The sequence below is a fragment of the Nothoprocta perdicaria genome, unplaced genomic scaffold (assembly GCF_003342845.1).
Source record: "Nothoprocta perdicaria isolate Ctin4 unplaced genomic scaffold, notPer1 scaffold_121, whole genome shotgun sequence".
Lineage (NCBI taxonomy): Eukaryota > Metazoa > Chordata > Aves > Tinamiformes > Tinamidae > Nothoprocta > Nothoprocta perdicaria.
In genome coordinates, this window is record NW_020454328.1 from 2,114,201 (window position 1) to 2,181,953 (window position 67,753).

The following is a 67,753-nucleotide window of genomic DNA, read 5'->3' on the forward strand; positions in this document are numbered from 1 at the left end:
AGGGAAGCTAGAAGCACTAGGCTCAGTGAGCAGGGGGTCAGGATGCAGGACTGTGCCGTGCAGTGGGAGGCCACCTGCACCCCCAAGAGGTGCAGGACAGCACCCCRGCTCCTACCTTCTGACTGCTCAAAGGTGACAAGGGCTGAGCCCCCCGGCAGCGGGTAGTGGACCCGCGGCGTGAGCGTCAGCATGCCAGTGTCCACTGTGTCTGTCACTTGGCCTCTGAACACCATGGACCTCTCCGGCAGGGCGGGCAGCAGCTAGGGCAGGTGCAGAGGTGACCTGCCCTGCACCTGTCCCCACTGGGCAGGGAGCAAGCGCAGGGCTCAGCAGAGGCAGCTGGGGGACTTTAGCAGAGGCTCTCTGAGGCCTTGGCCATGCCCCAAAGCTGCTGGCACTTTGGTCCCACCAGCTTGTAGAAGCTGGGCTGCTCATTCCTGTACCAGCTGTGGTCACCCACAGCCTAGCTGCCCCCCCAGGAGAGCAGAGATGAGCCAGGTTGTCCCCTCACTCCCAAGTTACCGCTGTCAGATCCTCTGTGGGACCCCTCCGCTGTGCTTCTTGCAGTTGCTTTTTCAACAGCTGCTTCTCCTGCCTCAGCTTGTACCCCTCCTCCTTTGCCAAACGAACGTTTTCCTGGAAGCACAACCAGCGGGCACTGAGGGACCTGTCAGCAGGACTTCGATACGTGCCCCACGCACACACTGTCCCGCTGGAACGGCTGCGAGCCCCTGCTCCTGAGCATTGCACCGGCCCATACCGTGCACGACCCTTGTGCGTTCATCAGGATCTCGGTGAGGGTCATGAGACCTCTGTGCGTCCAGAGCAAAGTCATCTTGGAGCAGAGGTGAGTGCCGGGCCAGGCCATTGCTGCCACGTTCCAAACCCYGGGCAACTCCCCCAACTACTGACCTGGCAGGAGGCAGCGGACATCCTGCTCAGAGTTATTTGTCTCTCGATACGTGCGTGTAGTCGTTCTCCCTCTTTCCACAGTTCCTCCAGCTTCTGCTCTGTGTCTTCCTTGGCTGCTTGTAGCTCCATGCAGTCATGCTCCAGAGCAATGCAAAGCTCCTGAACGGAACCGTCAGACGCGAGCGGCCGCGATCTGGCCCTCCCAYGATGCTCTGGCCACAGAGGACGAGGGGTGCCAGGATGAGGGGGCCATGGGGTTGGAGCGAGGTTGGAGGGGCCAGAGGCAGCGCAGGCTTGGTGAGGTGTAAGGTCTGGCACAGGGCTCATTGCAGGGCTCAGAGTGGGGTTTGTTGCAGGGCTTGGGGTGGGGCTTGGCACGAGGCTCATTGTAGGGCTCAGTGGATTTGGCACAGGTCTCAGTGTGGGGTTTGGCACTGGGCTGGGAGGGGGGTCTGACGCAAGGGCTCATTGCAGGGCTCGGCGTGGGGTTTGTCCCGGAGCACGTTGCAGCCGTGCACACCTTGCAGCGCTGGATCTCAACCTGGGCTCGCTCCAGGRTCAGCTCCACAGGGCCACTCTGCACACCCAGGTGGGTGAAGGGCTCCTGGGGGCCCAGAGGGGTCAGGACCTGAGTGGCATCTCGCACCCCCCTCCCTCCACGGTGCCGCCGCTACCTCCTGTGGCTCCATCTCCACGTCCATCCCCGCGCACCCCGGCCGGGCACCTCGCGCGGGCTCCGCTGCTCGCGGGGGTTGCTCGGCTCTGCCGCTGCCTCCTGCGCTCCCGCGACCACCGCGGAACCCCGACCCGTTTCGCTTTCGCTTCGGCCGCGGCTCCGCCCCGGCCAGGGCCCCGAGCTCCGCCCGGCCCCGCGCAGGGCTGAACAGCGGGCAGTGCCGCCCGCGGCCCCCGTCCCGGGAGCAGGGGCGGGAATTCACCCAGCGGCTGCCATCACCCCGGCCCCCGCCCAAGCCCGGCGAGTCATAAAAAGCAGAAAAAGAMCCCGCCCCGCTTAACCCCACACACATTTCAGCAGTGGGAAGGGCAGAGTAGAGCAGGTCTCTTAACCCCCTGCAAAACTGCAAAAGGCAGAGGACRGTGGCAAATTTCTTACCAGGGAGGGTGACAGAGCACTGGAACAGGCTGCCCAGAGAGGTGGTGGAGTCTCCTCTCTGGAGATCTTTGAAACCTGCTTGGATACAGCCCTGTGCCACCCTGCGTGTGCAGGGGGGTTGGACGAGATGACCTCTAGAGGTCTCTTCCAACCTTAAGCATTCTATGATAGCGAAGCCTTTCACTCCTGTGTCAGGTTCTACACCACTCTGTGACATCCTTTTAAATGTTCCTCTGCTGAAACTAATTTGTGAAGGAAACACAAACCAAAAAAGTCTTCACCAGTAAGAAAAAGGCCTTGTTTTTAAACAAGTAACAAGTGTTTTTTTCCATACACATTTATTGATGCAGCCTAAATACAAGGTTAGAATCGGAGCTTCTGGAAGAACCACTTATTCTTGCCGGTCTTGTATCTGGAAGAGGAACAGGAGCATCAGGAGACTGACTGTGCTCAGCCAAGTGGGAGCAGCACAAAGCCCTGTGGAGCGGTGCRCGTCCTGCCCCAGCCCCGCGCACTCCCGCTACCTAATGGCGACTCACATTGTCTCCTCCTGCCCCTTTGCCTGCCAAGGGCCCAGGACAGCTGCCAGGAGCTTCCAGAGGCACTTGGAGCACCCCTGAACTGCAGGAGTTCCCACCCCAAGGAACAAGCTGCAGTYTTACAGAATGTATGTCATACAGTAGACATACATTAGACATAATGTAGACATACAGTAGACAAGCTGCAGTATACGGGGAGCACCCCGTATAAGCTGCATGGAGGAGCTGCTGCTGGCAGTCCCTGGCTTTGAGCCCCGCGTCTCCCTGCTGCGGCACGACCGCTTCCCGCGCTGCAGGTACAAAGCGCAGGGAAGGGAGGACGTCGCCTCGCCGAGCTTCGGGCAGAGCCCAAGGCCCCAGGAGAGGTGCTTTGTAGCTCCCAAGGCAGCCGAGGCCCCAGAGCAGCCGCACAAGCGCTCGGCCCACAGGGGAGCAGCTCTGCATGCAAAGCAGCACAGGGCTCACAGGACTCRGGCTCCAAACCACTGGTGCTCCCAGGGAAGCAGTGCAGAAGCATCACTTGAGGCACAAGCACTGCCACCACCGTAAAGCCAACCTGAAAACTCACCTTTCCTCAAATTTCACCTTAGCTTCACGCCTCGCTTTACGTTTTAGCGCAGGGTCCCTAAACACGTCCTTGTTGACAACTGTTTTGTCCAGAGGAATGTCAACGGAGTACCTGAGAAAAGAACAGTGTGGTTGGGAACCGGCACAGCTGGGACGCATCAGACCTATGTCCTAGCACAAAGCACAGCACTTCAGATTCCCCGGTCCCGGGGATGCACCAGCCCCGAAGCATCTGGGAGAACCCCATCTGACAAAAAAAGGAAGCATCTGCTTTCTGTAGAGAGCAGACAAGCAGGAGACCCGGAGGAGCTGGAGCTGCAAGGGGAAGAGGTGGCGCAGGGTGAAGAGAGCCCACTTGTCCCTGCATGGGCTGCAGCAGGCTGCGCTCACCGAGTGGGCATGAGGTGGTTGTAGTTGTAGACCTTCACGAAAGACTTGATCTTGGAGCGCTTGGCGATCTTCTTCTTGCCCATGGCGGCCGTCACCTTGCGCGGGTAGCGGTCGATGCCGGCCACGAGCGCGTGGCTGTAGGGTCGGTCGGAGGTGCCATCATCGATGTTCTACAGGAGGCAGCAGTGAGGAGCAGCCCCACGCGCCGCCCCGCGGCTCTGCGGCCACACTCACCTTCACGATCACAGCCTTGCGGCCCGAGTAGCGGCCCGCCAGCACCAGCACCACCTTCCCCGGCTTCATGAACTTGCCCATGTCTGCAGAGACACCGCGGCTGGCTCGGCGTCCTCCCGCGCCGCCCCCGGCCCCGCCGCGCCGATGGCGCCGGACCCGCCCCCCCTCCTCRCGCCGATGGCGCCGGATCCGCCACCGCTCACCGAAACTCCGCCGCCGATGGCGCCCGCACGGGGAAAAGGAGGACGCGCTCGCGCGTCACTTCCGCTTCCGCGGCCGAGCGCGAGGGGCGCATGCGCGGGAACACCCCTTACACACAGAGCGTTGCCTGGCAACGGGCGGGGCAGTCGCCGCTCCGGGCCGCGCCCCCCCCGCCCGGGTCCCGTCACCGCCCCCCGCCCCGCCCCCCGCCCGGCGCTGTCCCCTTCCAGAGCCCGGCCCAGCCCCGCACACAAGGCGGAGGAGGCCGCAGGAACCACCAGAGAGGCACGTCAACTGGAACCCCGAGACCACCATAAACATTACAAAGCACGCGGCCGACATCGACCACACCGAACACACATTAAGACACGTAACCGGAAAAGGATTTGTCCCACATGGATATTTGTGAAGCCGTTAATGCGCCTGCTGCGACTCCCGCGCACCTGGGCAGAGAATGGGGCTCTGGGACCTCACACAGAGCCAGCCGAACCTCAGTCTGGCTGTGGCGACCGGGGACCATCGCATCCCCAASGACCACCGGAGCGGCAGCGCGGGAGGTACAGGGGCACTGCGGTCAGCATAACCTGCCCCCCATTCCATTGCGTTTGCATAGGGAAAAGCCAGGCAAACCCTCGTGCCAAGCAGCCTGGGCGGCCACTGGGTTGTCTCGCTCCTCACATGAAGAGTCACGGCACCATGTGGACCACAGGTTCAAGAAGGCATCACCTAGACACAACACGGGCACTAGTGGGCACCCCCCTCGGACCACCCAACACATTCAGCACTTAGGGACATCTGCTGATCAGTGAAGCAATTTTGCTATTCAGAGTTGCAGAAACAGGACAAGGAGAGATGATGGGCAGTCCCCAACCTCCAGCATTTTTGCATGGGCAGCCTTTTAAAACACAGATTTCCAGTATCACTGTAAGATTATCCCCAAAGCAAATGCAAATTTCAAAGAGCCAAAACTGTTTTTTAAAAACGCCAGACTTCTTGAGCCCAGCAGCTGCGTACTTAAGGAAAGTGGATGATCTTAATAAAAACACATTAAAAAGCATCTTTGATGTTTTTCAGCTGCCGGACAGCCAGATCAACCGGGAGGTTGAACTTCAAGTTGCTCAGGCGACTGAGAATGTTGAGCGCACTCTCAAAGCCCGTGTTTGCCATGTAGCTCCATGGCTGGTAGTGAGATTGCACCAGAGCTCCAGATTTGCAGATCAAGTTTACCCAGGAGACCAAACGCTGCTCGTTTAATGCCATGCACACGAGGGCCTTCAGTTCAGAGTCTGCGCTGCGCTTGAAAGGATCGTGCTCGGTGAGGACYGTGTGAATCGCTGTCAACAGGCTCTGCTTAGGGGTAACAGCAACTCCTCCTGTCACAGGCAACGCAAAGGACTGAGAGAGCTTTCGAGCTGGAGATTCCACGAAGGCCTGTCCGTTCTTAGCGTTGTAGTACTTGACAAAGAGTTCCCAAGGGTGCATGGTCTGCGGTGATGAGGTGAATGCAGGAATTAAGCACGCGATGGGCGCCAGCACCAGGCTCATGCCTTGAGAGGAGGCGTAGAGCCCGTGAGCCATGAGGTCTCGCAGAGCGATGGTCAGCTCCTTCCGCACAGCGAGAGTCAGCTCATCCCTCCCTCCTAAGGGAATGTCCTGCATGCTGGAGTAGCTGATAACGTGATCTTCCTGCTGCTGTTTTGTTGCCAGCTGTCTCACTCGCTCCACGGACACCTCCAGTTTCTTGATCAAGGGGGAATAGTCCTTGTTGGCCTGATCCTTCTGCCAGAGCGTACGAGGAATCTGACCAGCAGCACAACCAAACTGACTCACTGCAAATATCTGCAGCACAGCAAGCATGCGACGCATGAGGTGCAGGCCAGTTTCTCGCATCTTTCTGGCATCTTCTGGATTCACTAATTAGGTTAGAAAGGARAAAAGAAAAACAAACTCTGATTAAGATCTCTGCTTTCATACGCAAAAGGAGTAAAAGTGTCTTCTCCTCCATCAGATTCTGTATCTGCTTAGGAGTTTCTGGCAGTAGAACAGATGCCAGCACTTCCAGTTTCACAGCACTGTGGCAAACCAGAAAACAAAGTACAAAACACAACCCATTCTCAACCACCAAGTCTGTCTCAAATCCTGCATCAGAGAAGAAACCCTACAAAAGCTTTTCCAGTGAGCACATGTACTCAAATCGAGGCCTTTGCACTGGTTACTTCAAAGAATTTTACAATGTAGGGCAAAGGCACATGGAAGACAGAGATGTTCCATATGTCTGCATTTTGTGCTCCTATTCAGAAATTCTTCTACTCCTGAACTCAGCTAAGGACCAATCCCACATCTCTGTGCCACGTATACAGCACATATTTGTGCTAGGGGAGCATGAATGATCCTGTGCAAGCAAGGGAAAGGAACTGGACACAGACCTTCTGCCAGGGGGATCACGAAAGAATAGAAACCAACAGCCAAGAAGACAGCAAATCAGTCTAAAGTGACCAAGCGCCAGTTCATGCAAGCTGAACAGCAAAGGAACAGCAGGGAAACAGTGCTGAGAGCTCAGAGACAAGCAGGGCCCACCTCTATTTCCAGAAGATCGTGAATTTGCTTTGTAGGAGCCACTGCCTGAACAATCGCAGTGTCCATCTTCCGCCTTACTAGGGCTCCCAACTTCATCTAGAACAAGAAACGCATACTATTATTTCACACTGCTGTAAATCTAGGCTGCATATCCTCAATGTTTATGTCAATATTCCCTTAAACTTCTCTACATCTTGTTGGTCAGTCTCAAGTTCTCCTCACCATCATCTTAGAGATCTGAATTTCCCCGTGATTCAGAAAACCCTCCTATGTCTTCTGACATCTGTGGCCTCCCACCTCATAACCTTGCAGGAAATTACAAAATTTGATCTGCTTGCCCAAATACAATTCACACTGACCCTGAATGAAGTTGATGAACATTTCAAGATCCCTTATTTGCGTCTTGAGTTGTTCCACCAGCTGCTCCTTCACTCTGGCCGGATTAACAATTTGTGCTATCGCGGTGTCCACACGYTGCCGCAGCTCCTCTGGAGAGAGCGTTGCAATATCTTCATTCAAGTCCATGTCCAGCTTCTTTATTAACTCATCTATAATCATCTGCAAAACACAGAAGTGAACAGCCYAAACCCATTGTGCAGCCCATAAGCTCCAGAACACATCCCACAGTCTTTAAAAGGCTCCTGAATGCGGAGAAAGGAGCAGGGGACGAGGAGGCCTTACCCGCTGTCTTTCCATGACCACAGACTGTGGCAGAGAATCATAGCTGCCCTCCTGGTAAGCAAAAGTCTCCAAGTCATCCAGCTGTGTCTTGAGCTGCAGGATCAGCTCTCTCTGCTTTTCCTTCTGGACCTCAATTCGTTCCTGCTTCTCTTGCTCGCTCTGAAACAGAGGTTTTGGCAAAGAAGAGCAAACGTTAAGTGCCGTAGCCAAACCTAGAGCACAGGATCACTGCATAGTGRCATTTTGCTCCAGCTCAGGCACTTCAGCAGCATACACTGCTGTGTGCTGTTCCCAGCAGGAGGACTTGCTCATACACAGAGCATGATCACAGAAACGTGACCGTGCCCCGGCGCGAGGTGTAAAGACGGCCCCAGAGGCTGCCACGGGAGGGGCGCACACCCGGCCGGGGCACAGCCGAGCTCGCCGCGGCCCGGGGAGGCACTGGGCCGTGCGGGGCCACTCACCGGCGCGCCGCCCAGGCCGTGCGGCAGCGGCGCCGGACAGCCGCGGAAGGCGAAATCCTCCAGCTCGCGCAGCAGCCGCTGCTGCTCGGCCGGCCCGGCCCGCGCCACCTGCCGCAGCCGGAACTGAACCTGCGCGAAGTGCGAGGCCAGAGCCAGCAGCGCCTCGTGCAGCCGCCGCCGCTCCGCCCGCAGCCGCGGCACCGACCGCGGCGACCCGCCCGCTGCCGCCGCGGCCGTCTCCTCCTCTTCTTCCTCGGCCTCCTCTTCCTCCTCCGCCACAGCGGCCGACACGGCGCCTACCGGCGCCCAGCGCTCCCCAGGGCCCTGCAGGCCGCTCTCCGCCTCCATGGCTGCTACCGGCACCGCATCATGGCCGCCATCTTGCTGACGTGACACGACACGGGGCGAGACGGCGGCGGCACCAGGCGCCCCCATGCGGCGCGGCGGCGCGCAGCAGCCTGGCACAGCAGCACCCCCGCACACACTACCACGGTGCCCCCATGCGGCGCGGCGGCGCGCAGCACCCTGGCACAGCAGCGCCCCCCCACACACTGCCACGGTGCCCCCATGCGGCGCGGCGGCGCGCAGCACCCTGGCACAGCAGCACCCCCCCACACACTGCCACGGTGCCCCCATGCGGCGCGGCGGCGCGCAGCACGGGGGGGGGGTCACTGGGGACACCGGGGGGTAGCCCCCCCACCCCCGCCGCCGCCGCCCCCCGGCCGCTCCTCCCGCGGCCCCGGGATGGGGTGGCCGGTGTCCTGGCTCTGGACGCCGCTCTCGGCGGGAGGGGAGGGGGGTCCCGGGGCGGCGCTGCGGCCGGTCGGTGTCCGGGCCGCGCCCCCGGCCCGAAATAGCGCGGGGCGGGGCGGAGCGGGCGAGCGGCGACATGGCGAGGTGAGTGCGGGCACCCACTGCCCGGAGCGGAGCCCCGGGGAGAGGCCGCGGAGCGCGGGTGTCATCGGCGCCCCGGGAGCTGCGTCCGACAGTGAAGCCGGACTCGGAGCACCCACGGGGTCACACGTTCCCCAAGGCAACCGGCCAAGACGCTGTGGTACGACCGCCCGCGCTACGTGTTCCTCGAGTTCTGCGTGGAGGACAGCCGCGATGTGCAGGTGTCCATTGAGGAGCAGCGGCTCGTGTTCAGGTGGGGCCAGCAGTGCATGGGACGGTGGGACTCGCAGAGTAGGCAGCGGAGGCCCATGGCCTCACCTGCCAGGGCTCCGGTTGTATCTCGGCAGCTGCCGCAACGCGGACGGAGTGCAGTTCTACAACGAGATCGAGCTGTACGCCCGTGTGAACTCCAAGGTGAGCCCCTTCCCTCGCACAGCCGCCTGCAGACCAGGCTGGCCCAGCCTGTGGTGCAGCGCTACATGGCTCGGGTCGCTCTGACACAGCCTGCAGCAGCGATCCACGCACCCCAGTGCCTGTCCCCGAGGCAGTGGGGGGCTGCGGGGAGCACATGGGAGAGCCCTGGCTCTGCATCTGCCACCGCTCCCAACACAGCCTGGGCCAGGAACATCCCCTGCCCACATCCCTCTGCACTGGAACCCTGCGTGCRCCCTGCAGCTGGGTGCCTGCCCTGGGCATGCTGGTGAGAGAGCGGGGCTGAGCGGGCGCTCCGGTGATKCCTCCCACTCTCCCGCAGGACTCGCAGGAGAAGCGCTCTGACCGCTCCATCACGTGCTTCGTTAGGAAATGGAAGGAGAAGGTGGCCTGGCCTCGCATCACCAAGGAGAACATCAAGGTGCGCAGGCCAGCGCCAGGATGCGGGGGGCCCTGTCCCAGGCCAGCTCTGTGCTCAAGCAGYGTCTCTCCTTGGGGAGCCCTTGGCCTGTCTAGAGCTTGGCCTGTCTGCCCCCTGAGGATCCTCTCTGTGCCCGCAGCCAGCCTGGCTCTCAGTGGACTTCGACAACTGGCGGGACTGGGAGGGAGATGAGGAGGTGGAGAGGGCCATGGTGGAGCAGTACGCAGAGGTGAGGAGCTGCAGGGCCGGGTGCTGCGTGGCGGGGGTGTGGGCCAGCGGTGGGTGCCCAGCGACTCCACGGCCCTTGTTCCCTGCTCAGCTTCTGCAGAAGGTCACGGACAAAGGCCCCCCTCCCACCATGGACGACCTTGATGTGAGTAGAGCTGAGGGGTCACGTCCCCCCGCAGCAGCAGCTGCAGCAGCGTCGGCCCCAGCTGCCKCCTCTCTCTTTGCAGGATGACATCTAAGGGCAGCTGCAGGCGGCAGGAGGGACCTCCTGTGCCCAGGAGCSGCGCGCTTCACTTGGGCGGTGATGTGGTCGTGTGGGGATAGTCAATAAACATGAAGCTTCCTCACACCCAGCAGAAGTCAAGGYTGTAGCTGGTACTTTCATGTCTCAGAGCTCTGAGACATTTGTCCCAAAAATGGGACATCCCCCCAAAACTTATTTTCTTCACGCTGCTCCTGTTTAGCATGTCTGGCTGTGCAGTGTAAGGAAGTCTTGCTAAAGGACAAGGCACAGCCTGGTGGCTGCTGGGCTACCCAGGAAGGATGCAGGTTGCTAAAGAAGGACGGAAACAGGAAGGAAAGAAGGAATAGTGCATCTGATAGTAAGAAGAAGAGGCAAACAGGTATGTCTGAGAAAACGGAATTCCTAGCAAAATAGAGAAAATAATAAGGTGGCATAGTGATTAAGAGATTGGAAATAGATGGCAGGAGTTAGATCCCAAAGGTCCATTCAGGCTTCCTCTGCAACTTCTGACAGGTCACTGGTTTTCCTTGCAGTGCTCTTAAGATGCTTAAATCCCTAAAACGAGGCAATGTTTCTTACTTCATGCTATGTTATGGCATTAAACAATTAAGCCTCTATAAGGTTTCTTATAAATAAATGGACTAACTGATCTCACTATAAACATACTARTTCCCGAAGAAACTCAGTGAGTGTCTACTGATGAGTTTGCATGGAAAGTCTCGAGGCTGCTAAGTAAGTTCAGGTTGAAAAGTTTAGTAGGTTTTGTAGCTGCTRTTCACTAAAAGTAAGCTTCTGTTCTCAGAAGTATTAGTTTTTAAGGGATGTGGGCAACCTACATGGAAAACCACAAAATATACCGCAAACTGATAAAAAATATCAGTTTGTACTGTGTTATGGTAAAATGGATGGCCTGATTCTTGTGCTCAAAATCAGCATAAATATTAAGTAGATAGTAAAACTGTCAAGAAATGACTTTTTCATGCAATAGGACTCTTAACAGGACTTGAACTATGAATTCTCTGTGGTGCCAAATAAGAAACTGGAAGACAGACCAAAAAATACTTAAAGATGAGGTGGCAATAAAGTGTTTCGRCATCGGAGCTGGTGCCATAGGGAATTAATACTAAATTTCTAAAGTCCTAGTCCTGTGAGTAATCTCATTTAAACCTTTTAGTAATGATGCTGGCATGTGTACGTGTGCATGCACATGTGAAAAAAGTATGTGATAATTAAATCTGAGCAAAAGCGGGGGCTTTATAATACAAGAGATTGGAATACSTTAAGCACTTGGTGACTTTAAACAGGGAGAAATAGAGATGAGGTGAAACGCAGTAACAGAAACAGCAAGGTGGGTAAGCTTAGGGACAAGAATAAATTTKTGAAAGTTGCTAAGAGCTTATTACGTAAAAGTGACTGAGGAAAAGAAGGTAGGTTTATTGGTTGATAAAGGATAATGAGCTACACTGAGGCTGCAAGAAAAGCACGTAAAAAAGTTGGTTTAAGTGGAATAGTGATACTGTCATACAAGAGAGGTGAATTCAAATAGGACAGGGATAAAAAAGGCTTTTGAGGGGATGCTACAAATATCAGGCTGGTATTATAAAAAGAGATTGGCTTACTTGTCTTTTATAAGGGAAACCTGAAAGGAGGTATGATTATTGTCTTGATATTTTAGCAAGGAAAACAGGGGTTGGAAAGGATTATTTGAATTAAAGGATAATCTTGACATGGAAACAAATGGCTACAAGCTGGACATGACTAATTCTAAATAGGAAGACTAAAATCCTATTCAAGCTTCAGCCAGACCCCCAAATTACGCTCATCTTGTTAGTGTAGTGGCATCACTGTCATTGCTCCTTAATTTTCCGCGTTCATTTAGAGCAATGGATGTTTGGTGCAACAGATTTTGGACTCCCTTCAGGAATGATGTGCGTGTCAGCAGGGATAGCGCTAAGTGCTAGGGTTAGATTAGATGTTGATAGTCTTTGTTGTAAAACCTGTGAAAATCACCTTAAAACCACGGGGCCTCTTTCAGTTATGAGATTTTCATTTTTTTTTCCTTTTCTTGAATAATTTTTGGAGCAGTGAGAAATTATTTGAGCATATCACGAGCAAGAAAATGGAGTGAATTGGGGAGTCCAAGGGAGAGCTGTGCTCCATAGGAGCAGTGGAAGAGAGGAGAGGTGGTGGGGAGAGAGCTGTGGCTTTGCTCTGGTGTCATTCGGTTTCTGTTAATTATGTTAATATTGCCCGGGGGCGGGCCCACCMTGCTGCTACTCGCCATGATTGACAGGGGATATGGGGCGTGGCCTTGCCGTTGCCCCGCCCTCATGCCGCGAGGGGGCGGGGCCAGTCGGCCATGCGCAGCCGAGCGGGGCCCCACCAGTGATTAGCAGCGAGGGGGCGGGCGGAGGGGGCGGGTCCGGCGCGCGGCTGGGGGAGCGCCGATTGGCGGGCGGCGCTGTCGCGTGGGTATCTCGGCAGCGACCATTGGCGGGCGGCGGCCGGTCGACCCCTGTGATTGGCAGGCGGGCGAGCGGCGGGTGCGCGCCAGCGCCCGCCGAGCGGTTTGTTTTTCTCGCGCGGCCGCGGGAGCCCTGAGGCGGCGGCGGGGAGCGACCGGGACCGCCCCTGCCCACCCCTCCTCCCCGCTCGTCTCTCCCTCGCCGCCGCCGCGGAGGCGGCCGCAGCGGCGCCCGCCGGAAGCCCACGGCGGCCGCGGGGCCTGGGAATGTGGCGGCGGCGGCCGTGAGCCCTCCCCTTCGGCCCGGCCGCCATGGAGCCGCGGCGGTGACAGCCCCGCACCTCAGCGGGCCGCGCGCGCGGCCCGGCCCGGCCGCCGCCATGGGTAAGAGCGGGACGCGGAGGGAGTTGGGGAGGGGGAGACAGAGCCGTGTCGCAGTTGCCGTAGCCACCTGGGAACCGCCAAAGTCATCCCGGTGCTGCGGCCTGCGCCGCTGCCGCCGGGGGGACGCGGGACCCGCCGCCTCCTCGGGCTCCGGGCAGGGTCTCCGTGCGCCGCCGGCCGGCTCCTGCCCACAAAGCGGAGCGGCCGCAGGGCCCCGTTGCTTGGAGGGGCTGCGACTTCAGTGGTTCTTTCTTCCGCCCCCTCCTCAGCTTAGTTTCCTGACTCCTCTAGCCTGAGCGCATAACTCTTGTATTTATGTCGTGAATTCGTAAAGTATTGCAAATGTTGCAGAAAGTGCACTGTTTAACTGTATGAAGTGGCCTTATTTCCCTTGTGTCTGCACAGCAGCTATTAAAGCAGCTATGGAGCTTGTTTTGATTCTGGAAATACACCAGATGGGTCTAGATCTAGGAGTGCGCTTCCCTTAGGAAAGGCAGTTTCGTGTTGTCCAGTCCGTTGGCTTCTCCGGGGATCCTGGCGCTCACTGTAGTTGTGAAGGAAGGAGCTGGATCCCTGGTGGCAATAGCACTTCCATTTCCAAAGCTGTGAGCGCCAAAGGAGAAGCTCCCAGGCGTTTCGTAAACCTTTGCACCAACAGGTTGCTCCACACAGGAATGATCTCATCCTAATGCATTATGCCACCGTGATCAAATCTTACACAGAACTGTGAGGAACAGGCTGCATTGTGTTACAATYCCATCTTGTTCCTCATAAATTGATGAGGATAGGGGACCAGAGAGCAGTAAGTTAATGCTGTTGCAACTTGTCCTAAATCCAGCGATGCAGCCGAGCTGCTCCCACAGCAGCTCCCTGCATGTTATCCACAGCAGAGCTTCTCAGCACCCTTAAAATGCCTCTGCTTGTCTCCCTTGCAAAGAAACGAGGAAAGAGGCGTCCAGGCTGAAGGTCTGTGGCAGGCCTAGAACGAAATGCTCCGAGCAGGCCCAGTTGCAGCACAGTCTTTCCCTCAATCTGCTCTTTTTTCCTGCCTGTGTCATTTCCTTCCCTTGGCTCCCACACTTGCCCGTAATGCAGCGAGCGCTGCTGCTCTTACAGCAGGGGGGAGGGTAGGAGCTCTAAATTACTGCTTAGTTTAAACCCTGACCTTTTTTTTTAGTTTTTTGGGGTTTTTTTTTGAGTTTCTGCATGAGAAGAGGTCCCCAGGATATGTGTACTGAGTTCATAGAGAGGCCCTGATTTTTCTTTTTAATCTATTTAAGAAAATAATTTGCAATTCCYGAAAACACAGAGGCATAAAGGCATTTTGTTATCGCTAAGGCTCTGTTAAAAAATACTCTGTGGCTCWTTTGGAGGCACGTGGAGAAGGACAGAAAGTAAAACCTTCAAAACTTCTATTTTCAAAGATTTAGTAAGTACTCAATTTCTTTTCCTAAACAGTGAAATGTACTTATTGGCCCTGGATCTGGTAATTATTTATACAGTCAACTTGCTGTTGTGACCGTAGACAACAAACAAACATTTGTTTTGTTCACCTTTGCTTTTTTGAACAAACATTAATGGCATCGCGTAATCTATTATCATGCTATATGAAATAGCATACTGCTTTATAGGGGTTTACAGACTTCCTGTTTTTACCAATGTGCAGATGCTTTTATTCTGTTTGCTTCAACTTAGTGATTTTTTTTTTTCAAAACTATTTCCATTTCTGCTGTAGAAAATACACTGACTTGCTCAGACCTGGGTAATAAACCATGCATTTGTTGAAATAAGTGCTTTATGGAGAGGAATAGCTTTTGCTGTGAGTAGCAATTCCCCTTTATCGATGTTATAAAAATCCTTGAATGTAGTTTTTAAAACATGAAAAGCATTTCCTGGACAACATCTTTCCCGCACAAAGCAGAACTGTGTTTCCCAGACCTACTGGAGGCCTAGCGAAACAGGGTCTCTCAGTGCGCTCCCCAAATTGCTTGTTTTTCATTTGTAATAACTTTTGCATTGTGTGATTAATGTGATGCTGCTGTGTATGGTGCTGTAAAGTCAATCCATAGAAATCCTGCATTTTTGATGGAAATAAAGATGCATTCATGCTTCCCAAGGTTAAATCCATTACAATGCAAACCTAAATGCAAGCTTTTTTTCTGCACACAAACTCAGATCAATATTTGGCTTTCATTTTACACTGAATAACAGAAATGCTTTTTCACTTCCTGCTTCAGCAGCATAAGGATGAATTATAGAATAGTCTGTTTTAGCAGGCGGGAGCCAATAGCTTAGTGTGAAACTATTAAAAAAATATATATATGTATATTTTCATGAGAGATGGAAGGTCACCTGCAGGATTTCAAAGCCTTTATCAGTACTTGCTGATATCAGTGATGCCAACTGTGGTACAGTGGCTTGCAAGGTATAGACCTTCAAGTGCTCTAGCTAAGGTTTAGATGCTTACCGGATGCTACCCTGGAGAGTTTAATGTCTCAGTGTACTGTRAAGTCACAAGTTGCCTCAGCCCATAATAAATTTGTTGTGTAACTGAGCTACAACATGCACCGTGAGATACATAAGTAGTTAGATGCCCCTTCGCTTTGCCCAGTTACTCATACACATCACATGAGTTTCGAAGTCTCATTTGTATGTGCAACTTAGGCTTTGGGATCAACTGCCCATTGTTTAGGAATATGTAACTTAAGCTTTTTAGTTTTGAATGGCATGTTCTACTCTCTGGATGCAGTTTTTCCCTCATAGACTTATTCTTTGACTCGATTTCTCCTTGTGAGTGCACAGTTATAAACTGTTTTCAAAGCTGTTTTGCTGCTTGCCCAAAGGAACCCTGACTGTCTGCCAAGACAAGCTCCTCTTCATCCTCCTGGTATGTGGCCAAACCCAAAACACACTGTAGTGGAAAACTCGCATCCCGGTTCTTCCCGGCGTGTTTGAGCGGTAGGCGCTCCAGAGTTATGCCAGTCTATAACTTGTAGTATTTGGTCATGTAAAGCTGTGGTCTTAGTTTCCCATGTGACTGAATGATTAGCCTTAATATCAAACAAAATGGAAGAATATGGATGAATTAGACACATTTCCGTAAGGTAAAAGTTGAAGCATTTCATTGTAATGTTGGAAATGACAACAACAAGGAAATAGTGCTGTTAGCTACCTTACAGCTGGAGATTTGACTTCATTCACAACTGGTTTTTTTCATGTTTTCCTCCCACAAGGGGTTACTTAGTGCTGAGATGTATCCTAGCAATTATTTCCTTTGGCTGATGTGGTTYTTGAAAAGCAACCTCTTGCTTTGGTAGTGTTACTTATACCCCGAATCTCTTTTGCATGCAATTGGAATTTCAAGGAATACTCTCCCTTCTCTGCTACAATGTCGTTATTGTCTCCTCTGGCTTTTCTTGGACAGTGGAGGTTTGGTGGGTTTTGTTTTTTTTTTAATGACTGTATTTTCCCTACTCTGCTTTCCTCTTTTAAAGAATTTTACTTTAAATTAACACCTCCTGCAAATGCATAGGGAGAGCACTTTCATGTCTGTAGCACTAGAGCTGTTGTTTCTGGTTTTTTTTATCGTTTTTTGTTTTTAGTAGTGATCATTAGTGCCCGCAAATCATTGGGCAGATTGTGGAATTTATAAAATTTCATCRGATAAGGCCTTAAGGACTAATACTATCCTGATCGTCTTGCTCTCGATGCTGCCACTAAGGTGTGTAGGGAGAAAATGCGGTACGTATCCCACATGCATCACTATGGGGCACTGCAAACCTTTAATTTTATACATTCATTGGTAAATTATAACCCTCATTGTCTTCATAAAGTGWAAATGAACTTTAGTAAGAGATGCCTATGAATGTGAAATAGATAGATGCCTAATGGGAAATTGCAGAAATACATAATATACAGAAATATAGAAATTGCAGAAATACAGTCCGAGTGAGGCCCCTTTACAGAGAAATGCAGGTCCAAGCTGGTCTGTCACTTCATCTACAGAAATTGTTCCCAGGTCGTTGCTCGTAAAGGTAAACTGCCAAGCCGCTAAATCAATGTCCTGAGTCAAGAACAGATATGCAGGTGTAGTAGACTTTTAAAATCAAGTTTTGATTATTTACAGATTATCCTAAAAAAAAAAAAAAAAAAAAAAAAGGCTCATTTATTTCACTTCAAGCGTGCCCAAATGATATGTTTATGGGCTTTCGGGAAGAAGGAGGAATTGGATCTATCAAGCACTGCACACCTAGATAACTCCTTCCAGTGGGATGGGATAATGTTGTCTATGCATTGCTGGTTTTCATCACTTTCAAATGTTTCCATTATCCCCCCMAAAAAGTTTCATCCCAGTCTGCTAGTAAGGGCCAACCAGACCCTTTCAGAAAGGACAGATTCTTTGTTTGGGCTTCTTCAGAGTTGGTCTCAATCTCTGGTTCAAAATTCATGCCCTGATACCAGGAAGAATTTATAACTGAGCACAGTTGCTAAGGAAACAATATTTTATCCCTGAAAAAAAGCAGAGTCTTGATGTGAAATACCGGCTTAGCAATGCAGCAGGCACAAGTATGCCAATAACAGATCCCCTAAGTCGTATTAATCTGATGCTACTTTCTTACATTGATGGCATGATACCTAGGAGCAAAGCAGCTAGCACAGTCCTAACTTGAACCAAACTTCGTGTCAACTTTCCTCTCTTACAATATCAAGTAATTTAGGATATTTTGCTTCCAAAGGTAAGGGATTATTTTCAGTCACTCGTAAGCACCATCTTTCATCATGCTAGCATCCATCACAGACCAGTTACTGTGCATTTCTACTTCCTTTTTTTTTTTAAGGCTGTAGGCTCCCTGTAGAGTCCTGCTAAATGTCACCTCTGTACTCAAAACTAATGAGCAATGGAAGAATGCTTCCAACTAGTCACATCAGGAATCTTAGCCTTCAGAAAGTAATTTTCAGTCAATCTGAGAAAAATACTTCTGTGTGCCTTTTTTTTTTTCTCTCCAGTATTTGTGACAGGCCTGGTATTGAACCTGTTGTATTATGCTCTGCTGGCAGACCTTGTTCTTGCTGCTGTGTGACTTGAATCTGCTCAATAGATCTTTAAGTCTCATAAGGTGTTTTGAGCTTTGTTCCGAGAACTGTTTGGGGGGGGAATAAGGACAAAAGTTGTGGGAATCACTGCTAATGGTTTTGAACTTAAAGATATATTATAGGTTGATTCTTTGTCCAAATTTTCTTTTTTTTTTTTCCCTTCTATTTCTATTGGTGATAGTTCCTTCTACCAGCAAGTAAGACTTTTAAGGTAACAGAATACAAAATTGGAAGGAACAGATGCTTAGTGATTTTTGTTGTTSTTGTTTTTTGTTTTTGGCAGMAGAACATCAACTTGCCCTTCCTAAATGATATAATGATGATCCAATACATCTAAGTCATGCTGTTTGGGAACCTCTTTTAACAGAACCGAGGKTTGGAGACATTTGGTTTGAGCCTTTGCTATGGCCAGATCTTTTCGTAACTTGACAAATGACTTGAACTTTATCCTTTTGTTTACTACTTGGTGGAATTAGGTTGAGTTTGTTGGATGCTTCTTATAACTAAATGAAATTATAGTTTATTTGCAAAGCCCTCTGAAAAGGATTGTGTTTCTATGAGCCAGTGGAAAGCAAGCACAGGAATGTTATACTTGATATTCACACAGGCAACTTACTGCTGAAATTCTCATTGATTGCAGATGAACAAGAGGCCTTGAACTCCATCATGAAGGACCTGGTAGCGCTCCAGATGGGCCGCCGTCACAGACTGACTGGATTCGATACCATGAAGAGTAAAGACACCGCTCACTCCAACAAGCAGGTAACAGGCTTCTTAATGAGAATCTAAATTGTTCCCTGGAGGGAGAAGGGCTGAAATAGGGTGCCAGTGAATATGATGCCTGTGTTCTGCCCCGTGCTTTTGGCAACTGCTACCACAATGGGATTAGCCCCCTGTTCTCTTTGCTTAGGTCATGTTACTAGGTGGGTATTTTKGTCATTTGCTTGTCCTCTGTGACTGAAGATAGAGGTTTTGTAATTTGAACAGCTTAGAATTCTGCCCTCTGCATAAACCTTTGATGGAGTGTGAACTGTGTAGACCAGCTAAGAAGTTTACCAAGTGATTTTCTTGCTTTGCAGTCCATACTGCCTCTTTTTTGAATAATGACTTCTTTTTTGTTGTTGTTGTTTTGTTTTTAAAGAGAAAACACAATGCCAGCAGTCCACCCCTCTTGACCAGCCCTGCAATAACAAACCAATGTGCCTCTGCAGTAGATGAAAAAAAAATTTCGGTAAGAAAACTGGCTTCCAGCGTCTGGGTAGAGGGTAGCGCCCTTAAAGGGAAGGATTGTCCGAATTACCCAGTCATATGAAAGAGAAGTATAAAACTAACCTGTTTTGGGTAAAGGGATTTGAGGTCCCTTTTCCAAATGCAGTACTTTTCCCAAGGTAATAAAGTGACAGGCCCAGAACTTCAATTTTTCCTTACTTTCATTTTATATTCCTGGAGACTTCCTTCATAGAGAAGACAATTGCATTGACTTTCAGGTAGAGAGGAAGAACAGAAAAATATAGCCCTGTAAGTGCTGCATTTAATTTGACCGAAATTTTTCTATGCAAAAGGAGCAATTTCAGTTGAGACATGTGTGTCCATTATTGTCTTGGAAGATTTAAATCAAGTTAATTGCAATTAGACTAGGGTTAAACAGAGAAATTGCCTCCTTCCACTTACCTTCTTATTTCAGTTTTAAGCTTTTTGGAGGCAAGCTTTTAAAGTTCTTGATTGTCTCCTTCTTATGCTTTGTCTGCTCCTAATCTACTTGTTCAGCTGAGATCTGGGATTTCCTTGAGCATGCTGGACAAATCCATCGGTGAACAAAATCCTTTCCAAATCGCTTTGAGGCATAAATTCAGAGATGATTTAAATCAAAGTCTGTAATCAGCCTGTATGATAACCCATTGCAGAAGTGGAACACTAAAGCCCCAAACCTGAATTTGCTTTCTTGCTCATCCCATAGGACAGCTTACGTGCGTTTCTCTATAAGAATGGTTTATAAAAGCAAAGTATTCACTGCATTTTCAGAGGAAATTAAGAGCTAGATATTTAATTCCTCTGGTTGCTCTTTGAAGCATAAACCCCAAGGTTACTTTATTTTGAAGGCTTTCTCTAGTAAATTCTTACTCCCCTCGCATCTGAGAAAAAAGTTTTGGTAAAGTTGTGTAAATGTGTAAATTCCCCACCTGCAGATTATTGTTGCGCTGATTGGAAAGCTCATTTGTCAAGATCAATTATGTGCTGACAGTCGTGCTGCAGGAATACTGTGTACTCACAGTGATTGCATGGGTCCCTTTGAACTGCATTCTTGACCACTAGGCCTGCCAGATATTTCCTCTAGCTAAAGAGCATTTCCTGGCCACGTTTTTTTGAAGTTCCTAGATGTATGATTGCCTATTGTCTAAGGCTTTCACAGATGGCTTAATCTATTCCAATCACATAAATTGTGCCGCAGAAATTATGGCGCCTTATCAGAGCAGATTTTTCCCTTTTATTTTTATATTTGTGACCTAAATTGGGATTTCAACTTTGATCTCCAGAGTTGAAAGTTCATCGTGTTGACTCTTCCGTGATACGTAGCATCTTCTGAGTTTACAGCATGATGTGCAGGTTATATGGTTAGTGCTTTTAACCATCTATCAATATGGCCAATGACCCCTTTGTGCTTTAAAGGATGACGGTTAATTTGTTGGCAATTTCATAGTAAAGGCTGAGTTGTTCCAAATGCAGATACTGTGTCTGTTTCTCTTTTGTGTCAAGAAAAAGTCATGCTTGCACAAAGAAGAGTGGCATTAGATTCTATTTCAGGCTTCTCCTGTACAGTATTAAAGACGGATTAAACTTTTTATATAGTTAAAATATATTTCAATGTCCTCTTATTTCAGTGATAATTAAAAAAAAAAAGTTGTTCCCACCCCTTCCCATGGAGACATTCCATGATGAGCCTTTTTTTAACCTCATACCAAAGAGAACTTATTAATAGCAAGTCAAATGGTTGAGATCGGCTCTGCAATTGCAGAAGACTTAAAATTAAAAGGATGCCTACCAAAAATCACAAATTGCCTTAATTTGTGTTTGAGCCTTTAAAATCATATAGCTCCTTCACATACTTTGTTACATATGTCAAAGACTTTCGCAGTGAAGTAACCTTTTGTTCTCTCTTGGGCAGAATGACGTAAGGATCAAGTTTGAACATAATGGGGAAAGGCGGTAAGTCTGGTTTTGCTACTTTGCCTCAAGCTTTGCATAGTAGAATAACTGGGTAAGGTTAAGTTCTTGTCTGAAGAAAGAAAATAGGATGCTGAAGTGTAAAAATAAATAAATAAATACCCCTCTAAATTCTCTTTAAATTCAGCCTGATAGTCTCTCTATTTTAGATATATTCCCTTTTTGTTTCATTTAACTAAAAAGAAACAAAACTGATCAAACTGACTTCATTCTTTTCTAGTTTCTCATTTCCTGATGATCTATCACTATTACTGTCCTGCTGTGACTGAACACCAGATATGGCACAGGAAGGATTTTTTTTCCATTGGCCTAAAAATTTCCATGTTATTTCCTCTAATACTTGATTTTGAGATGCATCTTTTACAAAACCCAGAACTGTATTAGCATTTCTGTRTTTACAGTGTTTCCAATGAACAAAATTTAGTTGGGCCTTTCAGTTTCCTTGTAGGGACACGAGAATCTTCTTGCTAAAGTAACATACCTTTCACAACAGTAAAATGCAAGCATTTTAAGAATTGCATAATTCCAGACAAAAGATCATGCCTGAAGTTTAGGACCACCTTGCTCTCATTTTCAAGAAACTAATACATCATGGACCTTTTGTTTTTCTTATATAAGTAGTTTAGGTGTGATTAGTAGGTGTGTCTTCRGTCATAAACCTTTAATCTGCCCTTCAGAAAGGTCTTGTGTGAGCTTGTGCATTTGTCATGCATTTATCAGATCATATATATCACCAACAAAAGGAATAGATCTCGTAATATATCAAGGTGAAATTTGTATGCTTGGTTACAGTTTCAGGAAATGAAATAATAAACCAGTAAAGTTGGTTGGTCCTAACTGCTTAAAACTTTGCTCTAAGTTAGTTCAGACCAGTCCTGATGCCCGGGCCTCAGTTTGAGGATATGTTTTAATGCACATTCTCCCTGATGAACTGAAATTTGGAATGTGGTGTCAGTGTTAGTTACAGCTCGCTGTTAATATAGGAGCAACTGTATAATGCAAGTGTTAGATCAGTGGGAATTACTTGAGGATTTAATGGTTGCATAGAAGTTTCAAAATATGTCCCAGAAAGCCCCTTTTTCCCCTTCTAATTGAGAGAAAATGTTTACTTTGTTATAGCTCCTCAGTGGCTCTGAGAACATAAGGGAAGCCTGCAGGCTTTGCAGCTTCTTCAGGGCTCTTCTGGAGCCCTTTTTGGGGGATGGAGAAGAGATCTGGATGTTATACTCCTGTTGCCTTTTTTCTGAAGAAATTAATTGGATTGTAATTGTGATCTTTTATTTTAATTCTTACCTGGTGTAAGAATCCTTCAGTCCTTTGGTTTCTGCCTTCCCAAACAACAGAAGCAACAAGAATTTTTTGTTTCCTGATATCTTGTGAAAAAACGAAAGGGGGGGAGCATTTTTATCTTTGATACAAGACAAGTGGTATGCAGATATCCTAACAGCATGTTGCTGACTGGACTGCTTATGCTCCCTAGCATCCTCCTTTGTCAAATTTAGGGATTTTTGTTACAACAGAAAGCTGTTCTGTTTTGTTTGTTTGTTGCTGGGCAGGCATTGGAGAATTACACATAGATTCTTCCTCAAAAAAATCCAACTGTTTCACTCACCAAAGTCTCGTGCAGTGAATTTGGTCACTAAGGAAAATGGGTCTTGTTGGTGCATGAGGAGAAAAATCAGAAGTAATCATAGCTGTCATATACTGCGTGCTTAGAAAAGTGCGGAAAAAAAGAATGGTCTGCAAATGTCAAAGGCATTTTGRGGACTACAGCAGAGGCACTGTGACCTGTCAAGCTACAGTGCTATGACAGGGTACCTTGGAAGTGAAGTCTTGTCACTRCTCTATTGTCATCTTACTTGTCCTCGCCTCTGCGAGTGCATTCAAGATAGCACAGAGCTCCGGGGAGAAGAAAGGTTTTTCTGAAGTCGCATTAAAGTGAAAAGGGTGATTGTGTGTTAGTCTAATTATACAGTTAATGCTTGCCTGAATTCCCCATTCCCAAAGTGGTATGGAGTTACAGACAGCAAGCTTGCACGGAGAATGTAAGTGTGTGTGTTTGGTTTCAGAGGAGCTGCCAGGCCTAACCACAAATATCTAAGGTGGTCAGGCAGGAATGGGCTCCTTAAATCCTGAAGTCCCTGATTTTGTGTTAGAAAACTGCCCCGAGTTTTTAAACTAATAGAATTTGTGGCACCTGAGAACARCTATGCTTTTGAATGCCTGGAGTATAGAATGGAAGCCTTTATAAGGGACTTCAGTTCAACCAAGAGCCAAATTACATTTGTACAGTGCCAGAGTACTGTAATTTAATGGATAGCTTTTTTAGTAATATGTAGAAAATGTTATTGTGGGCTGCTTTTTTTAACAGGACAATTATTTCTAAATAGCTGAATCTTGTAGGACCGGCAGCAAGATGAACCCTTCCTGGGAAGGGGCTGAGGTGGCCARCTAATTTGAGAGCTGTTTAAAGCAAAAGTAACATATAGTGAAAGGATACTGAGTGCTGACAAAATGTGCTGGATTGATATTTGGAAAAGGGCCTCCTGTCCAAAAGGCAGGTTCAGCAGAAACTCCATGAGCTTCCCCAGAGAGAGTTCTGGATTTTGTTGTAGTGAAACAGAGTCRTCCCTGTGAACGAGATAAGTCTTGAGTTTCTGTGGTCTGTTCATATCTTCCTATTTCAACCTGGTGTCAAAATGGCCAAGTGGTGTTAAATGATTGCAGTTTTTATGGCAATCCTGAAGCCACCAGGAGCTACACTAGTGCAGGTTGTTCCAATTTGCAGCAGTGAGATGCATTTCATTGCTGTCAAGGTAGGGTCTTTCTGAGTACTTGGCAAGTTCATACAGAAAAATATTCCAGCAAAATAAACAGTTGGAGACGCTTTGCTGGAACTTCTTGTTGCCGCTTTGCCTATTGCCATACAATTTTTATTCCTAGACAGGCAAAACAATYGTAAATACCAAAGAGAGAAAACTATACTGTCACTTTCTGAAAAGCGTGCCTATGCCGCAGGATTTTGCTGGGTTCCCCTAGGATGGCTCTACCAGTTGCCMTCTGGATTTCTGGTTTTCTTGCAGCCATGTGCATATGTTAAGTCTCAAACTACCTGTCATTCAACTGGCAAGAAAATAGCTGAATGTYATAACTAGTATGTCAAGAGGTTTGGGCTCAGAGAAAGTAATTGGGATAATTTACATTTGAGCAAGATTTCTCACGCCAGATAGTTGGTGGAGGTGCCCAGAGATACATTACCTGTGAACACCCATGAAAACTACCTGTGCATTTTATTTTAAATGTTTCTTTTCTACTGAGTTAGGGAGGAAGCATGAGGGATTGGGAGAGATAGAGAATATTCTCTATTATGGCAATATATTCAGACAGCTGTGCTCTGATATCACAACTGAAGCAATCTGTAGGTTGTGACCCATTTAGGACTCTGTGGTCTAAAACAACAAAACAAAACTGAAAGGAAAGAGGAAAGAAAGAACAGCAAGTGCCAACAGTTGCATACAATTGATCTGGCTTCAGCTCTTGACAAAAATGTCCAGGCTGCCTTGCATGTGGTTTGAAGGATAGCGGCAAAGACAGTGTTGTGATGCTGTGGTTCAGGTGTTTGAAGCTCTGCTCTGAGCTTGCAGAATGGCTGCTGAGGAGGGAATGTCACAGACAACTCTGGGATGCAGGTTTTCACATTCCTTTGTGTGTTCCTGCTGCTACTGCTTGCAAGGACTAACTTGTGACCAAGTTTGTTGAAAGCTTTTTTTTTTTTTCTTTTAAATGATTCTTCCATCTAATTTGATAATATGGTCAGGTACATCACTTGATTCAATCAATGATTCCTTTTCCTTCCAGAATTATCCCATTTGCCCGGCCTGTGCGCTATGAAGATGTGCAACAGAAAGTGAAAACAGCATTTGGCCAGCCGCTGGACCTCCACTACATGAACAACGAGGTACAGACGGTTGTTATCAATACTCAAAACGCATTGCAATGTGATAACAATGCTCAAAATGCATTATGTCTGTGAATAATAATAATAATCTAATTTTCTTTGATTACTTGCTCTGGACACCCCGGCCCTCATGAAAGGGTAGCAAAACTTCATTTACCAGTAGAAATCTGACAAAAATGAAATTTAAATGGTTCTTGAGTGTTAATAACTTATGTACATTTTRAGTTGTGGGCTATAATATAGAGGGCCTCTGAGCATAATTTCACAGTGCTTTACTATCAGTTTTCAAATTATTTTCCGATTCCCTCTATAAAAGCCTTAATCTTGTTTTCATCTCATATCTGAAACCAGTTTTCACTTGATCATTAGGTCTTGATTCATAAATATTCTGAGACAGTGTTCTCATCAGAGAGACAAAAGCCTGTCTCTGACTTGCTCTTTAGAATCTAAAAAATGAGGTAGTAATTAATCTTCTTGTGGAGGCTGTCAACAGGGATATTTGCATAGGGTCARCCAGTCTCTGGTGGTGTTGAAGGAAAATCACGTTTTAAAAGACAGTATTGTGATGAAAAGTTGTGGGGTAATTAAGCAGTTAGGAACTTTATATTCTTTTTTTTTTTTCCTAATGTTTATTTCAATTCCTATTGTGCAAGTACACTCTTCTTTTTTTTGCCTTGACTTTTTTTTTTTTTTTTCCTGTGTTTTGCAGTTATCTATTCCTTTGAAGAATCAAGATGACCTGGATAAAGCAATAGATCTCTTGGACCGAAGCTCTAATGTGAAAAGCCTCAGAATATTATTACTGTCTCAGGACAGAAACCATGTAGGTAACAACTTCTGTGGCACTGCAGTAGAAGTGAAGGTTTTTTACCTTTAAGCTTTGAAATGTAGCAGTATTCTGCTGCACAAGAGTAATACGAATCAGCAAGATTGCCGTGCTTCACATACGCACATGTGTATGTTTATCCTCATTGTCTTGACTAAGCTATAGGTATTATTTTTTCCTCCTTGTTTCAGCAGCTGTTTAGGGACTAAAACATTGACCAGAGATTTTTAAGCTGTGATTATGAAGGATATTTATTTAGAAAGCCCAGTGACTGTATCCATAAAGCACTTAATGAATTTGGTTCATGGAGAACTTTTTGATGGTTTTCATTGGGGGGACTGTTTTTTTGGAGGTTTTTTTTTTTTTTCCCCTGGGATGAGAAGCTTCAGGACAATTCCTAATGACTTTTTTTCCTCCCATCTGTGGTTTACTGGTTTGAATCCAGCCTACTCTGTAGAAATTAAGTTCTTTTTACCTAATGATGAGATAAAATGAAGTTGYTGTTGCTTAATGATGTTCACAACTAAGATGAATCTGATTGTCTTGATTCCCTTTCCTTTRGCACAGGGAGCTGTGGCAATGACTTTTAATGTAATTTTCACTTTTCAGCAGAAGAGATCTAGCAGGCATAGGTAGATCTTTTAAGTGAGGCTCCCAAATCTGCCTATTTTGAGGAGTGAACTTAGCTGGTAATTGAACTTCCCTGGGGGAGAAAGTGTGAGAAGTTTCTCATGATGATCTGCAACTGAAGAACTTTGTCAATTGAGGCTGTTTTATTATTATTTATTGCTCATAAGGTCATATAGCTATTAAAGCCAAAGATCTTGACTGCTTATGTATTTTGTTTCCAAATTGCCAATTCTTTTGAAATGTATGACAACTACCTGCTACTGTGATTGTGAAGGTTGTGTTGATAGCAGCTTCTCAGCCTAGAATGTTTCACTTCTTTTCATCTTCTGCAGGCTCAGGCTCTTGGAAGAATCAAACCTGTAATTCTTGGAACTGTCAAGAGAACTTAGATATGCTTCTCATTATTCTTCCATGTTAGTTGAAATATTAAAAATCTGCAGAGGTATTAACAGCATCTTCCCAAATAATTGAATGCTAGAAGATGGAAAGATGTAGGGGAGAGATTCATGCAGTTCCTTATAACCTTTCCCTGTGTATTAATTSCTGGCTGCTCTCAAGACAATATTTGGTAAAACATTGCTCTTTTACAGCCCTCCGTTAACCTCAGTGTCTTCAGACTTCATGCAACACAGACGATAAACGATACTATCCAAACTTTACACAGGCCACCCACGCCATCCTACAATAAACACTTAACCAGTCTCATCCCTGCACCAGCCAGTAGCCAGTATTGTGGTGTAGCCCTTTTATTAGCTGTTTTTTCCTCTTTTTGCTCAAAGCAAAAACAAACAGCGAAGTCTTCAATAAGTACCCCTGTTTCCCCCCCTCTCCTCTGACTTCCTCTTCATCTCTGAGTTGCCTGACAGGAGAGACCTACCCGTGACAAAGCAAAAGCCCACAAGTCTGAAGGAGGCTTCTTGGCTGCATGATCTCATCCCACTGAGGGAGCGGGAAGCGTTATTTTTCCTGAAGTACAGGATGCAGATTTTGTTTTGGTTGTACTCTTTTTCTCTTTCTGGGGATAGAAAGGTAATGCTGTGACTTTGGCACAAATCTGTATATTAAAAAAATAACTTTACAGCAGTAGCTGTGTTACTAGTACTGAGAGTCCGTCTTTGTGAATACTGTTTATATTAATTTCCTTATGCTGCTTGGTGCGACTCATTTATGCTCTTCATTTGTTTTCAGTCCTTTCCTTCTACCTAGAAGCTCGTGGGAAGAACTGATTAAATTAAACACTTAGAGAACTAGGGCCTGGCCACCTATGTAAATAGTGTGACCTGTGCACCCCTTTTTTTGGCTCATGAAAATGAGTATTTTCATGGTATTTTGTGCAAATGAAGACTCTTTTTATTATTATTTATTTATATTTAAACCAGATCCCACTCCCTTATTCTGAGCAAAAGATAGATTTTGCTTGTTAAATGAGCACATCTTCAATACTTCACCTTTTCCATTGTGTAACCTCTCGTCTTATTTACCACATCCTACTCCAATGACTTCCAGAAAGCAGCATTTATTTTCTCGGGGTCTTTTTGGCCAGCTGAGATGATTGGCATTAATTGTAGTTTTTTCCACGGCCCAGTCTCAAAGTGTAGGCCCCTTTCCCGCGGATTTCACGGACACTTGCGCTTGGAAGACAAACACCAAGACTCATAAATYCTGTGTTCAGTTCTGGGCAGCAGGGGAGCTCACTCTAGTTGTTCAACTGCTGTTTCACGCTGTGATTGTGAAGTTTGTCCTCCCTTTACTGTTTCTCACCTGTGAAATAATAAGATCTCGGACTCTAAGGCTCTCTCTGTTAACCTTCTTGCTACTAAATGTAATATTTCTGCAACTGTGGCTGGACTGCTTGGGTCCTTGGTCTCATTTTCTTTTTCTCCTTTTACCCAACAGACCAGTTCCTCATCCCTTTCTGGACTGCCCAAACAAGTCAGGATTAAAACTTCCCAATCCATCGGGGATGTGAACACATCCTATCAGCAGACAGAACCCAGAAGTAGGCATCTGTCTGTCAGTGAGTATTTTTTGCCACTTCCGCTTTTGTTATTTTGTGAAACGTACCTTTTGGGTGCTAGTATTTGTGGTATAGAGTTCATGAAACCCTTGAGAAACTGAAAGGTTATTCTAGGAAATAGCAGTTCATTTTCAAAGGCTCTAAATGTGTTCATGAAAGAATGTTTCAGCACTCCTTACTAAGTTGTGGAATAGCTGAGTTGCTGCTAGAGAGGATGTCCTACAGCCGGCTTCATTGAGGTTAGAGATTTGGAAAGCTTACATGAATCCGTTAAGCCTTTTTATTTATATTGGCAATTTCAGTTCATGAAATGTAGATTTTTTTTTTCTTTTTTCTTTTCTTTATGGTAGGGGTTTGGAAACTGTACTAGCTCCTCTTATCAGCGTTTCACTGGTAGCACAGGAATTGCCCCTGCATATCTAACCAGTGTGCTGCATAACCAGTTTCCTCTTTTGGTGGTAGTTACCAGAGGATAAGAGGACAAGATTAGGATGGTAAGTGATTGGTTGAGCTGCACAAAAAATAGTAACAGCAGTCAGAGATAGTGCCCCTGCCTCATTTCCTTTGTGTTTCTTTAGATTAACTGATTTGCATTCTATTGAAAGGTCCACGTAAAACTCTGTAATGCAGATCTAAGCCTGTAATTGTCAGATGTTATCAACTCTCAGAACTTTTCCTAAAGTTAAGATATTCAGCATTTTATAGGAGGGATTTACTAACCGCATATACTGTTTACAGAACATAGGATGCACCATGTAGTGTATTGATTTCGAGCAGCCACRCACATGCATGTTTATTTTTAAGGCTTTTACCTGTGGTAGATCTGGCTGAGTTGCTAATTGGTCTGCGTTATCCCCGTGTGTAACATTGTGTTCAAATCTGTGGATGAAAGAAAGTCAAAGTTGCAAACCTTTTATATGGAAAAACTAAAACATCTRAGACTCCTAAGGTTTTGAGGTCCGATAAAAAAGATTGTGGATTAGAATCTGGCTTCTTTGTGTGAAACCTCAGTGCTCAGTGAAGCAGCAGGTAGAAAGTCAGCTATACCAGGGATCTGCGCTGTGAAGGCTGGAGCCTAAGGTGCTGTATTGCATAGATGAGCTTTGCCTAAAAGTAAGAAAAGATAAAGTTTGCTGGAAACAGAATCAGAGGTTGGTTTTGTTTCCTTTGCTTTAACAGATATTTTAGATCTTATCAGACCCACCGCTTCAGGCGATAGGTGCTGCAGGTCACAAGGAGCTGGGAGCTGCCAATGCTGGATTGATTCCAGCTCCTCAGGAGACGAGCAGCATAATTCACCTGTGAACCTGAGGGGTAAAATCCTAACAGYGCTTTAGGTCAACGTTTGCAAATCAGATTCTAGTCCCAAATAAGAAATCTGTTAAAAGTAGAAGCAGTAGTCTCCAAATTGGCTCAGATCCACACTGTCCTGACCAAAACTAGCTGGGAGAAAAAGCTCAGCAGAGGAGGACTTGAGAACTAAACTAGTAGTTCTCTGTTAGAGTTGCCTACCAAGGCTGCTTGAATCCTGTTTAGAGGTTGCTGATTCCCTTTTAGTCAGGGAGCTTTTGTGAGGTAGCAAACAAACAAAGGATAGTGCTGAAATCTTAAGAAATACGTGTCTGAAATGGATACAGAGTTTTCCCATCTCTTTTTCTTTTTGCCTATTAACTTAAACTAGAGCAACATGCCTTGGAGCTATGAAAAATGCAGTGGTATCCATGCTTGTCTGAACATTACATTTCTTCTTTTTCACAGACAAATTCAATGCCAGAAATATTTATTTTTAAAAAATCTTTCCCCTTTATTGGCATTCTAAGGTATCCAAATAGCGATGCCAAAGCTAACACGCTCTACTGAGTGTCTGTTGTGGGTGAACTGTATAGTAATGAGGGGCCCCTTTTGTATCGCTGTTGCACAGTCTCTATGCTCTTATTCCTGCTTATGGACACTCTGATAAGCCTGTCATTCATCAGTCAAGAAAGCATGTATTTTATATTTAATTTGACATATTCATAATGTAGAAGTTAAAATAAAGTAGTAGTAAACATCTGCTACCTTATTGAGGTCCAGAAGTGTTCCAGCTTGTCCAATAATTTTTTTGGCCATAGATCAGTCTTAAATCAATTCCTTCTTCTTTCCTGTCTTTGRTTTTGGGAAGAGGATATACCCCAGGTTGCTGGAGTTTCAGACACAGAAACTCTCATTTCATCGTGTGATATGAACAGGAAAGTTGCTTACAGGCAGCAGATGTACCTGTGTAGTTCCTGTATCCTAAAGCAGACAGACCTTGAGCCTTCTGTCACCAGTCCAGGGATTTGAAAATAAAAGAACTTCTATTAAAAAGCTGCTAAGTGTTCTGGCAGCACTTGTGTTTTTTTCCACTGACTTCCTTTGATATACATTGATTTAGTGCCGACTTCCCTTTCCTGCCCAGTGATGATGGCCTTTCCACAATAGCGCCTGGGTTGACGCCAGCGGGACTCGGGCTCCCTCGGTGCCGTGACACTGTGTCGGAAAGAGTGAAAGTGCTCCCGTGCCTCGGGGCGGCCACGGAGCACGCGCTCTTGTTTACTCGCCCTCCGGTTGGCTTGTAGTATCACGTGAGCCAACTTGGAAAATCAGGTAGTAATTCGAAGCAGTAGGTGTTTTGCACGCAGTCCACCACGCACACCAAGCCACGCCAGTGTTTTTTGTTCTGCCTTTCTCCTAAAGGAGCACAAACCAGCTTTTGATGAGATTCTACCAGCATTTGCCTTCCCTCTTTGTTACAGCAATTTCTGTAGAAAATATTTTCCTTGGGAGAGGAGTTGCTGCTCTTTACCCATCTTTCGTAGCACCTGAGTACACACAGTTCATTAAAGGCAGCATCATAAAGAGCACAGCTTGAGAGGTGATCTTAAAACTCTGCCTCTGACTTCACAAGGGACCTTGCGTAGGTTGGCTGGCTCACAACATTTCCTGGCACTCACAATCTGACTTGGTGGATAGGTCACTGCAAATAGGAAGGATTTTGTGCCTTCCTGTTTCTAAAGTAGCACCTTCAAGATCTGCAAGGAATAAGGAAATGCTAGGGGTGAAGCTCTTCTCGGTAGGTAGCACAACAAAAACTCCTTGGTACCGTAACAGATGACCAAAATGTTTTGCTCATCTTTTTGCGGCTAGACGTACTCTGTCCTTCTTGCTGTCTCGTCTCAAAAGCTGCAAAACTGACCTCAGTGTTTGTTTTCCAAGCTGGTTGCACTATTCCAGTTTCACACAGTAAGACAGAGGTTGCTGGATGTATTAAAAAGGCAGCACCATGCTCCTGTAGGATGTTTAAATTGCTCAGTATCAGTATAATTAGTTCAGCTGAGAGTAACGAGCGGGGACAGTACTGTCATTCAGGGTGTATGATACTAGTTGTGGTAGACTTGTAACCAGGAGAAAASATTGGTATTTTCTTTAGTGGAGTTTAGCAGTGAAGCAAAATTCATTTCCCTGTTAGAAAGTCAAAGATTCCTGGATTCTTGGCAGATTCCAGCCTGCTTTATGGAGATGCTCAAATTCTGCTTGGGTACAAGAGGGCAGAGGTAAGTGACTGCTCTGTTAAGAGCTTTGCCAGGAATATTTCCAATCTTCCCTGCCTTTTGATGTGGCATCTGTCAGTTCTGTTTCTGTCCAAACTTACTCCCAAATTGTTGCAGTCATTGAGTTCGAGCTGTAGAGGTGAATGCTTTGACTTTATGTACCTGCCAGTGCAGTCTCCTTTTGGTATGTGTACGCTCCAAAAGTGTCCTCCTTTCTGGCCCAGGCTCCCAGAACACAGGCCGAAGTTCACCGCCCCCCGGGTACGTTCCAGAGAGGCAGCAGCGCATTGCTCGCCAGGGCTCCTACACCAGTATAAACAGCGAAGGCGAATTCATCCCAGAAACCAATGAACAATGTGTGAGTATGAGCACTAGGGTGAAGAAAAACAAGTGCAGCTCTTAAGGAACCTACTCCCTCTTTTTGCTCTGTTCAATAGCTGGAGTTGTGTTAGAAGCTACTAATAATTTTGTTCACTTAAACTATGCTCCAAACTTGTTTGGAGAGGTGTAAAAGCAGTGTATATGTTGGACTGCTACAAGCAGTTGCTGTACATGCTGTGCCTARTCTCCCCACCTCTGAACAAGTGCCATAGCTTTGTCATGCATCATGCATATAGCTCAGTTTCCTATTGTCAGGTTGATGTGACCCTYGCATTTGAAACTGCAATCTCCCATTCAAAAAGTAGGAAATAAGGCCAAAGTAAGGCCAACATGCAGGTGGGGACAGCAGCTTCTGTTCCTGAAGTCGCTTGGGATTAAAATCCAGCATGCTGGCCAACTCAAACCACCATGTTCACATCAGGCTCTGCTGTCACTTGAAGCACAGCGATGGCTCAAACGTGATATGTCCTTAACCCTAACAAATTATGTGAGAGAGAGAAGGGAAAATATTCATTCTAAGCAACTTTAGGCTCCCCTGATTGTCTGGGTGTTCTTCAGGCAAACAGTTACTAGTTCTGATCCTCTCACACATCTGATGTTGCCCTGTGGCTTCTGTGTTGCAGATGCTGGACCCTTTAAGCAGTGCTGAAAACTCTGTGTCAGGAAGCTGTCAGTCTTTGGACAGGTCGGCAGACAGGTACAAACATGCAAGTTGGGAGGAACTCAGATGTGCTTAAGTTGAAATGCCAGTTGCCCCTATGTGAAAATCTGTTTCCCATTTTGTAAGTTGTCCTGTAGAGAAACAGAATCTTTTCCAACCTAATATCCTAATATACTTCTTACAGAGAATTAACTACGTCTTAAGACTGTTTTATTTTCTGGCAAAATCATATATCAACAAACTGGTGCTTCAGTAGCAGTCCTATGTTATAAATAGAAAGTTTTAAAGAGTACTGTTTGTGTGGAGTGTGAACTCTGAGAACATCTGACTGCAATGTATTTAAATCCCTTTAAGATAAGGCTCTACTTGTTCATTAAAAAAAATTTAAGAAAAAAAATATTTAAAGGTAGAGAAATATATCATTACACAAGATTTCTATGTCCTACAAGATGCAGCATTAATYTCAAAAGAAATGAGGGAACTCTGCGTGTCAGGTCTGATGCACTCTAAGTCCTGCTTTTCCCTTTCTTTGTAGCTGATGGTGCTTATCTTGTGTAGATATTAGGAACAGTGCTGCCCTTGAGCATCTAAATGTGTATGTAAAGAAGAATATGAATTTATAGGTGACTTAAGGTACTAAGGCTTGCTCAAAGGGCCGTGCTTATTTAGGGAAAAACACAAGGGACTGATGATATAAATTTGTATTTAGGCCTATCAGCTGTTGACACAGAGGAAAGCAAATACAAGTTTTCAGGACGGGAATTCTTACCCCTCATGGAAAGGGTCAGAAAGGATAGGACGGTGGTCAGTCCCATTCTTTAACTGTCTGTGAGCTGTGTGCTGCAAACAGTATCCTGTTTGCTCTTCCTCTTAGTTTTAGATAGCACCTTGGATTACATGTGACTACAGGAAATCTGGAACTCAAGCCATACCAGTCTGAAATATTTTAGCTTGTATTTAAAGTCCCTGTAGGTTTCTCTCCAGCAAAGCTTATATTTGCCTTCTTTCTTTAATAGCCCTTCTTTTCGGAAGTCACGGATGTCCAGAGCACAAAGCTTTCCTGATAACAGGCAGGAATTCTCAGGTATGTCAGTGTCCAGTATGAAGAGTTTTGAACTTTTCTACTGTTTGCTTACTAACCTCCCTGTTCACTGGGATTGTGTAAATAAATAATTAGGGGTAGGTTGGTTGAAAAACAATCAAGTTGCTCATTTCTCACTTCTTCCTAACAAGACGGCTCTTACAGGAATGTTTGGTCATTAGGACTCGGTTGCTTCTGGAAGGATCCTCACTTGCTGTCTCTTGCAGATCGTGAGAATCAGATCTACGACAAAGCAGGGAAAGGTGGAACCTACCCGCGGCGCTACAACGTCTCCATGCAGCACAAAGACTACAATGATGGTGGGTGTTTTTCAGACCTTGGATTCCAGCTGTGGAAAAGATGAGCYCTCATCCTTGCATGTGCAATTGGGGTCAGAGATGCTGCTGCTGCCATGTGTGACACCACATTTTTGTAGCAGCCCAAGATGACTTTTGGGGATTCTCTGTTAACTTTGCATTTTCTGCGAGTATCYGTGAATGACTGTGGACTTAAGCAGTGGGCATATTTACAAGCCTTGGAAGATGGTGTTTTAATATAAAATAGTATTAGCTTGAAGGATCAGATCGCCTGGGTAGTGTGTGTGAGTTCAAGCATGTTATCTAGAAAGTCATTCTGCCTATATGGTTGTTAACAAGCCCTAGTGCTTGCTCGACAGCCTGTAAAAGAAGTTGTTCCTTTGCCAGGCAAGTTTTATTTAGATCTTGATGAGGCTACTGGGATGCACTTCTGCACTGAGGGCATTAAAGAGTCTTCTCTCCCTCTACCTTGGGAATGAGACAAAATGATACTGAATTCAAGCAGGATCAGCCCTGAATATTTGTGCATGTGCTCTTTTTGGTGCTACATTGTGCTTCATGGGAATAGTTCGGAATATGTTTCTCTCCCTTCTTTTCATTGCTCAAGTTCCAGCTACTGTTTCCCATTTATAAGCATATTACTAAGAAATTTTATTTTTCTCTTTTCTTTCTCTCTCAACTTTATCGCATCAGGCCGGAGGACATTTCCCCGAATACGGCGTCACCAAGGGAATCTTTTCACCTTGGTGCCTTCAAGTCGTTCCTTAAGCACCAATGGGGAAAACCTGGGCCTGGCATTGCAGTACCTGGACCCCCGGGGGCGCCTGCGGAGCGCGGACAGCGAAAATGCCCTTGCTGTGCAGGAGAGGAACATTCCCACTAAATGTAAGGAACAGTCCTGGGTAGAGGCCTCCTGGGCGTAGGGGCAAAGAGAGCCGTTAACATGACCATGGTTTGATTTATATGAACTCTTCAAAAACACAGAATTTCATGGCTTGCCTGTGAGCTGAGTTGGTTTAGAAGTTGGTGATTTTTTTCTCATATTATTCTTGACCTAACAGCAGTGCAGGAAAGAAAGTGTTGCCAGTAAAACATTTACAGGTTTCTTTAACCAAACTGTTTACTACTACCTAACATTCTGTTCATAATGTTTAGCAAATCAGTGTAGTGCATAATAACATGACTATGTAAGAAATATTTTAGGAGTTGGTTGTGTTTGAAATAGATTAATAGTCACTAAATAAGAACAGGTAAAATTTGAAAATACTTTGTAGTCTAAAAAAAAAACCAAAACAAAAACACCACAAACCCAAGCACTTCTTCATCACTGGTTATCTCAGCTGTGGTCTGTCTGTTTGTAGTCTCGCACTTGGATCTGGCCCTTCCTTTAAAAAGCATTGGAAATTTAGCTAAAAAGTAGAAAATATGAACTCAGTTGGATCAACGTGATGYACAGGGTTCTTAAAAAGCAGAAGAGCTTGTTTTATTTTCTTGATACATTACTTTCTTATAGTCAGATTTGTGGATTACAGTTATGTTACAAGTTAAACATTATGTTTATTTCGCTTATTCCTCAGTAGAAAGATATATTTTTGTATTAATAGCATCCCTGGATTGTTTGGGAGCATATTTAGCAAAAAAAAAAAAAAAAAAAAAAAAAAAAAAAAAAAACCAAAAACAAAACGAAGCATAGATCATTGCTAGTGAACTTCAGAAATGCTGTACAGTAATTTAAAGATAAAAATGGAAGATATTAAACTATCAAAATAAGCAGAAAACACACCAAAACACTGACTGGCAGTAAATCTGACTAAATTTGAGGTGGCAAAGCTAATCTCTCAGCCCTTCTGTATTTTAACACTGTCCAGATGGTTGGTGCCTGTCTTTGGTTTTGCAGTTTCTTGTTAGATGCAACATAATTGGAAGCATCGCACCGTGTTGCGCTGTATCTGGTGGTGTCATTTTTCAAAATTAGAGCTAAAACACAGCTCTTGAATAGTATGCTTTGGGATGGGATATAGCGCAGTGTTGAAAACTGGGCTCAGGTGTTAATCTGTGGGTCAGGACACTGCCTGCAATGTAGAATAACTAATTCCATGCTGACATAATCTCCTGCTGGGGTATTGGAGATGGCTACCTTAGCCTGGTCTCATATATATTTTTACAATAGACCGACTGTTCAGCGTGCAATGAAAATGTTTGCACTAACTTATATTTTGGCTCCATCATATCACTCTCTAGTGGGAATTGTGATGTCTAATTTTGTTGCTGCAGAAACAGCCTTACAGTGAAATCCTTCCTCCAAGAGAAAGAACTCCAAAGTAACCAATGGTCGGCAAAGTACTCAAAATTATGTCCTTCAAAATATCCTTTTCTAGCTCCGAGTGCTCCAATAAACTGGCGACGAGGAAAACTTCTGGGCCAAGGTGCCTTTGGTCGGGTGTACTTGTGCTATGATGTGGACACGGGCAGAGAGCTTGCAGCCAAGCAGGTCCAGTTTGATCCCGAGAGTCCTGAAACAAGCAAGGTAATTCTCTTCAGAGCTCTTCAACTTCATTATACAGATTTTGAGATCCTGGAAAGGGCCTTTGTCTGCTTGTTCTCGAAATCTGGCATATTCTTGAGTTTGTGCTAGGACTTCAAGTCATGTGGAGAGTTATAGGAGTTATTTAAAAATTGTTTTTCGGTATTGTTGACTTCAGTCTGAAACTAATATGCCTTTTTCTGGCTTCATTTTTGGCTCTCCATTCTTAGCTTTTTGGTTTGTTGCTAGATTACTTGAGGAATTCTAAACTGCCCTGTGTTCCTGGTTAGACAGGAAATTTGAGTGAAACTAAACTCAGAAAGAGTGGGACTTTGGTTTTTTTTCAGTAGAAAAGCTACACGCACRTTCAAAGATGGCTTTATGGACTTGCATGGTAGTTCCTGTATTAAGGGTACTAATTAATCCGATGCCCATTGCAGCTGCTGGATTTTCCCTGTCCTCCAAACAAACTGAACTATCCTGCATAAATTAATCAAGAATGGACAACACATGAGAACCAGGGGAGGTGGGAAGGGGCCCATTGTTTCCAGGTATAGGCTGCATGCTGCTACTTGTGCAGGGAATGCAGATGGAGATCCTCTTGGGTTCTTTGACAGCATTTCTACAATGTATTGATTTCCCAGTATTARACAAATTCACTTTGATCTGAAATAACTCCTCCATGAAGATCTAATGATTCTGATTGTGTGTTGGGAGACTGGTGCCAAGAGACGTCCTAACTTAGAGCATGTCTCTGCTGTAAATCAGAGAGCAGCTCTGAGCCAGGGAAGAATAGACTGGAATGTGTTTTGAAGGCACTGAAACTCCAAACCATAAGCTATCGGTTGGCCCCATTAAGCTTTTACCTCTTGTTCCATGATCTCGGCAGTGGCCAAGTCCTTGTTCCTGAAGAGCTATATCCTCTCTTCAGGTGGSAGGTGGATTTGGCAGCTTTAAGTGGTAGGGATTACTATTTGGGGGAGAGTGGGACTAGTTTTGGGGGGAAAACAGTCATTTGTCTTTTTGTAAATTGTCATGCTGCAGTGTCTTTGATGTTCAGACTATTTATTCCCTGGATTCATCAAGAACACAATATTTTTCCTTGGCAGCACGTACCCCTGATGGAGCCTGAAATTTTTGGATAACCTTTCTGCCCTTGTGCTGTGATCCCCTGTTGTCTGTGGCAGGACCAAAGCAGAGAATCAGTTTCATGTGCTTAGCTGCAAATACTTTGAAGCCTGTAGGAGAGGAAGCTATTTATAAAGTTGACTCAAGTAAAACTCATGAGCATAAATTGGAGCAAGAGCTGGGTGACAGAAATAGTTAGAAACTCTTAGCGTTCTAATCTTGCTATCCAATGGGTTGAGGTTCCTGCAGAAATATTTCTCACAGTTGTGTAGCAGTATATTCATAGCTTTTTATAATCAGAATTAAGCCTCCCTGTCATCAGGTTAGTGATGGAAGGAAGAGTTATTTCTGAATTGTGAATGTTTTCAACTGACTTGGACAAAGCCATTCACTAAACAGACGACTGAATCAAGACTAGAACCCAAGTTTTTCTGCTTCTAAACCTGTATGTGAAATTGCCTCTATTTCCAGCTGTTGAAGTTTTTGCAGGAACTTATAACTTCCCTTTTCTACAATAAGCATTAATCTGAAGCCTTGCTAATATTTGCCTTTCCCAGGAGCTAGGTGAGCCAATCCCATGGATTAGACTGCTTCAGGGTGAAGTGGTCTTGTCCTGGCAGTGACATGGATAGAATAATTGGGGTGGAATATTTCCTTGGGCCAGAGCCTTATTTTCTCCTTCCACACCTATAGGAAGTGAGTGCCTTGGAGTGTGAAATTCAGCTGCTAAAGAATCTCCAGCACGAGCGTATCGTTCAGTATTATGGCTGCCTACGGGATCGAGCAGAGAAGACCTTGACCATCTTCATGGAGTACATGCCAGGGGTAAGAACTGACACAAACAGCAGGATCCCAGATCATACTGTGCAGTTACTGTGCGATTTCCCTTTTGCCCTCTCAGATATGCTCCCTTTGCACATAATACAACCATTTCATTTATGCTTTTTATAATATCACTGAAGCCCCCAAACACCTCTTTTGGTTTTGCTTGTTTTTTTTTACTTGAAATATCTTGCACCTGAAGTATATTTTCTTGATTAGTCACTAAAGTTCATTTCTTTCCTTCTACCAGAGTATTTCCAAGAACTTTGGCCAATACACAAATAGTGAATTAGCAGAGRCAGGCAGTGAGTGCATCAGTTTATAACTGACCGTGCAAAAAGGAAGACTTTTGACTTGGTTCAATCTACTGAACTGGTTTATTGTAGGTCTCCACAAATGGCTGTCCTGTAGCAGGACAGCTGCTATTTTTGCCATAGAGCCTTATCTTTACATTTCTGCAAAGGAGCTTCATAGGACAAGATGCTGCAAGAGCCTCATAAAAGGGCTTTAGGAGGCCTGTATTCAGTATGGGGATGGATGGATTTATAACACGGTCTCAACTCGTGGGAATTGAATGGAGACTGCAAGACTTGTGGTTTGTCGTGTTTTTTTTTTTTGGCAATCCCTTCTGTTTGTTTTTGGTGCAGGGGTCAGTGAAAGACCAGCTAAAGGCGTATGGTGCTCTGACGGAAAACGTCACCCGGAAATATACTCGCCAGATTCTCGAGGGAGTCTCGTACCTTCACAGCAACATGATTGTGCACAGGGACATAAAGGGTGAGATCAGCTGGTGATTTATGTATGTAGCACGTGCTCAGCAAACTCTGAAAAAGGAAGCTAAGAGTTAGGAATTCAGTATCCTGGGTGGGACTCCTGAATTGGCTTTGCTTGAATACTGCCTTGTGGTCTCACCTCTCTGTCCTGATCTTGGAGAAGGTGCTATTCCAGGCTATGTTAAAGCACTTGATTTGCTCTCTCCAGGAGGACTGGAAGGCCTCTTCTGTAACTCCTCGTCTTTCTCTCTCAACCCTGCAGGGCATCTTCTTTTTCCTTTGTGCCTTCCTTTCTGATTTCCTCTGTGCTTGACCAAAGTACCATTTCTCAGCTGGTAGATGTAGCATTTCCCGTAAGAACTCYATGCCTGTTCTTGGTAGTCCTGTATATATCAGGCTATCCCGACCTGTCCTGCCTCCTGTCCTCTCTATCAGGTTGGAAATCACTAGTCTGTACTCATCTTCTAAGCCAAACTTTTGATTTGCCTACTGGATCCTGAATGGACTGCTCTGAATTCATCTCTCCCAACGAGGAAACCAAGTGGTAGGACTATCTCATAGCATAAATGCATTTGATCTGAGGGCAGAGGGACTTCATGTAGGCACATATCAAATACTGGCCACAAAGGATATTTCTTCCTTCAAAGCTGGAAAGCAGTAAAATCATCTTTTGCTGTCTAAGCAGTAGCTTATGTCCACACACAAGCTATCCTCTAAGTTTGCTTGTTTTCCTGATGTTTCATGTTCAGGACCTCTGACCAAGTGAAGRGGAGATTGACTTGTTTATTGTAGGAGTTCAAAGTGGTTTAATTAGATACATCTGTTAGCCATTGCTTTCTGGTCAGCTGGGTATTCACCAAAGCAGCATTCAAGTAAAATCCTGTCCTATACAGCTATGTCCCGCCTGAGCCATTGGCCTGGGGCCTCCTGTGTAGGCTCTGGGAGCTGTTTACAGACAGTGTTAACAATGATGGTGCTGACTCAGCTCTCATTTCCCTTCCCCCTTCATTTCCTTGTGTTTTTCTCCTCAAGATTTTTTCACATTTGCAGCCATTAGCAATTTGCTTGTCTACAGTTCAAAGTGAAGAACTGATGTTCAGCAGGTCACCTGAGGCTTGATGGGGAGAAAGCCGTACCGTGAGCACGGCTATTTCTGGGTTGGATATCAACTTTCTGGGCTGCAGAGCCAACAGCTGGATTGCATGAAAACTGCTGTCTTGATTCTTTTTTTTTTTTTYYTTTTTTTTTGTCCAGGAGCCAATATTCTCCGTGACTCTGCTGGGAATGTGAAGCTTGGGGACTTTGGGGCCAGCAAACGGCTGCAGACAATCTGTATGTCTGGAACAGGCATCCGCTCTGTCACTGGCACCCCATACTGGATGAGCCCAGAGGTGATCAGCGGAGAGGGCTATGGAAGAAAAGCAGATGTATGGTGAGGGTTGAATTTTCTGTCCATAGATTGATTTACAACTGGAGTGARATAATGCGGACATGTAATACAGTCTCTGTCCTCTGTATATACAAATTGAGATTTTGTCTGTCTTAAAAGTGAGAAGAGTTTAAGGCAAACTTGGGTAGCAAGTTTGAACTTAAGACATGGCCTACTGCGGGCTCTGCTTTGCAGTGTCAGTGTCTACTGCTCTGTTGGTTTTCCATTAACACTTTCTGTTCATTCCTCTCTTGAATTATTATATCAAGCTGTGAGCAATAGTGATCCTCTCTTTTCCTACTTCCGATGCAAGGTTTCCAGCCTTTTTATATCACCTATAGAGATAAAAGTTAGACTGAAGGTTCTTTAGGGAAAGTCTGTTCCTTTTGATTTAAAATGAGGAGTGTATTTGTAACACTGTGGAAATGCAAGTGAATTGCACTTGAGTGTGCTGACAAAGATCTGAAGGAAAGATGCCCAAGCCTGGAATAACATAAGATACRAGTCAGAACAGAGTTAGTCTGAAGCATGCATGAGTGGAGACTGTAACTGTAATATTATTTGCGTAGCCAAGAAACAACCTCTATCAAAAGGAAAGAGCAAAACGGCCTTCTGTGTCAAAATGTTAGTTTTGGATGCCTTCAAAAGGTGAGATAATTAAGCTAACTGACACCAGCAAAAGCTCTGCTTATGCCTCTACAGTAAAGAAAGGCCTCCTACACTGTTGCCTCTAGAAGCAGCGAATAGAAACATATCTGAAATTTGTCCTGTCTGCAAAGAGTTAAGTTCTGCAGTCTCTCCCAGTTGGGATGCTTGGGGAGAGAAGGGAGCACGTGCCCTTCTCCCTGGATTGATGCAGTTGTGGATTTCCTCCTGGTGCTGACATTCCCATCAAAGAGACGCTGCCGTTGGCTGGGCTCCAGTTCCTACAATCCCAGTTGTTTTGGGGGGGGCAGAATTTTCCATCGCAGCACTAGTCCCAGGGTGGATTTGTATGACCGAGAGGCCCAAAGATGTAACAAATCCAGCCGCCTGGCTTTCCGCCACTGCTGCAGGCCCCTCTCCAATTTTCTTTTTTTCTAAATAGCAGAATATGTGAGCTATTTGTTATTGCTGGAGTGACTTGACATGAAAAACATTCCTGCTGTTTGCTGAATATCTTAAAGAAACCGGATCTACTTAAACAGTATAAATCAGCCTAAACAATAATATATCCCTGCTCTGCTCTTGAGCAAGTCCCCAGCACTTCAGCACACATGGTTTGCATTTTCTGTACTCTCTTCTTGTAAGTCTTAAATGGCTGGAAACCAGTGTAAAATTTTCACGTTGGATTTTAAACCTTGTCAAGAAATCATTTCTTGCATCTTCATTGGATTTAATTCCTTTCCTTCCTTGTCTTGGCAATTGATGCAAGTCTGCCTCTGAGAATGACTTTTCTTTGCATTTCACTTCAAAGCAAGGTTTAGTTTAAAGGCAGAGGACACAATTTCTTCTTTTTAATGGAACAACGTGATGAAAACACGTGATACAAGCCATGAGAGGTGGCTTGTAGAAGGTGCTTCCCATCTTCTGTTCGCTCACTTGCAAAGTGGGCGTATGGTCCATTTCATATGGCAAATCATACTGGCAAATCCTTTTTGACAGGAGTAAAAAGCAGCAATGCTGGCAGATGCGGCCAAGAACCTGGGTGTGCAAACGGCTTGCTGAGTCCAGAACAGTTTTACAGGTGATTTCAGAGCAGTGCTGTACCTTGATGTCGGCTGCTTGGAAGCTCTTTCCGAATCCTGTGCATTGTGCCAGTCACTTCTCGCTTTTAAAAACAAATTTTCCCCCTCTCCTATCTGCTTTTCCAGGAGCCTTGGCTGCACTGTCGTGGAAATGCTGACAGAGAAACCACCCTGGGCAGAGTACGAAGCCATGGCAGCGATTTTCAAGATCGCCACGCAGCCCACCAACCCCCAGCTCCCCTCTCACATATCAGAACATTGCCGGGACTTCCTAAAGCAGATCTTTGTGGAAGCCAGGCACAGACCCTCTGCAGAAGAGCTGCTCAGACACCAGTTTGCACAGCTCCAGTACTGAATTACCTCGCTTGCTAGCAGCTCCTGCTGGGCTTTCCCTGCCCATCTGGTCTAGTTGCAGCTGCCCATTGTGGTGCAGCATCTTCCAAATGCCAACTCAGCTGTCCTAGTCCTTTGGAGAAATCATGCCAAGGAACCTAGGGTCTGCTCTTGTGCCTGATACCTTTGGTTGCTGGACTAATGGTTATTCTACTGACAGCTGTCCCAACAGAGCTGCATTTTTGCCCTAGCTATCTTGATGTGAAATTGCAGCTGGCTGCATGTTTTCTGCGAGCCAAAGAATGGGGATCGCCAAGTGTCTCACTGGTTGAACGTAGAAGTCTGGATCCAAGTGGGATCTGGAGAAACTGCGCTTCAGAGTAGAAATGTGCAACCACCATCCAGACTAACCCTCCACAAGTGGCTGCTCGGCGTGGGTCACTGTTTCCCAGACTGCTAGGGATATTGAGGCATCTAAAGTACAAGAATCTAGCAAAAAGCCATGTGTCATTGAGCATGCACTCGCTATATAGTTATATATTTTTCTTAAGTATTCAGCATCTGAAAGTGTTCAGAAAATACTGATTCAGAAGTATGTGAATAGTGTTATTTTATAATGAAAYCATGGATTTGGGGATGGGAGTGAGGGAGGCCTTTGTAGCTAAATGTCAGGATAATCAGGACTAAATTTCAGCAGAATGCAATCACTCCAGGGCCTAAGGAGGCTCCCACTGACATTTGAAAATCCAGAGCTGGACTTCCAAGGCTTGACCTCTTCTAGCATTAGGACAGTGATGGTTAGTTTGTGTCCTCATAGCCAAAAAACATCCTGCTTGGTGTCCCTAGGACTGCTAGGGGTTAATCTTATCTCTTCTGGAAGAGAGTTGTGCAGGACAGCTTTCTATTGCACCTGTCTTTTCAGCTAGTGAAGTCTTACCATCCCTTAAACCAAAGATAATTTAACTGGTGCCCAAGAACTAAATTTGGGAAAAYCTTATTTATTTCCTTTAGTCCAGGCCCTAAAAAAAAAAAATTAGGAGAATGGGTTGCCTTTTTTTCCTAGAGGAGAATTTGCTGGACAGTAGCTTACTTGGGCACAATTGGATGGAATGAAGCTCAGCCCTTCAGTGTGTGCATTTTATTTTACAGATGTGCAAGTGTTCATTTAACACTTCCRTAAGATGCTATGGCTCTGCTTAATAAGTTTTTGTGCAAATTAAGTCAAACAGTGAAGCAAAGGTAGGGAGAACTTGTAATGTGTTTTTTCTAAAATTAACTAACCAAGAAGAAAGTTGCGGAAAGAAGAATGTCTCTCCCCATAGAGATACCAACAAAATATATGGAAGTCATTTTGCATTCTAAGTGTGCCACTTCTCTACTGATTGAGTTCCTGATGGCTTCCCAGCCTTGAATACTGTACGATGGTGCACAAATAGGCTTGATTTCACTGATAAAGCAGTGCTTTGTAAGCACTGCCAAGACATGGATTAATTTTAAGGTATCTATGTGAAAAGAAACTGGGAGAAGCAAACTTCGCCTGGGCCAAAAGGTTGCTTTACAGAGCAGAACTAAAGGTGCTCTGCGCTACTATTGGCAAAGCTTSAAAACTGCTTTGGTAGTGCAGGAAAATTAACAGGAGTTAATTTTAGGTGACTGCTCGTAGCACACTAAGGGAGACTTTAATGAAACAAAGCTGCTTGAGCACATGATAAATGATGTGTTGAATTTAAAGGCAAAAACCAGAGCCCTGGAAGGGCATAACAATCTGAAGTGTTTTTTTCTGTGCCAAACTCAGAGCAATGTATACACAGTGAAAGCAACTGGTGTTCAACTGGTTTCACTTTGGGGCTCTCCTGCACTACTACAAGGATGCACTGTTTAGGTTGCAGGCACTTAAAGGAATTCTCTTTTTTTGCTTTTGGTTTGTTTTTTAAGCCCTTGTTCCATAATTTATTTCATGCCAGTGAAAGCACTTCCACTGCTCTTTCCCAAGCCTGGAACTTGCTCGCAGATTGTCACTGTGGCCTGACTTCTGGTCTGTCCTTCATTGCCACTTGTAGCARAGGGAGGTGAGGGCCTGGCATTGCTCTGGTCTAGGGAGCGTTTTGCAATGGTGAAATCATTCCTGGGGTCTCGACTAGAAGTAGGCTGGGCAGCACTCTTCAAACCTTGAAACAAGCACCTCAATATACCAAAGATTGCAATTTTCTCTTCATTGGAGTTCACCCCGCCGCCGAGCCACAGCAGAGGAGACCAATGCGTTTGGGGAGAAGAGGGCACAAGGAAACGCTGCAACTCCTAATGTTTGGAAGCAACTCAGTCCTCAGGATCTGTCATGGTTTTTACCTCATACGTATCACGAAAGGTTGTTCCAGAGCAGAGCGAAGAGCATCTGATGGGCTCAGTCCTTTCCCCACCGGAGCTCCTGGTCCTGTCTGGGAGCTCTCGGAAAAATCCCACCACCTACGCTGAAATGTGCCTACTCTGTGTATACACTTGTATCCCAGTCTGTATTAAGGAACGTAAATAGCAATTGTACAGTGACAGAGAACATGGGGTGCCAGCTTGGGCTTCTTGTATTCCAGTACGTGACCCAATGCCACCCGTTCGGCACAGGAACAAGCCAAAGCATTACCTGTATGTTTGGAGATGCACTTTTATGAATGTAGTTTATATCGCTCTTTTTTAGCTCTTTTTACATCATGTAAACGGTGATGCCTCATACTTTTTTTTTTTTTTATTTATATCGTAAAAGATCATATTTGGTGATTTTTATATATATCGACTCGACTGTTACGGGGTGGGGGGGAATGGGAAATGAATTTGACGCCTTTATGAATTTAAAAAGGAAAAAAAAGCAGCTGGTTTTGCAGAGAATTTGCTGATGGTTTATAACAAATAGAGCCAAGCCAAAATGCAATCTTTGTTTCCTCACAACCCTCTTTYAATTGTGGAAAAGGATGATCTGGATTTCCAAGCGCACTGCTGTGGTGAATTAACTTRGAGTCTACGTTTATACCAAGTTTAGCCAGTCTCCTGACATGGCTCTGGCTGCAAAGAAGTCTGAAATGGGCATAAATGTAATTATATCCTTAAATTGAATTACATCTGGCCTCTTTATCCTGGCAGAACTGGCTAAAAACATGGGAATTAATCATTTGGCGTAGCAGAGGAGTGCCAGSCTGAGAATAACCTCTTGTGTCCCCCCAAATGTCATTTTATGCTTTCAGCTGTTCCGTCCAGGGAGGGAGATGCTGTGAATATTGCGTATGGAGATCCTCAGTGGAAAACACTGTGGAAGTGCAGAATATTCTGTCTCGGAGCGATAAAAAAAAGAGAAAAAAATAGCTGGCCGTTATCCTGAAACAGTCGTGACTCTGAGCTGAGCAGGGAAACATCTGAAATTCCCTTTGAAAAGGAGCTGGAGAGAATTAGGGATTCCACTGTCACCAGGTTTGTTAGGAAGCAAACCGTGCATTGCATTTTGGCTTGGTATGACGATTCTGGGCATTCCAGGTTATCCGTTTGTTCTCCAGGAAATCTGATCTTTGCCTGTTGTAGTTACTGTAACTTGCAGCAGTTTATCTTTGCTTTCCCTCCCCCAACACACACACATTTTGAGGGGATAGTATTCCAAAGGACTCAGACAGGCTGCAAACAGCTCCCTTTGCCATTAGTTAACAAAACAAATTGACTCAGAGGGAAATTGGTACCTGCTCAGGTGACACATGTTATTTTCAAGTGCCAAGAGAGCCAAGATAACTTGTGCACCTCAGTAAATATAAATCCTGCTGTACAAGCTCTCCCTGGTAGGCAAAAGCCTTGGTGCCTGCCCTTGGAGCTGGGAGGCTTCAGCCTGTGTCTTTATTTTTTGGGAAAAAAAAGAAATCCTCTGTGTTTTAGTGGTGTTTGGGCTTCAGTTCTTTAAACTCCATACTTGCTTAGGAGCAGATTCTACTGCGCAGCTGTGAATTTCCACTTGGAAAGATAGCTGTGCCTAGGAGATGATTCCGAAAAGGAGCCTGTTGATATGAGTCTGGCATAAGCTGTACAGAGCAAGGAGAAATTGCTGTAACCTGGATTGTGCAGAAGACCTTGAACCAGTAGTCTATATATACCGACCGGGGGCTTGCAGTGCAAAGCCAGGCCAATGTATCATTTTATTTACAATAAAATTATCATTTATATGAAAGCCTTTTGAGTGGTTCCTTGCAGTTCAGTATCTCTCCCTGTCCAAATGGTGTTTCTAGATGATTGATTAAGTCACTTAACTAGTTTTTCTCCTTAACCAAGGGGTCGGCCTTGGCTGAGGGAAGAATTTTTTTTTTTTTTTTTTTCAGGAACTTATTTGACAGAGATGGAGGAATGTCCAATCTGTGAAGCGTTGCTTCTGGATCAGGTAAGCGTGCATTCTGTGCAAGGACTATCCAGACTGCCTCTGTCTGATATATGTCTGCTATATCTATATATGGTATGGTATATCTATATCTCTCTGGTATATCTATATCGATCTAGCTTGCTGTCACTCTCCCTGATGTCATATTGTGTAAAAATAGCAATGACCTCATGTCACCTTGCAGAAAAGTAGCTGGACACCTTTACTGGTTCTTCATGTGAAGATCCTGTTGATGGAGAGAAGATGAGTTTTGCATTTGGACTGTGTAGTCTAGGCCAACTCCATAAATGTCTTCMTTCATTAGTACCCAATGGGCATCATCAGCAGGTGGAGAGAAGGGACCTTTAAAGCTACTATTTTGTCTTTCTAGAACAAAAATTTGGAGAAAAAAAGGTCCCAAAGTAGAGTCTCCTGGCAGAAAAGGAGGAAGCTATGTAGTCTTGCCTTGAGTGCACAAGGCCTTTGGGAGGAGATAGCTGTCCCACAATGAGGCAAGAGAACGGATGACCATGTTTCCAAATATTTTTAGACCCTTTTTTTTTTCCTGGGTTCTATCTTAGGAAAGGACAGAAATAGCACTCAGAAACTTCTTGCTCAAACGCTGTCTTTTCCCTGATATCGTCTTTTATGCAGCTCCTTGTCTTCAGCATCTTAGTCAGTTGAGCAGTGAATACCAGCCTGTTCCATTGAGATGCTGGCCACAGCTGTGTAATTCCTCTTCCTAGGCCAAGTTACTATGCCAATTAAATATTGAAATGCTTGTTAATGTAAACTATAAACAGATAGGAGTGTATGGGTCAATGGGCTGATGCAATAGAAACTCCAGCAGATGCAACATCTCCTCGCGTGGCACTTGTGTGCTGTCCCAGAGCAGATGAGAACCAGACAATTGAAGCTGTCCCAGAGCAAAAATGCTGTGTGGCGCTAGAAATAAACAGCTCCCCCTGTTTTCTGATGCCCTCCTTGCGTGTGCTAGAACCTGAAAATCCTGCTTTTGTCGAAGGAGGAGCTTAGAAACTTGCAGGCCCTGAAAACCACTTACTTCTGCTTTAGGAGGCTCTGCCACAGCTGGTGCCTTCACTCCCCTTTCTGCTGAGTGTGGTCACTCAAGGCAGGGTCTGTTTTCTCACACCTACCCCTCAACCCCATGGCTCTTACGTTAATGCTCTTTTCCATCAGTTCTGAGTTGCRTGGTCCTGTCCTCCCCTGTCCTTAGGTGCTGGTTGAGCAAGGGCTGGGAAATGGCTGAGAGCTGAGGTTGAAGGTAACAGTGCTCAGATAAACAAAAAATAAAGACTAATGCCTAAAGGAATTGCTGCTAAAAATCATCTGTTGCCTCTTTGGTTTCTGGTTGTGTCTTCTTCATGTGACAGTGATGCAGGGCAGGGTGACTTCAAGGTAAGCTCTCCCTGTAAATCTAGTGCCAGGCAGTTCTGACACAATTGTAAACTAAAATCTTCCAAGAGGCTGGTTATACCACACTACTGTAGCCATTTCTATTGGGATAGTAAAGCCTAATCTAGGAACAGTATTTTCTGGATTTAATCCTGCTTGAGTGTGGTTGTCTTGCTTTTTCTCTAAGAAATGCTGGCACAGTTGGCTGTCATGTCCCTTGTTCTTCTAGTGCTGATCTCTGCCCAACACACTCTTTCTTGTCCAAAACTGGACATCTGGATGGTATAGATAGATACAGAGTATTAATATTTTCCCCAAAATGATCTTTCATTGCATGAGTCTCTTGACTTGGATTTTAGGATCTCTAAAGGGTTAGTTTGTCAACCAACAGCCAGGTAGGTAACAGCAGCTGATCTTGGCTCTGGCTCTGCTGTCTTGTCAGGCTGCATTGTGAGCAGCTTCAGTTGCAGCTCTTGCTGCTGCTCCAACTCCTTTTCCCAGGATATTTTTCTCCGAAGCTGCTACGCTTCTTGCTCTGTGCTTCAGCAACACGAAGAAGCCACCGCAAGGACAAGGATGCTGTTTGGAAGGATATTGGGGTCGTTCATGTTGGCACGCCTGGGTGGGAGCAGCTTCCTTGGCGAGGTCTGTAGCACCTCTYGGCCTCGCTCTGGGCCCGTGCGTCAAACGCCGCCGGCTTCGGTCCCTGCGTGGCCTCGTGCGCCATGCTATGTCCAGCTGCACGGTGCTGCGCACTGCTGTGCTCTGCAGTTCTGTGTGTCGCCAAGATTCAGCAGGGGGAGCAGGATATTCTCATCCAGCTGCCTGCTGGCCCGTGCAAAACAGCAATAAAGCCAGCAGGGATTGCTGAAATAGTTGTAGCTGCTGACAAGCTGTGGTCCTGCTGCCCTCGGAGCTACTTTCCCTGCTGGATCATGCAGCTGTGCTGGCGGGGGAGGCTGAGCATCCTGAGCACCTGAACGCCTTCAGCACCAGCCTGGCACTGGTTTGGGCTGCTAGAGAGGGGATTAGGAGCAATGGCACTTGCTGAAGGATTGACATGGCAAGCGAGGATGTTGCAGTGTGAAGTGCCAGTGTTTGCTCTAAACAGGTCTGTGTCCTGTCCCGCTSCTCCTGGGAAATGGTGCTTTGTCATTTGTGCATCACCTTTCATCATCAGGCGGGTGAGATAAGCCCAGAGTGTGGTTTAAAACTCCTTCCCGTCTGCATTACCACCCAAGCTCCCCTGCGTGTTGGCCAGGGAAGCAGCCGTTGCCATCAGCTGCTTCAGAGGCAGCAGCCGTGCTGGGAAAAGGGGCTGGGTAGAACCTTCCTTAACCTCTGTGTGAATCTTGTAGTAGTGCTGATAGTCACCTGCTTCACCGCCCTGCTTGCTGGAGCCCCCTGTTAGGGTACCTGAGGCCCAAAATCTAGAAGCTATGTTTTCTTTTCCTCCTTTCCCCACCCCAGACTCTTCAAGCATCACTTATTGAGCGTTGCATGTAATTTCCCTGCAGTGCAGAGAGGAGCAGCCCCTGCCAGCGTGTGGGGACAGGGAAGTGAAGCCAGAGAGAAACAGGAAGCGAAATCGAGGAGGCTGCTTTCGATTTCTGCTGCGAGAACGGGCCAGACCCCAAGCAGGGCTACGAGATGCTCTGCAGCATGGTGAGTGCTTGCTGCTCTTGTGCTCAATGTGCTGAATTGCACAGGATTCAAGACAGTTTTACAGTTGTGTAGGAAGGAGGGAGCTAAACAATCACTAAAATAGATCCACCTGCTGTCCCTGGCTCATGGACAGGGTGAAGTCCTGAGTCAGTCCCCAGCAGAACCGTCCATCTCCAGCGTGATGTTAAACACACACTCAGGACTACTTGTTTTGATCCTTCATTGGCAGAGGCTGTTCACCATCACTGGCTGGAAGGAGACAAGTCCTAACCCCTGCACCCACCTCTCCAGGGCCCCGGGAACAAAGGACAAGACAGGGAAGGCTCAAAAACCTTGTATTACAAAAATAAAAGAGCGCATGGTGCGGTGGCACACGTGAAGCCACCGTGCCAGGCTCCAGTGCCAAACGTACCAATGAAAGGCAAATATAAAAAAGACAGACACTGTTGAACAGTCGCAACATCCATAAGGCTGAATGATCCCAGCTGAACTGAGCTGATGCAAACCAAAGGTCCCCCGTAGTGGGAGACCCAGCGAGGCGAGAGCAGCTCGCCCAGGACACGCAGGAGCCCACAGAGCTTGAGAGGCTGCATTGGAGCTGGCTCTGGCAGCCCTCAAGTCTCCCCTCCTCCTCCTCTGAGGTTGCAGGTGGGAAGGGGACCAGAGTCCTGCAGGGGCTGATCTCATCAGGGCAAGAAATGCAGGGAGGGTTCTGGGGTTGGGGCTGGGCCCTGGTAACCTCTGCCACATCCTTGTCAGAAGGCATGCGGGACCCTCCTGAAAGCCCAAATGCCCCCACAGGCCCAGAGCCTGCACCCAGGCCACCTCCTTGCCCTTCCTGCCCACGAGCTCGTGGTCGCCTTTGCTTTACATCAGCTCAGTTAGCCCCTGGCTCAGCGTGGCTCTGACGGGGCTCCGGGACAGGGGCGGCCGGCCCCGCTCGCGCTCACTTGGTGCTGCTCTCCACCTCCTTGTGCACCCACAGCTCCTTGTGCTGCTTGCGCCCGAAGCCCTCGTCGTAGTTGCCTTTGCTCTTGAAGAGCTGCTGGAAGTGGGGCTTGCAGTAGAACTCGCCGTGCAGCGCCGCGTAGCTACCCAGGCTGTGGGAGGAGCGGAGCCGTTAGCAGGGCTGTCCCATGGGCAGCACAGGCAGAGCGGAGGAGGGAGGAGAAGGGCACATGCAAGCAGCAGCTCTGGGCAGAAAGGACCATCAGGGGCTACTTGAAGCCCCCTTGGAGGGATGTAAAGGAGTGGGGTCTGGTGGGGCAGCTCAGCTTTCATTGGGCACATGTGTGTCCCCCAGGAGGAAGCTCTGGCAAAGCTCTGTGTCACCTTAGCCTACTCTCAAGGGGACTGAGAAGCAGCAGAACCTCTATTTTGTCCCCTGCTAGTTACATGTTAAGAAGGGCAGAAGGGTCAGAGCTGTCTTTCTCTTCCCTTCTCCTTCCCCAGATGGTCTTTGGGTGCTCTGCTGAGATGGATGTCACAAAATCACAGAATCACAGAATGGCTGAGGTTGGAAGGGACCTCTAGAGATCATCTAGTCCAACCTTCCTGCTCATGCAGGGACACCCAGAGCACGGGGCACAGGGTGGCATCCAGGCGGAACTGGAAGACCTCCAGAGGAGCCTCCACAACCTCCCTGGGCAGGATGTGTCTGTAGCTGCCCCGTTTGAGGAAAGAGATACAAGGAGTGGCTGCGATGCCCCTCAGCTGCTCACCTGAGCTTGGTGTGGCAGTGCTTGCAGCAGAAGCAGGCATTGTGGAAGACAAGCTTATCAGCCACCAGCCGCTCCATGGGGTAGACGGTTTTCTGGCAGGCCGTGCACATCTCCTTCACTTGGGCCTTCAGGCTGAAGGACTGGGTAAGGGGAGACCAAAGGCTGTGAGGGCAGCGCTGGGGAGGTCCTGTGCCCCAATCCCACCACCTCCCTCTTTGCCAGCGTTTTTGCTAGAGCGCTGGTTAACATGGAGCAGCCTGGGGCTCCTTCCCCCTTGCCACGAGTCAGTAAGATGCCGAGTTGCAGGTACCTTGGAGCGCTGCACGGAGCTCCCTGCTGCGTTGCTCTTTGCCTCCTGGGGAGGGAAGGAGAAAAACCAGGATGAGAATTGGGACGCGTGCTGTGCCAGCCGGATGTTGGTATTGAGTTTTGCACTGCTCGCACAGGAAGTGCCTGCGCCACAAGCAACATGGAAAAGCTCCTGTGAGCCCCATCGCTCAGCCCCTAGACTGATCGCCCGTTCCCTCCACTCTTTCCTTCCCCATCATTCCTGCTCAGTATTTTTGGAAACGGCCTGAGAGACATGCAGGAAGCTCTCGCTTCCCCGCGCTGCCTCCTCAGACGGTTCCCAGCTGTTCTCCTCGGCAGAGCTCAGCGACGTGATTCGCCTCTCGCTCCCACTAGCACGAGGTGGGAGGAACAAGCCAAAGTCAACAGCAATCTGGGCAGAAAGGAGACTCGGCGCCTCTAAAAGCCGCCRTGTCCCCGGGCCCTGGCGAAGCAGCCGCAGGTGCTCTCTGGGGTTGGGGCTCCACTGAGCTGAGCTAAGGAAAACGCGGCTGCTTTGAAGCTGCAGCACATCCGTTCCTAAGGCTCCAGGCAAGCCGGTGCTGCTCAGCACTGCTGGGCATCCTCCGGGCTCCTCTCAGGTGCACTATCTATTTCATATGTGATATATCCTCCCTCGGGGAAGGGCCGCATCCTGTCCCAGCAGGAGATGTTCTTGAGCCTTTTTGTTTTTACAGCTCCAACTGCTCAGCTCCTCAGCAGCTCGCGCGCTCTCCATTGTGATCACAGAAAGCCATGGAAACACAAACAAGCAGAGAGCAACTCAAGACACGAGCGGGGCGAGCGTCTCAGCATGGGGTGGGCAAGCGTCTGGATGCAGTGGGCTCAGCGAGCAGCACCTTCAGCTGGCACGTCCCTGTCCCCAGATTGAGTAGCGTGAACTGTGCATCCATCACCCAGAAACACCAGTGGGCCCCCGTTGGCCCTGCAGACCAACCAGCCCCGTTTGCAAATTCTCATATAAGCCGCAGGACCTGCTACGTACGTGAGCTGGGGGCGAGCTGGTGGGTCCCTTGGCCTGGAACATGGTTCCTTCTCCTCCTCCTCCTCGTAACGCTGAGGCTGGTGCTTGCGGGAGTCCAACACGGGCCTCTTGCAACACCTGGGAAGGAAACGTTAGCAGGAGCATGACTGTCAGGTGGCCTTGGTGCACGGCAAGGACGCGCGGTGGGGTGGTTCTGCGGGTTAGCGTGGCGTTTGGGGAAAACCCAAGGAGTTGAGGCCTGTCCGACTGGACTGGTGGAGGGCAGGTGCATGTGCGGGCGGCTGCCCAAGGAGAGCGGAGTTTGACGGGTCCCAGTGTAGTTCTGATGCAGCACAGCGGGAAAAAAAAAAAAAAAAAAGAATAAAACACGAAACAGCAGCCTAACAAACCAGCCTGAGCGGTAACAGGCAGATGCAGAACACACCGATGGCTCCTCGGCAGGTTTATCCCATTGTGCTTTGCCCTCAAAACACCCGTACAAGGTCAGGTTTGCTGAGCCCAGGTCAGCTTTGCAGCTACACGAGGCCGGGACTGGTGCAGGGGGGCTACAAAGCAGCCCCCCTATCCTGGCTGGGGCCTCCTGAAACCTGCGGCTGCCTCTCAGAGCCCTGGGCAGCCTCCCTGGTGCCCAAGGGCTCCCAAGGCCCCGGGGAGTCCCCAGGGCAAGAAACGAGCCCAGATGGGGAGGGCAGGAGCAGCGCTTGGGTGCAGAGCTTGCAGGAAGCCACCTGGTCRCAGYGACGTTTGCAAACGCCTGGGTTTGRGGGCGGCCCAGAAAGTCCAGCTCCAACAGTGCAAGTCGAGCGCTCAACATCTGCGATCGCATTTGGAGGCACCAGGACCGGGGGGACTTTGCTGGAGGCTGCGGGATCCAGGTCATGGTCTGTCTTCCAGCAAACCTCCCCCGGCCTCCCCTGAGAACGGGCCTCCAGTTTTGCCGCCATCATTTCCCGTCTCCGCTGCGGTCGGCTTGTTATTTCCTGCGGCGCGGGGCGGGCTCCGGGTGCCGCTCCGGGCTCCACACAGTGCCCAGGGCTTGGGGGACAGCCTGAGGAACCAGAACCCCGCCGTGGTCCCTGTGCCCACTGCAGCTCAAAGGCAGACGCATAACCCTTGGCCTCTGCACCAACCTCTCCCCCTTTCCCTTCTCCTCTGGCAGCTTTCCTTCCTCTTCCTACTCCTGCCACCTGCTCCTCTTCCTCAGTTTCCCCATCCCTCCTTATGCCCCTCTTCTACGGTTGCACTTGATGATCTTGAAGGTCTTTTCCAACYCCAAGGGTTCTATGATGTGGCACCCAAAGGCCTCCCTGGCCTCTCAAAACCTGCCCCCTTGCTTCCTTCCCTGTCATCCTGCCCCATGGGCTGCTGTTCCCCATGCAGCCCCATCCTCCTCCTCCTAACAAGAAGCCCTGCTCCTTCTGCCCACGCTCGCCTTCCCCCTGCCCCTCGGCACACGTACCCTGCCTGCAGCCCCGCGCTCTCCCCGGCACCCGAGAGGACAAGGCTCCAGGTTGCTAAATATCCTTCCTGCCCAAGGAAAGGCAGCAGCAGGAGAAAGCTCAGAGGGGAAGGGTGTGTTGAAATGATAAGAGAAACCCAAGTCAGAAGCCGCAGGAGGGCTACAGGGCTCCCAGCTGCTCTCGTTGCTCTTTCAGGGGGGCATCAGTCGGCACAGGAGGGGATCTGGCCCGGAGGCCTTTGACACCAGCCCTCTRTGCACGGGGGGACTCTGGTGGCCTCCTCATCCTCCCTTCCCAAGGGCTTGTCTGCTCTTCCCGGGAAGATGGAGCAGTCTCAGATGGCAGCACCAGTGGCCCCGGCGTGGCAGCACAGAGCAGTTCTCAGCATGATCCAGGCACGTAGGCAGCTGCGGGGCACACAGGACACCCAAGCTGCCCGAGGGCCATGCCCAGAGCCCACAGGCAGCAGGGCTCTGGGTGAAATCACAGCCTGATGTTCAGCCTGTGGGGCTGGCGCTTGTCCTGCAGCCACAGGGCGGGTGTCACTGAAGGTGGCGAGTAAAGCGCTAGTCCTGGCCCTTCAGCTCTGACGAAGATCTGTGGGGTCCAGGGCAGCAAGTTCATCCTGAAAACCGCTCGGTCACCAGCAGCTTTTCCCGGTGCCCCCTCACCTTCCTGCCTGGCCCCGGGGCAGATGTTGGATGTGCCCAGCGCATGAACCATCCTCGCTGGCTGGGAGCCTCTTGGAGCACCGGAAACCTTCCAGTGAGGGGCAGCACGGGAATCGCGGAGGGCCAGAGGCCCCTCACTGCCATCTGGTTCCCATTAGCAGCCCTGTGAAATCTCTGTTAACTGCCGGGATCCCTGAGCCTTGGCAAGCAGCTTTCGCAAAGGCCAAGTGCTGCACGAGGGAGCTGGGCCCCTTCCTTCTGCATCCCGTCCGCAGGGAGCCGCGAGGGCACCGGGAATCGCTGGCAGGACCCAGGCAGGGGCTCAGCACCTCCATGRAGGGGCCATCAAACCTCTCCACCAGCAAGGCCTGGATTAAACCTGGGACTCTGGGGACTGATATCGTGCAGGATTAGTGCAGCCAGCAGGGCAGGCCAGCGGAGGAGCTGAGGAACCTTTCTCCTTGAGTCTGAGAAGCAGCCAGCTCATTGCACAGCTGGCTACTGCTTCTTGCAGCTTGAGAACTTGAAGAGCTCATTGCACAGCTGCCCAGCTTCAGCTCTGCCACCGCCTCCTTGTGTGGCTTCCAGTGACAGGCCTCTGCCCGCCTGCCTGGCTCTCCTGTGGCTCTTCCCTGGGGACAAGGCACGCGGCACCACAAGGATGGGGCCCAGGGACACGTGCTAGTGCCCAGCACCCACCTGTCACTGAGGAGAAGGTTGGAGCACCTCGCAAGGAGCTCTGGTGCTGCGGGCAAAGCAACAGGAAAGCTGCCAAGAGGGTGAGAAGAGCCCGTTTTCCAGAAGGCCATGGGTGCTGGCGCAGGCATCAGTGGGTACGGAGTGAGCTCCAACCAGCACAASGGAAAGCAGGACAGGTGGCAGTGCTGAGCAAAGCCCAGTGCAGAGAGCGACCGCTGACCCCCACACAGACCTCGATGGCCCTCTCCTCTCCTGGAGAGCCTGGGCTCTGCGCAGCATGAGCCAAACACACAAAGAAAGGGCCTGCAGAGCACAACAGCCTAGAAAATGGAGTTTTGATGCTTCCTTGGGAGAAGATAGGATGGGGAAGGTGGCAGCTGATGAAGAGGAAGGGTTGCAGCCACTGCAGTTCTGCCTGTGCCACCAACTGGCTGTACAAAGTGTGGCTGTCACTTGTGGTGACCCTGGGAAAAGTCCTGCTTGGCTAGTGTGAAGAAGACAAGTTAGCTAATGCCCAGGATGAGGAGATGAGGAGATGTAGAAGGGGCTGAGTCRTGTTGGTCTGGGGAAGAGGACACTTAGAGAAGAGGAGCCTTCCCCTTCTTGAAGAGCAGTTGCAAAGACCACAGAGATGAATCATTCCCAGGAGCACTGCCATATGATCGAGCTGGCAGCAATGGCCAAAAAGGGCAGCTTGGGAGGTTCAGGTTGGACATCAGGAGTAACTGCTTTCCTAGGAGAAAGATCTGCAGAAGATGCTGCAGTTTCTGCAGGACGGCGCTAATGAAACGCAACCCAAAGCTGGTGTAAGTGAGCACAGGCAGTCACTGCTCCTTCCTTCCCCTTTTTGGTTCCTCCACAGTCTCTTCTGTAAACATCACCCGTCTCACCTTTATACCTCCCTTTCTAATTTCCTGCCTGAACGTATCTGCTCTTTCTCAGGCCAGGTCCTGTCGCCTCTTCCAGCAATCCCAGATGCTCTTTCTTTTCCAATGCCCTCCACTTGCTGAGCCCTCCCCGGGCTACAGGAGTTTCTCAGTCTGCTGCCTCGCGCCTTCTAGGCCTCCGCTCTCACGATGCTCCTCTTTGCTGYTCTGTTTTTTCTCACTGTTGGCCGATCTCTAGACCTCTCCCCCATTTTATTTCCCCTTCCTTCCAAGGTACAGAGACAACCTGACATGATCTGTGAGAGAACCATGCTGCATTTTTTTTTACGCTTCCCAGCCCTATGTCTTTGGTTTCCTTTCCCAAATCTATTCTGGAGACCCTCCTTTTATTGTTACCTGACTAAAGGGCCCATAATGGTGCATTCTTTTCCCCTTTCTACAAATACAACCTGTAAGTGTATGAACCTGGACAATCTCCTCCTGCAAGGTATCACCTGCAAAACAGCACATTTGGAATTGCACTTTCTTCTATGGGCTGACCTGTACCCTCAGCAAAGCTCCCTCCCCCCCAAAAAAGCCTGCCAGCCACAGCCTCTATCCATGTTCCCAATGAGGGATGTGCAACCCAGATCTACAGAATTCAGTGCCCTGCAAGGCCTGGGGGGTTCGCTGGAGCGAAGAGGAAAAGCAAAAGGGGGCTCTGGGCTGCTGTGCTGGGCACCTCGAAGGGTGTCAAGGCTCCTTGCACCTGCAAATCCATGAGCTGGATATATGGAGGGGTTATGGGCACCCAGAGGAGTTCCAAATGTATCTTCAGTGTGCTTAATGACAGCTGCAATAATCCCATCCCCTGGATTTTGTGTTTTTCAGCCCATAGCTTTTCTAGCAGTTAGGTACCCCTAGATGGCAGATAAAAATGACTGGCAGGGAAGGGGAAGGCAGACRCCTTCAGGGGAACCCGGCAGCTGCCAAACAACGGACTGCAAAAGCTGGGCAAGGGCAAGGAGGAGAAGAGAAAACCCCCGTTCAGCTGGGCCTGTGGGGCTTGTGTTTGTATTTGGAGGCTCACAGCGCTGACTCGCTGAAGGAAACCAGAAGAGAAACTCCCTTCCCTAATGAGAAGTCTCATGGTGGGGGTTTTTGTTGACTAAAAAAAGGTCAGGAGGCCACTATTAAACTAGAGAAACAGAAGATGCATCCAGGCCATTTGCAGCCCTGTGGCTGAGCTGGCCCAAGAGACTGGTTCTGGCATCTCCACTGGCCCGTTGCTTCCTGCAGAGCGCCAGTTTAAATAAGATGCGAATGTTGGAATTATTTGGTAATCTACATTAATAACATGGCAGGCATGTGCTACTTCTTGCCTTAAATACGCGACAGCTCAGCTGGGGTGCCAGATGTCTTCCCAGTGCAATATCAGCGATGGACAAAGCCCAGTCTCCGAGGCACGACGGAGGCCGCTGCCTTAGCCAAAGCTGATGCCCTCCCAGCCGAAATCTGCAGCAATTGATCAAAAATTTAACCTACAAGGTAGCAGCCCAGCATCAGGATGCTGGAGCCCCGAGGCTGATTCCCGTCCGGTCTCTGCACAAAACACAGCTCCGTTTTTATGCCCCAATACTCAGAGCTGTTCTCTTTTGTGAAACCTGCAAGATCCCTGGCTGCTAAGGGCTGTGCCAGAGCCCGGAGGGCTGTGTTGTTAAATCCCGTAGCCGTGCGATGGCCTCCCATTGCAGGGGGTTCGGGAAGTGATGGGAGACTCGTGGCTGCCAAGGTGGGAAGGCAGCCGGGACGAGGCCCTGGAGAGCCAGGCCCTGCCTTAACCGAGGGGGCCAAGTGACTTGGGATCTAACAGGTTTTCTTCCCTCTCCGCTTTCTTTACCCAGTCAGCATCGTAAAATGGATGTGTGCAGCCAGCAGACGACAAAGAGGGAAGCAGCCACGAGCCCCCGGGACGTGGCACCCGCCACATCGCAGCTGCCRGTCCACCCGGGTGCCGGCATCGCTGCCCTCACACCCCTCCTAGGGCTCCGGCGGCGCCTCCAGAGCAGCCGTCCGCCCCGAAACCGTTTCCCGCAGCCACCTCGGCCGAGCCTCCCGGCCAAAGCAAAACTTGAGGGCGCCGCTTCCACGGGTGGCTCCGATCCACTTCTGGGGACAGTGCCCTGCATGGGGACCAAATTCCCACCCTGCTTTCGGTGGCTCCCTCCGCCTTCCCCTTCCTCCTTTCCTCCCATCCCTCTGCTTGCACCGCGCCTTCCCTCCCAGCGCTTCCCTCCCTGGAGCCCAGGAGCGGCCGCAGCTCCCAGTTGTCCCCCGCAAGGCTCCCCAGCACCAGCGGTGCCAACCCATCCCGCTGGGGTCCTGGGGGCCGCCCTCATCCCSGCGCGCTGGGGCTCACCGGGCGGCAAGGCTGCCTTCCCGCAAAGGCCGCCTCAGCCTGTCCGTGCGTCCGTGCCGGCTCCGCTCGCCTGTGTCCACGCGCCGAGGCCGGGGCTCGGGGGAGCCCAAGCGGCTTCCTGTCAGCTCCGACGGCCGCCTCGCCAGCCCTTTTTATCGCGGGGCCGCCGCGGTGATTGGCTCGCGGCGCCGCGCCGGCTTCGAGCTCTGCTCGCCTTTGTGTGGAGCCGACCTGCACCGCCAGCCTCGCCRAGCGCCCCCCTGCTCCCGACGGACGCCCCTCGGGCGGCGGGGATGGTGCCAGCGGCCTGCACCCCGCTCGTCACCRCTCCTGGGGGGCTCCCGCCGCTCACTGCTGCCCTGTGGCCTCCCCGCGCCGCTGCCTGCGGCATCCCAGTGGATCCCGCGGGATCCTTCCCTCCGGAGCTGGCAGGAAGGCCAGCTTCTCCCTGCTGCAGCTTTAGGAAAGGGGGTGCCGAGGAAGGGCTATGCCCTCCATCCATCAAGGGAGATCCCTGAGCTGCTCTGGCTGGCAGTGGGGGGGTAACGGAGCTATGGCGGGGGTAGGACGCGGGGTTCAACAAGTGCCCAATGCCGACAGCATCACCATGGCCGCGTGAGATGGAGGGGCTGGAGGCAGAGGGGGCCATCCCCGCCGACAGCCCATGGTGACCGCAGGGCCAGGCGCACGCAGGGCTGCACACACCGGCCTCCCGTGGCTGCCCTTCCGCAGGCAGCTGGGGGCCGGGTGCCCGTTACCCGTGCCAGGGTGCCAGGGGTGCCCCATCTGGGCGCCATTTCGCGTTGCCATGGAGACACACAATGTCCCACGGGCTGCGCGTGTCTGAGAGATGGAGGAGGGCGATGGGAAGCACGGGGGGGGGAGAAGGGGGGTCCCGGGATGCGCGGGTTGGGGGGGGGGTTGAGGGGCTTCATCCCCTCCCCCCGCTCCCGCCCCGTCGGCTGGGGGCGCCCTCCCTCCCTCCCTCCCCGCGTGACGTCACGGGGTGTGGGAGGGGGTGCGTCCTCCCCGCCCGCAGGGGGCGCCCCCGGGCCGCTCTCCGACCGCGGCAGCGCAAAATGGCGGACGGCGGCCCCGTGTGCGGCTTCGTGTTCAAGAAGCGCGGCCCGGTGGCGGGACGGGGTCGTCGCAAACGGCCGAGCAGCGACCGGGAGAGCGGTGAGGCGCGAGGCTTGCTCGGGGCGGCCGCCCAGAGGCCTGCACGTACCGGCTGCTCCCTTAAGGCCGGGCGGGTCCCGCCCGTGTCCGGCCGGCCCCGGCGGCTTCGGGCCCCGCTGACGGCCGCCTCTTGCCCGCAGAGAGCAGCGGCGAGGAGGGCAGCACGGTGGTGCGGAAGGAGCGGCGGCGCGAGGTCCCCAACCCCATGATCCAGAAGGTGAGGGAGCCGCGGCCGGGTGCCCCGCCGAGGCTGGCGGGGGGCGCCAGCCCTTGCCCGCCTCACTGCCGCCCCTGTCGCGCTCCGCAGACTCGCAGGAGCACCAAGGAGAGGCCCACGTACGCGCCGAGCAGCAGCGATGAGGACGATCCCTCCAAGGAGATTGGCATCACGTACAAGTCGACAAGGTCGGCGGTAAGGACGGGGCAGGGGTGTAATTGGGGGCCGCGCAGCGCACAGGACAGGCTGCTGTTGCGCTGATCCCCTGAACAGGGGAATTCACAGGAGACCTTCATGCCCCTTCTCCTTTCTCCATAAGCAAGTTGTTTTTGCTGCCAAGGAGGGCATCTTGCTCTCAGCACTGCTTGCTGTAACAGAAGGGTATAGRAACAGATGGGGGTTTGGGGCCTCAGGAGCTTTTGGCACAGAAGCTGGATTTATCTTTAAATTGAGACTGCTTCAAGTTGTGCTTTACTTCCTGTGCAACTGCTGAAGAAGATCTCATGAAAGCTGGGAATAGGTGCCCACCCATTCAAGGCATATGAGAGGAAAATAAACCAGATTGTTGCATTCACTAAATCTGACTATAACCCACCTGCAGCTGGGTTAAAAATCCAGTYCTGATATCCTGTATGTGGGCTGGATGGTCTTGTGATATCACGTTAGACATCGGACATCCAAGTTCAGTTTCCAGTTCATCATTGTGACCTCTGCAAAAACTAGCCTGAATATGACTGTCTTATGGAAAGGTGGGAATGTGGAAGGAATGAGAAGGTGGGAAGTGGTGGAAGGTGAAGGAGGCAGTGTCCAGTGCTTGGATACTTCTTGCTCTGTGAATGACCCTCCAAGTAGTCAGGGAGCTCTTTGTCCTTTACGAGTTTTCTCTTCACTGTTCTCACATGTACTTCTCACTTTTTAGAAACCTGTTGGCCCAGAAGACATGGGGGCCACAGCAGTATATGAGCTGGACACAGAGAAGGAGAAAGATGCCCAGGCGATCTTCGAGCGCAGCCAGAAAATCCAGGAGGTCAGTTATTATTGCTCTGCAACAGCCAATGCTCTGTGTGTGTTCTGACCATCTATCTCTTGTTAAGAGGCATTYGAGTCTCGTGTGTCTGTTGTGTAACTGCAGGGCATGAGGGGTATCTTTGGAAGAAGCAGGTGATGAGAAGGAGCCCCGGGGTTTAACAAATCCATTAGTCCAGTCAGTTTAGCTCTTGGAGCCAGCTGGATTTCAGAGGATYTGTGTTTAAGGGAGGTCTGTGACTGCAGGTGAGTTACAAGCTCCTAAGTGCCTGGAACAAGAGCTGTGCATGTTGTGGCTGGARTGAAGAGCTGAGGTGGGGAGTGAGGCTTCTGCTGTCTCTCATCTCGGGAGCACCAAAAAGTCTCAAGACATTGTTATGAGATCTTCCCCCCTGGAAATTTAAGAGGCAAAAAGTGTTTCCCATGTAARTAGGGGAAATTTCTGGCTTTACAGGTCCCTTGATGGCAGGAAAGGCAGGGCTGAGACAGGAGACGGGGACAGAGAATTGTAAGCTTACCTGTGACGTGGCTCTCCKGAGTCACTTGATCCTTAATCACCTTCCTTTCCCCTTTCTAGGAACTGAGAGGGAAGGAGGACGATAAAATTTACCGTGGTATTAACAACTACCAGAAGTATGTGAAACCCAAGGACACATCGATGGGAAATGCCTCTTCAGGAATGGTCAGGTAGGTTGGGATGAGCTTCGGAAAAGTGGGACCCACAGAAGAGCTTAGGCACCAAAGGCACCTCTCATTGGGGCTTGAACTCTGCTGTTATTACCATTTTGTTTGTGTCTAATGAGTTCGGTGTCTGGTTCTGACCAGGCCCCCAGGGGCCTTCTCCACTGCAGCTGCGCACCCGGCCTGAGCCTTCTCCCACCCTTTCAGAAAAGGACCCATTCGGGCTCCGGAGCACTTGCGGGCCACGGTGCGATGGGACTACCAGCCCGACATCTGCAAGGACTACAAGGAAACTGGGTTTTGTGGCTTTGGAGGTGAGTGGATCTTGCCTGTGGCTGACCACGTGCTCCACCAGGTGATGGAGAAAGAATGAACGTCCAGCCTGTCGTCCCATGTTTGTGGCACCAAGATGTYCAGTTACTGATTTGTGGGGACATAGGCTTGCTTGGGGATGCTGTTGCAAAGCTCTTTCATATATGGCCTTGGTATTTGTGTTGTCTTTTCTAGAGAGCCACAGTCCTACAGGCCATCCTAGAACTGAGGGGGTGGCATTTCCTGCAGCTTATTCTGCAGCAGTTTGTAGCTCTCTTCTCATGTGTAACTCCTGAAGCTGCTGCCGTGGCATATGGAGCACGACATTTGGGGCCCGAAAATGCTGGGAGGAGGGAACTGCTTGGCACTGCCCTGCAGCTGAGGTGGTTGGGAAAGCAGTTGGGTTTCACCTGGTATTGGCTAAAGCTTGGGCTGCCCTTAAATGAGGTGTGCTGTTAACAGCTAGGCAATACTCTTTCTTTGTGTTGCTCAGACAGCTGCAAATTCCTCCACGATCGCTCAGACTACAAACACGGCTGGCAGATCGAACGGGAATTGGATGAAGGCCGATATGGAGTCAATGGTATGACCCCAGCCCTCTTCTCGCCCTGAGCTAATGTTGTGGGAGGCTACGAAGACTGACTCTCTCTCATGTTCTAGAGCAAACTCGAYTTACTGGGATGCTGGGTTGGGGAGAAGGAAATGGGTCCCTTGTCRCCTCAAACTGTGTGGGCTTCTGATGAATTAATATTAGACAGAAAGGTCTCCATGTCCCACAAAGTTACGGAAATCCCTGCTGTGGGATTGTATTAGGGCCAGTAACTGCTGAGTATACTGAGCAAATGYACTGTTTTCAAGTAACCACTGACTGCCACTAGGGTGAATTCTTTGCTCTTCCCTTCTATAAGGAGTATAGCCCTCTGCTAGTGTGTGGGTCCCAGAGTGAGCTGTGAGGTACCAGGAAGTTAGGACTATCTCCTGCCTCCATACCAAGGCTGCAGCTGAGTGTTGCTTGGGAGTCCCTGCATAGTTGAGGGAAAGTAGGTGTTTTCTGTTCAGTGGGAGCCAAAGAGTTTGGCAGCAGYCAGTTTGAGGGGRAAAAAAAATCTAAAGAAAAACAGGAACGGGCTGAAGGAAATGCCTGTTTATAGCAGAAAGCAGGCAAAGCAGAGAAGAATTTTCTCTTGTGAGATGAGCAACAAGCATGATGGCTCATTAGACCTAATTATATCTCAGTCCCACACGTGCTGCTGACATCTGTGCCACCCAGATGCCAGAGCTCTGTTATTTCCAGCAGAAATTCAATCCCACTCATTTTCACTGCATGTTTAATATTTCATGTCCCATGCATTTTCAGGCCAGGCAACCTCTACTTTTGCTCCAATGTGGTTAACTTTCTCTTGTGCAGATGAGGAAAACTATGAGGTGAGCAGTGATGAGGAAGACATGCCCTTCAAATGCTTCATCTGCAGAAGTTCCTTCAAGAACCCTGTGGTCACTAAGTAAGTGGTTGCGAACTAAAGATCCTTGGTGGATTGACACTGCTCACCCAGTATCTAAGGCAAATACAGTCAATAGTTACAGGCTGGTGGGTAGAACTTGCTTGGTTTGACTTTTCTGGTAGGTGAGGTCTTGGTCTCTGATACCCATTCCTAGTCAGTCCCAGGTCACTTACACTCTTGGACATGGTGATTTGTATCTGGGGACCTGCAGTAGCACCTGTCTCTCCTTGCAGGTGTAGGCACTACTTCTGTGAGACCTGTGCCCTCCAGCACTACCGCAAATCCCAGCGCTGCTAYGTGTGTGACAAGCAAACCAATGGTGTCTTCAACCCAGCGAAAGGTAATCCTCTCCTGCAGGAGAGAAGCTTTCCAATAGGAGCATCTGGAGCAGAAACAGCACCAGCTCCTCCTCTCTGCAACCTCATGATGTTCAGCCTTGCTACAGGCAGAATAGCTTAAACCATGCACTGACGGATTTGGGTAATGTGAAAGATGTGTTTGTGCTTGCTCAGATGGAGGGTTCTGGGAGAATCACTTTTATGAGGGTAGAGGCACATACCACTAGAGTGAAGGCAGTAGGTTCTTGCATACTCCACGTGGCAAGTCAGTAAAGCACTGACAGACTGACTGCAGTAACTGGGTCTGGGCTCACTGAGTGGTAGCTCCTAGTGGAGCCTTTTGGCAGCTACCAAAAGTTACTTGYTTTGGTTTTGGAAGAGATTTACTGATGCTGAAGAGCTTGCTTTGCTTGTGGAATGTCCCTCTCTACCTCGAGTTTCATGCCTGCTCTTCCTGTTTTTCAGAGCTTATGGCAAAACTGGAGAAACACAAGGCAGAGGAGGAGTCAGATCATTCAGACCACACAGATAATCCATAACAGCAAAGCACCGTTTTGTATCTATATGAATAAAGTTTAATGGGGGGGGGGAAAAAAAAAAGTACGTACTGCTTGCAGCAGTTGCCTTGGGCTTAGCAGCCCTAGTCAGTGCTTGTTTGTAYAGACAGCAGCTCCTAAGACCGTCCTGCCTGAAACTTGACCCTTTGCTTGCTGCTCCACGCAGGCACGAGACTGAACGGGTGAGTCAGACTTCGAGTCGTGTCTGAGTACAGCCGTGCTGCCATGGGGACCCAAGCAGTTTTCTGCATGAGTGTACGTGGAGTAGTGAAGACTTGTTTCAGTTAGTCCCTTCACAGCTTTTTTTTTCCCCTGCCCCTTGACCAAGGTGCTGCCCTTCACTCCTGGCTTTGGACTTTCCCTGCTCGTTTCCAGCTGTTAGCTATGGAAGCATAAAGCTGCCTTTAGTAAATGGTGTCATTTCTGGCCTGTAACTTAAACACATCATATTTAAGCCTGCCATGAGCTACAAGCATGGGAATGGAAGAAAAAACATGAGCTTGCATGAAGTTCTTTCTTCAACATCAAAATACTCCTTAGAGTACCCTGTACTTCCGCAGCTATTTTATACAGCTTAAACAAGTGTATTTCCTCCTTTCTATTTTTTACCTACATCATTGTTTATAAGAGGATTCAGGAGTGAAGTCCAGTAGGTTTTCAGTGGATCATACTACTCTGGTGTCCTCCTTCCCATGTGAGGACCCCTCTCCCCCTGTCACCAGCTCAACCCTGACTTGCCTCTTGAGAGCAGTGCTGTGATTCAGTGAAAGTCTTTGCTTTCAGGGATCAGGGAGCCAGTTCCTGTCCAAGCTTGTGGGAAAATGAGATGTAGATTTTGATGGGATGCAAACTTTAATAATTTACAGCCTTTAAAAAGGAGTTAGGAAATAAAGATGTATTTGCTATAATTAAATCAGGAGTGATTAAAGCAAAAGCCCAGAGAAATGCCAAGTAAGGCAGAGAAAATGGACTTAGGGAAAACTGTGGGCAACGCTATATAAAACCAGTTACCTTTGTTATATTCATTGTATTCTGAGGTCATGTAGCCTTGCCAGCTGAGGTGCAAGGAGCAGCCTTTTAATCAGAAGAGAGTAAGCTTGCCTAACTTGCTTTAACATCTGTATTATTACTGTCATCTACTCCATCAGTGTGTAGGAATAGCAGACTTTAAAAAAAAAAACTTCAGAAATATTTTATTCGGTTTGGCAAAAAACTAGAGTAACAAACTTTATCTGGGTTCAAGTACAGTTTATAAACACAAGAAGGACCTGTTGCCAGCACCGCTACTCCCTTCAACCCCACATACAGGACTGGATTCTCAGTGCTTCCTGAAAGAGTAGAAAGATCTCCAGCACCCATGGTCCTTGGAAAGGGCAAACTAAAAAAACCTTGAACAAACCTCCAAAAGCAGACTCTGGAATGAGGGAGAGCTGCTGCAGCAGCAGGGCAGAGTCACACAAACATGAATCAAGGGAAACCCAGTGAGAGGCAAGCAGAGGACTTGCAGTCTGCCCTTCGGTCAGGAAAGGTGAAACAGCAAGACTTAGGAAAAAAAAAACTGCACAGAATGTCCAAAAAGCAGTTGATAGAAGAGGATTTAGTGTAAAAGTCAGCCTCCTTTTCATCTCTGCCAAGGTAGGTCACTGAGAACAAGCTGGTATGAGTGTTTTGGTGCTGTGAAATGAGCCCAGCTAGCAGGATGCTGAACTAGACAGGAGCTGTGGGTGAGGAAAAGCTGGTGCATTGCACAGAATTATTCCCTTTGGCGAGGAGGAGAGGCTGGAATGCCCTGTCTCACCTGGATTTCAGTGTGTTCAGCCTCAAGGATGAAGAGTCACCAAAAGCTTTCTAGAACTGAAAGGGAAGAATCCAGTGCTCCAGAGGAATGTCCAATGCAGTGAACGTGCCCACTACAGAACTGGGTATTCTTCAACCTCCCATCCCAAAGTCTTGATGACATTTCACAATATATTCCCCTCCCCAACCTCAGCCACTTCCCTGGGACAACACCGGTATACTCTGACTAGCTCTAGGAGAATGCCCAAAAGTAACAGCTGCCTCTCTCCCCTTGTTATCTC

General features: G+C 48.3%; 6 protein-coding genes and 1 long non-coding RNA gene across 7 annotated transcripts in view; 3 read left to right on the plus strand and 4 right to left on the minus strand.

Annotated features, from left to right (window-relative positions):
- The window catches only part of IFI35 (interferon induced protein 35), a 2,560-nt gene extending 947 nt beyond the window's left edge, over positions 1-1,613 (minus strand). The window contains exons 1-5 of the mRNA XM_026054412.1: positions 1,587-1,613; positions 1,433-1,516; positions 913-1,071; positions 523-636; positions 116-260 (exon numbers count right to left, since the gene is read on the minus strand). Coding sequence (XP_025910197.1) covers positions 116-260; positions 523-636; positions 913-1,071; positions 1,433-1,516; positions 1,587-1,613 — 529 coding nt within the window. The remainder of the gene's footprint in view (positions 1-115; positions 261-522; positions 637-912; positions 1,072-1,432; positions 1,517-1,586) is intronic.
- A 732-nt stretch (positions 1,614-2,345) lies between these two features.
- Positions 2,346-4,026, minus strand: RPL27 (ribosomal protein L27). The gene is made up of 5 exons (XM_026054513.1): positions 3,960-4,026; positions 3,757-3,839; positions 3,523-3,692; positions 3,134-3,244; positions 2,346-2,438 (listed from the first exon to the last, which is right to left on the minus strand). Exons 2-5 carry the CDS (start codon positions 3,835-3,837, stop codon positions 2,390-2,392), a joined length of 411 nt encoding a protein of 136 aa, XP_025910298.1. The 5' UTR covers positions 3,838-3,839; positions 3,960-4,026; the 3' UTR covers positions 2,346-2,389.
- A 707-nt stretch (positions 4,027-4,733) lies between these two features.
- On the minus strand, positions 4,734-8,027 carry RUNDC1 (RUN domain containing 1). The gene is made up of 5 exons (XM_026054518.1): positions 7,680-8,027; positions 7,216-7,374; positions 6,894-7,092; positions 6,535-6,630; positions 4,734-5,870 (listed from the first exon to the last, which is right to left on the minus strand). Exons 1-5 carry the CDS (start codon positions 8,025-8,027, stop codon positions 5,005-5,007), a joined length of 1,668 nt encoding a protein of 555 aa, XP_025910303.1. The 3' UTR covers positions 4,734-5,004.
- Positions 8,028-8,921: 894 nt separating this feature from the next.
- Positions 8,922-46,965, plus strand: MAP3K3 (mitogen-activated protein kinase kinase kinase 3). Its single transcript, XM_026054439.1, has 18 exons — positions 8,922-8,987; positions 9,328-9,426; positions 18,481-18,602; positions 18,982-19,071; positions 21,004-21,044; positions 24,921-25,020; positions 25,730-25,843; positions 28,373-28,493; positions 32,287-32,420; positions 33,067-33,140; positions 34,121-34,188; positions 34,413-34,505; positions 35,196-35,387; positions 36,881-37,029; positions 38,848-38,979; positions 39,624-39,753; positions 41,004-41,181; positions 43,032-46,965. Exons 2-18 carry the CDS (start codon positions 9,378-9,380, stop codon positions 43,258-43,260), a joined length of 2,016 nt encoding a protein of 671 aa, XP_025910224.1. The 5' UTR covers positions 8,922-8,987; positions 9,328-9,377; the 3' UTR covers positions 43,261-46,965.
- On the plus strand, positions 9,748-10,111 carry LOC112960231. The gene is made up of 2 exons (XR_003251723.1): positions 9,748-9,799; positions 9,882-10,111. It is a non-coding gene; the product is annotated as an uncharacterized LOC112960231 (long non-coding RNA).
- Positions 46,966-51,569: 4,604 nt separating the features above from the next.
- On the minus strand, positions 51,570-53,790 carry LIMD2 (LIM domain containing 2). Its single transcript, XM_026054493.1, has 4 exons — positions 53,749-53,790; positions 52,726-52,770; positions 52,416-52,555; positions 51,570-51,794 (listed from the first exon to the last, which is right to left on the minus strand). Exons 1-4 carry the CDS (start codon positions 53,788-53,790, stop codon positions 51,641-51,643), a joined length of 381 nt encoding a protein of 126 aa, XP_025910278.1. The 3' UTR covers positions 51,570-51,640.
- A 7,152-nt stretch (positions 53,791-60,942) lies between these two features.
- RNF113A (ring finger protein 113A) lies at positions 60,943-67,688 on the plus strand. The gene is made up of 10 exons (XM_026054413.1): positions 60,943-61,042; positions 61,108-61,259; positions 61,350-61,454; positions 62,179-62,286; positions 62,863-62,972; positions 63,174-63,280; positions 63,772-63,861; positions 64,687-64,780; positions 65,014-65,120; positions 65,584-67,688. The coding sequence occupies exons 1-10, from the start codon at positions 60,943-60,945 to the stop codon at positions 65,655-65,657; spliced, it is 1,047 nt and encodes a 348-aa protein (XP_025910198.1). The 3' UTR covers positions 65,658-67,688.
- The last annotated feature ends 65 nt before the right edge of the window (positions 67,689-67,753 follow it).

What these genes read in the sequence shown, in the direction of transcription:
- RPL27 (XM_026054513.1), bottom strand. Translation starts at nt 3,837, where the DNA reads ATGGGCAAGTTCATGAAGCCGGGGAAGGTGGTGCTGGTGCTGGCGGGC. An exon ending in AACCACCTCATGCCCACTCG is followed by an intron (nt 3,245 to 3,522) that starts GTGAGCGCAGCC and finishes TTCTTTTCTCAG; the next exon opens with GTACTCCGTTGACATTCCTC. An exon ending in AAGGTGAAATTTGAGGAAAG is followed by an intron (nt 2,439 to 3,133) that starts GTGAGTTTTCAG and finishes TTCCTCTTCCAG; the next exon opens with ATACAAGACCGGCAAGAATA.
- MAP3K3 (XM_026054439.1), top strand. Translation starts at nt 9,378, where the DNA reads ATGGAAGGAGAAGGTGGCCTGGCCTCGCATCACCAAGGAGAACATCAA. An exon ending in TCACCAAGGAGAACATCAAG is followed by an intron (nt 9,427 to 18,480) that starts GTGCGCAGGCCA and finishes CATTGATTGCAG; the next exon opens with ATGAACAAGAGGCCTTGAAC. An exon ending in GAACATAATGGGGAAAGGCG is followed by an intron (nt 21,045 to 24,920) that starts GTAAGTCTGGTT and finishes TTTTCCTTCCAG; the next exon opens with AATTATCCCATTTGCCCGGC.
- LIMD2 (XM_026054493.1), bottom strand. Translation starts at nt 53,790, where the DNA reads ATGTTCCAGGCCAAGGGACCCACCAGCTCGCCCCCAGCTCAC. An exon ending in CCAGCTCGCCCCCAGCTCAC is followed by an intron (nt 52,771 to 53,748) that starts GTACGTAGCAGG and finishes TTCCCTCCCCAG; the next exon opens with GAGGCAAAGAGCAACGCAGC. An exon ending in GCTCCGTGCAGCGCTCCAAG is followed by an intron (nt 52,556 to 52,725) that starts GTACCTGCAACT and finishes CCCCTTACCCAG; the next exon opens with TCCTTCAGCCTGAAGGCCCA.